The 72,089-nt window shown below is 36.0% G+C and overlaps 2 protein-coding genes across 3 annotated transcripts; one reads left to right on the top strand and one right to left on the bottom strand.

Annotated features, from left to right (window-relative positions):
• Nucleotides 1-37,783: 37,783 nt before the first annotated feature.
• LOC124630902 lies at nt 37,784-57,420 on the bottom strand. The gene is made up of 8 exons (XM_047164944.1): nt 57,064-57,420; nt 55,397-55,552; nt 53,748-53,871; nt 53,345-53,448; nt 48,955-49,104; nt 45,994-46,074; nt 41,448-41,606; nt 37,784-38,190 (listed from the first exon to the last, which is right to left on the bottom strand). The coding sequence occupies exons 1-8, from the start codon at nt 57,418-57,420 to the stop codon at nt 37,837-37,839; spliced, it is 1,485 nt and encodes a 494-aa protein (XP_047020900.1). The 3' UTR covers nt 37,784-37,836.
• Nucleotides 57,421-58,274: 854 nt separating this feature from the next.
• On the top strand, nt 58,275-71,241 carry LOC124631068 (armadillo segment polarity protein). Of its 2 annotated transcripts, none has more exons than XM_047165205.1 (15): nt 58,275-58,415; nt 58,720-58,787; nt 59,318-59,442; nt 60,162-60,267; nt 60,771-60,981; nt 61,225-61,807; nt 62,380-62,526; nt 63,077-63,199; nt 63,932-64,102; nt 64,628-64,798; nt 65,310-65,504; nt 65,927-66,041; nt 67,078-67,232; nt 67,935-68,001; nt 69,387-71,241. In XM_047165205.1, exons 2-15 carry the CDS (start codon nt 58,751-58,753, stop codon nt 69,560-69,562), a joined length of 2,382 nt encoding a protein of 793 aa, XP_047021161.1. In that variant the 5' UTR covers nt 58,275-58,415; nt 58,720-58,750; the 3' UTR covers nt 69,563-71,241. The 2 variants fall into 2 exon arrangements, with proteins under 2 accessions (XP_047021161.1, XP_047021160.1); XM_047165204.1 differs by having other exon boundaries at nt 63,074-63,199.
• The last annotated feature ends 848 nt before the right edge of the window (nt 71,242-72,089 follow it).

Raw genomic sequence — 72,089 nt, 5'->3', positions numbered from 1 at the left:
CTGTATAGGTCAAATGGCTCAAAGGACTATGTGAGTTGCAATCTGTCCACTCTTAGTAACATTTACGTCGTTCAGAAATCGATATGTTTTGGGGCATTCCCAAGTTTCTTTATATGTAGCACGAAGTTTTGACATGTGGGTGTAATTTTGTTTCTGATGCAGCTTTTTTTAAATGAAAAGGATTATCTTTGAAATTAAAAAGTAATAGTAATTTATACTTCATTTAAAATAACATTAGAAATTTAAGTAAACCTTTTTTACTGTTTGTTCAACCGATTTTGACTTCTATTCCGTAGACAAAAGAACGCAGTTGAAAGCAAAATAGTGGTTACAATACCAAGTATTTACTGCAGCCGCCATTAATCATACTACTAACGCAATAGAAGTCAAAATCGGTTGAACAAACAGTAAAAAAGGTTTACTTCAATTTCTAATGTTATTTTGAATGGAGTATAGGTACACCATAAAATTTTTATTTAGTTTTATATAGCTGAAGAGTTTGTTTGTTTGCTTCATCATCATCATCTCAGCCATAGGACGTCCACTGCTGAACATAGGCCTCCCCCTTCGATCTCCACAGATACCTGAACGTTTGTTTGCTTGAACGCGTTTATTTCGAAACTAATAGACCAAGTTTAGATTTTTTTTCATTGTTATGCCCATTCATCGAGAAAATTCTAGTACTTCAAGTCCAGGTGCGCAATAATAAAATAATTCCCACGGGACGCGAGCGAAACCACTAGCGGAAGGGTTTATATTATAAAACCCTGTATAAAATGCCTATACGAACAGCGAAACCTCTTAAATTTGAAGTTTGTTAGCTGTATAGTTCCCGAAATAACGTTATTAGACGTTGAGTGGGTATTATGTTACGAATTATCTGGACTTAGAAGGTACTTTGACCTTTGGGTTTCGGTGTTTCGTTTCAGAGGTAGTTTTACTAACGAACTCTGTTTTCTTACTGAATTGCTGTTTATTATTGGCTGTAGCCATTGGCTTAGTTTGAGACGAAGGTACTCAGTTACAACTGACTACTTAATCTTGTATGGCCTTACTACAAAAACCTTAACGTCTGTTTTACACTTGTCTAAAAAAATTGTGGCTGCAAAATGAACCATATGTCAACGTCATAATTTGAAATTTTTTTAGACAAGGCTTAAACTGACGTTTAAAAGTTTTTGTGGTAAGACCGGTAATGTTTTACGGATACTCTCTGTTTAGAAAAAGGTTTAACCCGTTGTATGTCGGAGTGTGGACAATTGAATTTCTATTGTTTTATAATTAGGCACGTAGCAGTTAATACTGAAAGAAGTGTACACCAATATGGAGAACAAAATAGTACTCCAACCAGAGACAACGGGACAAAAACCTACCATACAAATATCAAAGTAAATAAATCTGTATACAAGACAAATCTATTGGTTCCATATAAACGACTACATTATGGTAGATACTCCAAAGCTCTTCTTATACTCTCAAACGAGAAATCCCAACAGGATTTATTCTATACGTCCCATTCACCTGAGTATAAAAAGGTTCTTATACAAACATATATAGATATACTTACCAGTATGTATAGAGGTATCTATATCTATACGTTCCTGGTATCAGTGTACCTCTAAGAACACCAGCACACTGAAAACTAAACAGTCGGCCGGTAGTAGACAAGATGGTTGGAAACCTCTCTTTCCTGATAAATATCTCACATGGTGGTGAGTCATCTTTCCTAATTTTTCTTCTCCACTTCGCTCTATCTATGACATTGCTCTCGAAAACACATTTTTTTTTTAATACATGCATTCAATCAAAGTTTTTAGTCGGTCTATTACTGGGCAAATATCTGATCGTCGTTGTGTGCGTACTACCATTTATCTTCACACTGCCCAACCAAACTATCGGCCGACTCAAAGTTTGCAGTGTGTAACTACTCTAAAAAGGATGACGGAATTGCCGCAAAAGATATGGATAAAAGAAAATAATTTAGAGTGAAAGGTAATGGTGTCTTATAAAAGTTGTTCTTGAAGATTTTTCCTTAAAAGCTTTTTGGAGAAATTGATATTTCCAAATTAAGGCGACACGGTCGTTATTTTTTATTTGAAGGGTTCTGTTTTAATTAAGTAGACATTTTTGGGTATTATTTTGTTGTATTAATAGAAGTAGGTACCGGATCGTTCTAGACTGTAATGATACCTTTGACCTTTACGTTTTGTTTGTTGAATAATATTAATATTTTGAAAATACGAACACTAATATTTATCAGTAAAATTACCAGTTATTTTCTTACTTTTTTGGATTTGCTATTACGATTCCTATGTTCAGATTTTTCACCAGCGAGTTATTTTGCGTTGGCGTTTGACGTAAGCCACATGAAAGGTTGTACGGTCACGATTAGATTATCCAGCTAGCCAGCTCGTTAGCTATGCTGACTGCCCAAAGTGCAGACTTAGGTACTAATGTACTGCAATATTAGGGAATAACTGAGGCTGTAGAGGCTTGGAAAATCACCTGCCCGAATACTGATCCACCCGTCAACCCGTCCTCCCAGAGACAGTGGGATGAGCCGCTCTGCAGAGTTATACGGAATAATCTGCTAAATACGTCAATTTCTTCTGCAGAGCGAGCGCGCCTTCTGGCTGTGGGCGAATGGGAGTCGGGTCTATGGCTTCTGGCACTTCCGTCGTCAAACATAGGCACATTGTTTGACGACACCACTTTCCGGCTTGCTGTTTGCTTGCGTTTGGGTGCTCCGTGCTGCTCTCCTCACCGCTGCCACTGTGGCGAAGCTGTCAGCAGCCTTGGACACCACGGCTTGTCGTGCAGCCGCAGCGCGGGACGATTTGCACGGCATGCGAATATCAATGACATAATCCGTCGCGCTCTTGTTGCCGTAGGCGTTCCAGCCATATTAGAACCCAGTGGTCTGGCACGCGACGATGGCAAGAGACCAGACGGTATGTCGTTGTTCCCGTGGAAGATGGGTAGGTCTTTAGTATGGGACGCGACTTGTGTCGATACTCTTGCACCATCTCACCTTCCTAGCTCGGCGCGATGTGCTGGTTCCGCTGCTGCGGCTGCAGAGAACCTCAAACGGCGCAAATATAGCACCCTGGTTGGTAACTATACCTTTGAGCCGTTTGGGGTTGAAACCCTCGGGCCGTGGGGTCCAAGTGCTCATCTGCTTTTTAAAGATCTGGCAAAGCGACTTGCTGACACTTCAAGTGACCCAAAGGCTGGTTTTTATTTTGGTCAAAAATTAAGCATTGCCATCCAACGTGGCAATGCTGCCAGCCTCTTGGGTACACTCCCGGTGGGCAGCGATGAGGAGTTTTTTGATGCCATTTTTTAGTTGTATATATGTATAAATAAGGCTTTTTTTTACGTCATGTAAATATGTACATAAACTGAACCCAACAATAAAATAGTCCAGAAATAAAACTTTCAATATGAAAGATAATAAAAAAATAATTGCCAAAAAGCAAAAAAAAAAAAAAAAAAAAAAAAATATTAGGGAATTAACATATCATTATGTTTTCTCACACCTTTTCGGTATAAGTAAACAGACTGTACAAGCTTGCATATTACATGGCCCTATCTATATTTTATTTGTTAATCCTACCTATTATAATATTTATTATCTTTATTCGCTTTACTGATATTTAAAGCTCTAAATTTCATCCAGTAATGGAAATTAGGAGACGGAAAATGACGAAACATATACATACATTTTAATATGAATATCCTTTGACGCAGCGACTCTCAAGACTAGAAGTGAGAAAAACCCCGTAGAAAACAATAAAGATAAGTATGACAAAATATACTTTGCTGAAAATCACTTTGAAATCGGTTCAGCCAAATGTGAGATAATCGCACACAATCATACATACATATCTTCATAGAGGTCAAACTAAGAACCTCTTTTTATCGGATAGAAAGAAGAGGGACGTGATGAGTCAGGAGTAGCTAGTCCAAAATATGTTTTAAAAATATCCATACAAAAGATAACATTATAAGTGAGAATTTAAAACTCATAAAAGTAGCTTCAGCCATATAAAAGGTACGTTCAAATGATATTAAAGTAAATGTCGCCGGTGGATTTTATGATTTCAACACTTTTAAAGCGTACTAAAACTTAGTCACCTGCCTGTTACCTAAATGTGTTTTTAAGTATTTCTCTATAGTATCTAGGTACTACTTGTAATTAAATTTTTTTCAAAGATGGGGAATATGTACTTAACGTAATACATATTAAATCTGTTAACTGTGATGAACCTCTAACAAAGAGATTACCTACCTTCATTTAAATTACATATTCAGACATTCATTTGTTATTTTTCATACTTTGATGTTGTAAATTATTTGAACGTATTCGCGTTGTATAATTTAACATTACCACGCAAAATAATGGGAAGTTTCAAACTCCATTAACGCTCTTGCATTTTATCAAAGAATTTTCCCTTTACTCCACGTCTATATAAATTTATGCGCAACAATATTATTCTATTCCGTGTCAACTTCCATTTTTTATAAAAAAAAGTATCCTCGTGACGTCAATAAGAATAGGGATGAGCCAGTAATTCATGAAATGGTTTAAAAAAGAATATGTCCCAAAGATATAAAAACCAGCGTTGTTTAAAAGATGAATGTATGTCAATATTTAACCCCCGGGAGTTAGGTAACGACTAACGTAATTTATTCCGACCAAGTAAAAATGTATCAACAAAAATTCGCGCGACACATCGCGGGTATATGTTATTTTTTACACGAATTCATTCCACGCTTAAAAGCCTTCACTGATTTCATTACTCGTCCCCTGAAAATATGAAACAAAATGTTTATCATGTTTGTAAAAGGAATTAAATTATCTATGTCATAGATAACTCTTGACAAAAACAATAGAAAGAAAAAAAATACATTATTTTATTGAAAAAAGTTTAGTACCTATGTTCAAATGAGAATTCGCGTTTCTGACTCGGATCGAAGGCAATTACAACAAACTAAATAGGAATGTTTTCAAGCACGCGTATAAAAGGACCAAATTTGAAGGAGGCGATATTAATAGCTGGCTACAAAAACCTGTATATTACGAACATAAATCGTGAGGGATATTTTTATAAAGTTAGTGGGAATGGGCGGGGTACCTATTCATTAAATCAAAAAGTATTTGAAAGAAACTGTGGGTGTTGAGCGGTCGCCGGCGGCGTTTCTAACTAGGTTAACAAGCGAGCCACGGTTCGCACTAATTAGGAACAGCCGAGGTTTCGCCAGCTTCTTGTAACTCTGCTCACCTGGTACGTTGGATTAAATTCTCTTCATGTCCACAAGTCTTAATGCCAGTTTCTTCATCAAAAGTTAAAGCCAAAGTAAAAGTCAAAGTAATGTCTAAAGTAAAAGTAACGGTCAAATTCAATTTTTCTATTCGTTTTGCTATCACTTTAGCCTTGAAAAAACGTATTTGACCGTTACTTTTACTTTAGACATTACTTTAACTTTAACTTTTGATGAAGAAACTGGCCGTATAAGGGTACATTAATTTGAAGTGATATGGTTTTAACACTCTATAAACTCTATAAAAACAAATCACTTATTAATAAATATTTAAAACACTCCTTAAAAATTTACAATTGTATATGCCTAACTACCTTTTAGTAATAAAAAAATTCTTAGCTGTAGATAGCAGAATAGTAGTTTTGGTTAAATTACTAAGGTGATGATACCCCATTTTTGGGTATCAATATAGTGAATGTTATTGTTTTGGTTTGCTAGTTACAATATCCACTAAACATTGTGTATATATCTTACCACGATACAAATAACTTACACCAAGGAAGAAATTTAACTTACAAATTGTCAGGATGCCACATTGCGTCTCCCGATCGGTTGCGAAATGGCGATAGGACTAAATTATCAGAATATTTGCTATAGAGAATTTGTGACATTGTTTGTCGATACTATTGATAGCGTTTAAAATATAGCTCGACATTTTGCAATAAAGGCCTATTCTAAACACGATATTAGCAAAAGGCCTATTATTGTAAAATGATTGACATTAAATTATTATACAGGTATTTATATACGAAACAAGCGTTGTTGGTACATAGCTCCTATACAATATGAATTCTATTGTTTTGGTGTGTGTTCGTACATTTTTGTTTGACTTCCACGTAGCGCACATTGACATGCCAGAAGGGTGGAAACAATTTACTGGAATTCTGTGAAAATGTATTTATTGTGCTTACTACTGTGATGTCAATCACATGTAACCAAAATTCGAATGCTGAATTTTGGAAGAAGGAAGAAATGGTCTACTTAGAGTGTCGCGTTGATACTACAAAAACATTGAGAGTTGTTACAAATGCCAAAAGACTAACAAACATAATGTTTGATACGGTCATAGATAATGAAGTATTAGCACACGATAGACAGAAATGTAAAACGCTGCGCCATCAAAAGCTACTCTGTAAGCTTAAAGAAACGATCACACAATTTGGTCCCTATTTGGCCCAAAGCTAGGTACAAAAAGTAAAAAAGTCATTCCACTCGCTAATTACAGATTAATAAAACTATATAATGAAAGAAAGCACTTCTGTAACTGACTGCACAAGATTACAAAAAGCAGATCATTATGGCCGCAGTACAGTCACGGAGAAAAACCAACATAGAAAATCCGGAGCACTCATTAATTACGCGTCTCCCGCTTTTAATTAGATGTCTTTAAGGAGTTTTACTCTCTTTTGCTCAACAAATGCGTCCCACTTTCCGAATTACGCAACGTTAAGAGCAAACAAATAAATCCTGTTACAGTGAAAATCATTGCGTCCAACTTTAGCCCGACTTTGCTCGAGTTTGAAGACAAGTTGCCTGTTTGTTGCGACTTTATAAGTTATCGCTGGTAGTTGTTTAACTAGTTTTTAATTAATGGTAACGAATTATGTGTTGACTTGACCTAGATATTTTATTGATTGGTTTTAATTTTAGTGACAAGAACCAATTTATAATGTCATTTAGTAAGTAATTAATTTAAGAGTGTAGACATCATATTATATATTCAGATAATAAAAAGGAAAATCCTTTATCTGTGTCAATACTTTCGCAAAGGTATCTATGATATAAAAGTAGGTCATGTCTAACAGAGATCATATTTTTTTTCTTAAAAACCATTTCATGGCACAAAAATATTGAGGGCATTTATAACGAGACGGTAATGTCAACAAAATAATTTTCAAAGCAAAGAGTTTAGTTAATTAAAAATGTGCATTTTGCTGAACAACTGTGGTGAGGCTTCAAACCGCTGAGATGTTTATTGAAATATTAATTGAATTGAAAAACGACTGCACTACGATGGCTGAACATCTTTTCTTATAAATTGTTGCATAATACGAACGAGTAAAAAATTAAGGGAACTTTTAAAGTTTTAAAGAGTGTCTTGGAGCTTGGATACTTTTTATAACTCTTTAAAACTAATTAAAAAAAAAGAAAAACACTTATAAACGTTTCAACATATTTCTGCTCCTATCTATTTACATAGTTCTACTAAGAGAAAAAATCTCGCGGAAAAAATATACAATCAGCATTAAAGTAGCTGACAGCCAAGTCTGCATGAAGGTTATTTTTACACAACGTGCCTTCGCTTTACCTAAAAAATAAATCCTAAGGTGCCTTCTCAGCCTTTTATTTTGTCTGATTAAATTCTAGGCAGGTTTGTAGCTAGTCTAGTTTTGTCGAAACACTAGGAATCACAGCTCAGCTGTCTCTTTGTTGCCACTATAGATTTTGGCTTGCTCACTGAAGTACAAATGTGGAGAACTGAACATTGTAAATCTCTCTTTTCTTGCAATTTTTATTGTAGTTTCTGAGTCAGAAATTATTATGTCAGTTTGCTACGGACTGAACATTTTTCAATTATTTTTTTTGGTATGCGTTGCTGTGTAAACCACAAAATGCTATAAATCAATGTTATTAAAATTCAACTGTCCCAGTTTTTGTTCATAAGTATTCCATTACTTTGAAGTTAATATATTATGTGGTATTACAATGTAATTGAACTTTCAAAATCTCTTGTTATACTTGTACAAAGATATAATAAAGTATTAAATTCTTATCTCAAAAAGCTATTACATTTGATTTTACACGCACATAAAATAAAAGGAATCCTCTATGTAACTGGGACATAATCTATCTGTGTGTCTATTTCTATCTAATTCTTATATAATATATTACACGAGTAATTTTAGCCAAATCTCAAAGAAATAGAATTTCAAGCAAAATAAATCTAAGATTCTTTGCGTAGGTAATCTCACTTATTTAAACGTTGAAATGTTGTCACAAATTGCGCGAATTATTTTTAGTCGAAATAACTTTATTTCTTTTACTATTCATTATTAAACGTTCCCATTCAGCAAACCCCAGTGAAAATGAGATCTTTTAATTCCAAAAACCGAACGGCACCAAATACCTAAAAGGCTCCGTAAATAACTCCATTGGTGACGTCATAGATATGAAAATTAAGCGTTGCTAGCCAGGTGGGAGGCAAGAAAAACAAGGAAGAACTTAGAAGTGGAAGCTCCCCATTTATCTCGGCTATTGTTCCGGAATTGGGTGCGTTCGAGGAAAATGCTTTTGTACTTCGTAATCTCGTCCCGGTTATTTCACTTGCGTACCTATTCCGTCTTTTGTTTGGAACAAAATGTTCACTGTGATGAATTTCCGGGTCTAAAAAATATTTTGTACATATTTTTGGCTGTTGGTATGGAGATTCATATTTTTGTGTTCTCCTAATAATGAATATACAAAACGATGGGTGGATTATGTGACAGTACGCATCGCTAGAACGAATGTTGCTTATAAGATGACAGCAGATAGAAGAGTAAGTATGGAAGAAGAAAACATGTGTGCTACCCCAAATAAATTACATTTTTTTTTCATTATTTGTTTTTGTACATAAACCATTACATAAAATAAATAAATAAATAAAATTGGGATAAGGGCAAAAAGATGATGATGACGTAATGGTGAATAACCATTGAGAACCATATAAAAATCTTAAAATGTTCATAAAAGAAAAAAAATTAAGAGGTAGGTAAGCAAACTCATTGAATCTTTTAATAGCCCGGTCAAAATAGACATAAAAGTAGTGGTCAAATAACAAAAATTCCCACAGAGCTGATTTTTGGTGGAGAGCCAGATTTGATCATTATAAATAAAATACTAAAAGTCCCCATCGATCCCATGTGTGCGTCGAAAGTTATTCGAGGTCAAATGTCAAAATTTTTGGTTTTTTGTGTTTTTTTCGAAAACGGTAAGTTTAATCAAAAAATACATCAGACCAAAATTGTAGATTATAAAATTGTATACAAGAATGGCATTAACAGTTTTCTCCTAAATGTTACCATTCCTGAGATATCGCGCTTCAAAGTATATGCCATACATGACATGCACACATTTCCACGTCACCTGTGAGGTAGTATACTCGGCGCGTTTTTTTTTTTATCGTGGTTTCCCCTGTAGGCCTACTCCACTAACTGTCATGACAATTTTAGGATAGTTTAAGGGAATAATTGCCGTCAAGTTCTAATATGATGTCATTATTGATATTAACTATTGGGTTAACTATTATTGTGATTGTTTTAGATTTATCAGATTCATACAAAAACTCGTGGTGGCCTAGTGGGTAAAGAACCAACCTCTCAAGTATGAGTGGGTTCGATTCCAGGTCAGACAAGTACCAATGCAACTTTTCTAAGTTTGTATGTACTTTCTAAGCATATCTTGGACACCAATGACTGTTTCTGATGGCACGTTAAACTGTAGGTTCTGGCTGTTACTGAACATTCTTGGCAGTCGTTATGGGTAGTCAGAAGTCAGTAAGTCTGACACCAGTCTAACCAAGGGGTATTGGGTTGCCCGGGTAACTGGGTTAAGGGGGTCAGATAGGGCAGTCGCTCCTTGTAAAGGACTGGTACTTAGCTACATCCGGTTAAACTGGAAGCCGACCTCAACATAGTTGGGAAAAGGGCTCGAAGGATGATTTGATACTACAATCATTTTTGCAATTTTTGCAATTGCAAAAAATAATGTCAGGAGTTTTTCTGGAGCAGGTGGGAGTAAAGTTTTAATAGGGTCCAGATTTTATGTATCAATTTCCAACCCCAGTCTTCTGGATAAAAATGGAAATGTCGAAGGAAAATTAGCATGCGATAATTTTCTACACTTTAAAAGCGGATTGTGCGCGATTTCAGCGGTTGAAAAAAATTTGTTCTGTGTTTAGTAATGCAGAACCATGCCTTAGGAATGTAGTACGCTGATATTTAGGATTTAAAAGTGGGCAATCTAGCCTTAGCGACAAGCCACGTGAAGGTAATTCAAAACCCCATATGACCCAAGATAATATCGAGGCTATGCAGCAGTCAATTGTCGCAGACCAACATGTAACATACCGTGACATGGATCCGTGGGCATTACGATTGTTTTACATTCCCCAAAATTAAGTAAAGTCTTCGTGGTAAACGTTTCAGCACACCTGAAAAAGCTGTTGACTCATACAAATCGGCCAATTTGACTACCCCCACTTCAGAATGGAATAAATATTTCAAGAACTGGGTTTAATGCATGCAAAAGTGCATTAAATATTGCGGAGAATTCTCTGAAAAACAATAAATGGTATTAACCTATTAGATTGTCTATACTTATTTCAAACGACACAACTTAAAGGCAGCCGTCGTACATACGTGGCTTGTATGTGCATATCATGTGTAGTGTGACTCTTTGAATCGCGATATCTCAGGAATGGTAAGATTTATGAGAAAACTGTTAATGCCATTCTTGTAGAAAATTTAAAGATCTACAACTTTGGTCTGGTGTCTTTTTTTGATAAAACTTACAGTTTTCGAAAAAAACACAAAAAACCACAAATTTTGACATTTGACCTCGAATAACTTTTAACGCACACATGGGATTGATGGGGACTTTTAGTATTTTATTTATAATGATCAAATCTAGCTCTCCACCAAAAATCAGCTTTGTGGGAATTTTTGTTATTTCAAATGTCTATTTTGACCGGGCTATAAGCATAAAGCTAAGTTAAATGAATTGAAAATATCTCGTGTGTGGCTCGAGGAATGTATTAATTAAATATCGACTTTTCTTTGGTCTACTTTCTCATTTTACTCGATTGGAAATTGCTCTAATGAAGTTTTTTTAGTTTTACCATTAAGCTGCGATAACGTTAACGTTATTGATATAGGTATATACTTTTATTTATTAATTGACCTAAATACTTTTATTAACATTAGGTAGGCTACAGTTATAGGTCGCAGTCATGGTCTAATTACGTATATTTCCTATTTCTGCTAAGAGATCCCGTTTTTACTGCCTAACTAGGAATATGTTTTTTGCGCTTGTCTCGTATATAAGTATGTATTCATTATAATCTCACTAGGTACTATGACCTAAATAAAACACAACATTTATAGAAAAGCATTATAAATAAATAGAACGCCAAAAGCAATTACTTTTAACGAAGTTTTTATATAAATAATTGAGGTAGCAATAATGCCTTTGAGACAATGAAAAAAAATGGAGCCAAGATCTTTTTGTAGGCCTGAAATCGGATCGCCTAAGAGTCAAGGTATTTTTTTAACTTCTAACAAAAGGTATTATTGTAAGGTCAATTTAACTTTTCAAAGGCTCTACCGCAGCGAAGTTCTTAATTTCATTAAAGGTCTTTTAAGGCAGTTTTTTCTTCTTATTTCGGAGAATAGATATTGCGATTTTATGTAGCGTAAGACAGTGTTTTATCATAAGCATTTTTATCTTCTTCTTTCTCCTGCCCTGTTCCCAAATATTACTTGGGGTCGGCGCAATATGTCATTTTCTTCCATTTTCCCCTGTCACTCGTCATACTGACACTCACTCCCTTCCTATTCATATCATCTTTCAGGCAATCCATCCATCTTTTCTTAGGTCTTCCTCTTCCTCTCCATCCATCTACATTCATACTTAGCACACACTTTGTTGCATGCGTATCATCCCTCCTCATTACATGTCCATACCACGACAATCTTCTACTTCTCATCTTTTCTGTAACTGGCGCTACTTTCAGACTTCCTCTAATGTAATCATTCCTCACTTTATCCATTCTTGTAACACCACACATCCATCTCAGCATTCTCATTTCTGTTACATGCACTCTCTTCTCGTCCGTCTTTTTCAATGCCCAACACTCCGATCCATACAGGACGACAGGTCTAATGACGGATTTGTAAATTTTGCCCTTCAGTTTGAGGGGCATCCGCGGGTCACAAATAGCGCTAGTTACCTGTCGCCACTTCATCCATCCAGTATTGATCCGATGCGTAACGTCCCTGTTCACCTCACCGTCACTTTGGACGAGTGAACCAAGGTACCGGAAGTCGGAGCAAACTGGTAGGGGCATGCCGGCTAGGGTTATGGTCATGGGTCCCGAAATACCGCCAAAATCACAATGAAGGTATTCGGTTTTACTCCTGCTCACCTTTAAACCCACTGTCTCCAGTCTCAGCCGCCATGCCTCCAGTCTACTCTGGACCTCTGGCCCACTCTCCCCCACCAGAACAATGTCATCGGCGAAAAGCATACACCAGGGTGCCTCCTCCCGTATATCTGCCGTAAGCGCGTCCATTACAAGCAGGAAGAGATACGGGCTGAGGGCCGACCCCTGATGTAAGCCAACACCTACACTGAAGCTGGTGGTAGTGCCCGCTGCGGACCGGACTTCTGTACGGCATCTGCCGTACATCGCTCGGATCAACTGCACATACTTCCCTGGTATACCTTTCTCCTCAAGGGCCCACCACAAAACCTCACGAGGCACCCGGTCATATGCCTTCTCGAGGTCGACGAACACCATATGCAAGTTTTTGTGTGCACCCCTGTACTTTTCACACAATTGGCGAATAAAGCATTTTTATCTCTAGAACTTTATAGTGTACTTCATACGTAATTAAAGGTATTTTTTAATAGAGGCATTACTTTACGATATACCACGTACATACTTCTCAAAATCGATCCAGCCATCTTATTACACGAAAAGTTTACTTCTCTTACATATATATAAAGCAGCCAACGTGTTATTCTGTTATAATATAAGCAGCTATTTTTATTCAAAATATCTATTCAGGACCCACAACAAACATAGGCACACATATCCTTGGAAACTTTCGCATTTATAATATTAGTAGGATTCAAAGTTCGTTTCAGTGATTGATAAGATACTACCTTATTGCATATACCTGTAGAACTACATAAGTGTTAAGTCAAGTTACCCCAAAAACCTTCTTTTATGTGAATAATATCGTTACAGAGGAGGAAAAGATTTTCCGTTGGCATTTGTGAGGTGAAATGTCGGGAAATTCAATAAAGTGGTAATAAGTGGATTTCTTGTGCAGAATCATATTTTTGTCAATTCCAACATTCAAGCGTTATTGTGAGAACTTTTTTGCGGATGTTAGATATGAGATAGCAACTGTATGGTGTTGATTGCATGTTAAAATGTGATTTAATACTTACTTCATCTTCAAAATGAAAAGCTTAAAGAACAACAGTTAACATTAGTAGGAAAACTAGTGCAGTCATTTGACAGTGAAAGTCCCATGAATAAAATCTACTTATGTAATTCTGGTATGTACCTACATACCTACTTGTGTTTTTGCGCGATATCTCCCGTTTGGCTGAAGTGATTTTGATGCGGTTTTCAGAAAATTAGTCGTTATGTTAAAGTAAAGGTTTTATTTAGGTAAGTATACTGTTGAAGTCTGTTTTGATTTTTTGGAAAAAGTGTTTTTAACTCTCACTATTTTCTGAAAAAAAAAAAAGTCTTACTTATTTAAACTCCTCTATTAAATTCATTAAAATACCGTTTTAACCTGCTGGTACAGTACCTGTAAACTTGGTCGTCATTTAGTTAATTAATAAAGGTAGTCCTAAACAAACGGCTCAGGACGAGACGTGCTGACCAAAGGATTAGGGCCTCTGTAAAGGATAAAGGGTAATGACCTCGCCCTTTTGGGTTCCTTAAGGTTATGGCACATTATAGCGGCACCGCAACAGCATGGCTCCACACCAGCATTTAAGGTGTCATTCAATTTAGAGCATTAAATCGTGTATATTATAAGATATTTCGTAATGTCAATATAAAAAAGCCAACGGCGAGCAGTCAGCGTGCTTGCCGCTTCCACACAACTCGACTCGCCGCCCGCGTGCTGCAAGCGAGCAACACTGTTTTGACTACTGTAATTTGAGTTATGTTTTTGTTTATATAGAACAATGTATTTTATGTTAATGTTGTTATTTAGCTTTGATTATTAAGTAGGCAGGCATATGTTCTAAGTTAAATAACAATTAAGTATTCTTTTACCCTGTTTCGATATGAAAAGTTAATGTATAAGACTCCCTTTACTTTTTTTTGCTCTCAGTGGAACTTTTCATTCATTTGAAGATTTCCACATCCAAAAAAGTATTTAAGCCTTTTTAAGTATCCAGTAACATTTATTTTATTCCAAAACTCCAACCGAATAGAACTGTCCTGTATAACGAAAATATTAAGTTAAAAAAAAAATGCAAAACCCAGGCCACGCCTCCTCTTATCCTATTAACGACGTCATCCAAAAATTAGCTTTGCACTTCTAAGTATGGAACTAAGTTAATTAAAACTTCAGCTTAAGTGTACATAGGAGTGCAGTATACACTTGCTAGAATGGAGCCGTAACATTTGGACTTGAGCCAAACACTTGGTAATGGTGTAAGAACGCCTGGCTTTTGTTGTAATAAATTAACACTGACGTATCAAATTGTTTGTTTCCTTTTAGATAAAGATGTGTCAATGGAAAGTTGTTTTTAAGTGTAGGTAGTATGAAATTCAGCAATAGGCATGATGACAAATTTTTAAATTCCTTTGTATGATGTAGGTAGGTATACGTCTATTTTATATAAAAAATTATTAATTTTAAGAAAATGCGAAGATTTTTTATCAAATAATTGCATTTTTCTCTGTCCACTTTGAATCCGGCGCGAAAACGCTTGTCAGTGTCATGTCGTCACTTGTGACGTCACGACTGAAATTAAAAGACGCAAGTAAGCAACGCTCGTGCAATAATTAAGTTTTTTGTGTTATTAAATATGAATTCGAAAGGGCATAGGTGTTGTGGGGTCACTGGGGGACCAAGTAAGAACACATCCAAAACAACTCCTGATAAGTTATTTGTGTACGTTCCTCACAATAAAAAAATACGAAACAAGTGGCTTAAACTTGCAAGGCGAGATTCAAAAGCAATATTGCCCAGGGTACAACTTTATTTTTGTGAAGATCACTTTGATGTAAGTTATTACGTAGTTCTCTAGATTCTAGCATAGTTTATAATGTAAATAACTATTTCGAGGTTAGGTTTCATCTCTCATTGTTTTTTAATTAAACTAGTATACTTACATGGAAGTTTTAACATTTCTAAATTCAGCTGAACAAAAATCTTTATTTGATGCCAAAAACTTTCCCAGCATTATGATATCAATTCTAGGCAAATTAGCGCTGTTTGCCTTGATAAATCCGGGCTCCATAACTCGTGTTATAAACAATTATATAATTAATTAAAAACAAAGATCGCAGTGGAAGTTCACAATAACGAAATGTGACGTTCGCGCGCTTTCGCGCGAGTTGTTTTGAGAAATGACGTCACGAGCTCTGATTGGTGTTCAAGATATCATGGCGGATTGCCTTATTTCGTAATTTTATTTTATAAAAATACATATTAATCACATTATTAATAAAGAAAACAATGCACGTTTTATATTCCAAGCTTCAAGTTTAATTTAATAAATATATTATTTTAATGATTTTTGATTACTGTCATCATGCCTATTCTTTGATCAGTGAAAAAACGACCGGACTAAAAACATCTTCTTTCCTCAAAGCGAATCTTGCTTTTAGGTTGGCTTATAATTCGTAAAATAATGTTTTTATTTTTAATATACTTAAATCCAAGCATTTTGTGGAATGTTAAAAACACCATGTACATACTACACAAAGCACTCAAACAGCATACAAATTTTCAAACAAGAACGGGCCAATGGGAGCACATTTAGGGTAAAAGGTCTGGAAAATTACCCAGTTCCTCACACATAAAGGCATTTGATAGATGTGACCATTACAAGGTAAACACGACCTCTATAATTCTAAAAATTCACTCCCCCTTTACGTATTAAGGGGGATCTTACTTCTGATGCGACCTACATGTGTTTAGAAATGAGGATGTGTGTTTGTATGTCACGCCTACAGACTAATGCCCGTTTTCACCAACGAATACCTAAATTTAGGGAGCATTTACGGAACACTTAATAAGAATTTCATTTTCACCAAAGCCTAGGTGTCAATTTTAACCTAAAAATTTCACTTAAACTTGGGAGCCCGATTGATTCCTGCTTAAACAACCCCTATCATTATCATTACAGAATACAAACATATTTTGAACCGTTTCTGGCGATGGATAGTGAAATGTACCTTTATATGTTATGTAACACCAAAAATACCATGTTTAAAAAGCAAAAAAAAAATGAAACGTAAACTTTTAGTAAGTTTAGAAGCTGTGGAGGTTGTGGATATGTAAAATAATAATCATTAGAAGACCACGTACCTATCTTACGTGAAAGAGCAGATGTCTGAGAAAAAAGTACGATGATCATGACTTTTTTATAAGATTATAGGTTATCACTTGCTATGAATGCACTTACTAGGTCGTGATGTCGCTGAATTATTCAAAAATAGGAAGTCCTGCATGTCCATAAATATACAGACCATAACAGATGCAAATCTGGTAATCACTGATGTAGTTTCGCGGTGGCCGGGATGCATGCCGCTGCTGCCGCGCGGTATGTACTTCTACCCACAGTGGCAGTGGATATCGCTCAGGTCGCTCTAGCCACGGTATAGTTATCGGCACGGATATTGAGCCCTGACCTTCACCTGCGCAGAAGCCATTTATTGGTTTATTGCCTTGTGTACAGTGCGCAAAGCGATCCCCACTCTTCCGCCGAGAGCTCAATATCCGTGCCGGTAACTATACTTGATACTAAATACCTGAGCGAAACCGGCGCGGTATCTACCTCTACCCACAGCGGCAGCGAATATCGCTCAGGTTTGAATAGGCCTTAAATACCAAAACTGCAGTAGATACCAATGATTCGAAAATGGTGAATATGGAGGAGCCTATCTCCTAGGTGATAGGGGATACCCTCTGGAGGTAAGAAGTAGGCTAACATTGAACATAATAAAACAAAGATAGTAAACAAATATTTTAATATTAGTCCTCATATGATGTACCAAACATTATCATCATCCTCCTGCACCAATTCAATTTGAGGTGGGCTGGGCGCAGCATGTTTTTACACGTCTTTCCAATTTCTCGCACCACCTGAAACTAAATAAATATATAATTTTAACCCCATACTTAAATACATCAACTCATGGAGAACAAAAATACAATGAAGCCGACAGTAAAACAAGGAACACAGTTGTACGGCAATATCTTAATACACTATATTATTATACACAGATATTATTCACATTTACCTGTAAAGGGTTCCTGTCGCATTAAAACTATTTGTGACTGGATCCAAGCTTTGTTTTTGGCTTCGTTCGTGGTCCCATCCGTTTTTTGTTTAATATTGTGTCTCTATGAGACGTCAGCAATTTCCCTAGCTTGTCTTTTTCTTCTGTAAGAAAGGTTTATCCTCGTTTTCTCTTCTCTGCCAAAATAAACATATCTATTCAACAATAATAAACCCAAAATTAACCTCACTCTATGTACACATACACATCAGTCAATTTGACAAACGCGCGAATGACATAGGTAAAAATTCACCTATAGAAAACCTCTTTATTGTTTTATTGCATAAAACATAGCGTAATGTAGTTTAAGTTAAATTAAAATAACATCACAAGAAAAAAAACTCACAGGCTTTAGTAATATATACTCGATAGACGTTTATTTCTTAAGAAGTACAGAAAAATCATTTTATCGATAAAATATCGACTTTGCATTATCGTTTGTAGAACTAGTAATCTGTCACTTACTTAAGGGATCCATGTACAAGTGTGGTGAAAATGAATTTAGGTAGGTGTCAAATTGGGAGGGGTCCTTATTAAAAGTAGCTTTTAGATAGGGAAACGGTAAGAGGTTGTTGGTGAAAACGGGCATAAAACACCTTAGCTAATTGTGGTGATATTACATGGGGAGGGGGACAGATAAAGATTAGCCCGGGGTGATGATTATACGGCACCTACCTACACAATACTCCGTGAAATAGAAAATTACGCCCGAAACCGTGAGAAAAAGTTAATTCAAAAACCTACTCCCCTTTAGAACATATTAAGGGAAGCCCTTTTGGTACTCACTCGTATATTTATACTTTTCACCTTGGCAAATATTGAAGGGCAAATAATAACGTGGTATACTTCAAAGAGATTTTTTTTAGTTTGTTTTGGTTACCTTTTATGTTATGTTTGAATGGCGGTCGTTTTGTGTGTCGGGAGAATTTTGTTTCTCAAATACTGAGGTTGAATGGAAAAGTATTTGTCTGACCTAGAAACCCATTCGGATAGCTAGCTGTAGAAATAAAATGTCTACAATTTTGGTGGAATTTGGGTTTTAAGTTGGTTTCGAGTATTCAGTAATAACGGTAAGTCCAAACATAGGAAAAGATGATCCTTCAGTAGGGTTCAGTTTCACTCAAAAACTTTTTACAAAAAAATAAAACCGACTCCCAAAAACACTGAAAAGCAAAAAAAAACTATTCTTAGGTGCATCGGCCTAGAAGTCGGTGTCTAATGGATGTAACTAAGTTTATAACGCCACCGACTTCTAGGCCGATGCACCTAAGAATAGTTTTTTTTTGCTTTTCAGTGTTTTTGGGAGTCGGTTTTATTTTTTTGTAAAAAGTTTTTGAGTGAAACTGAACCCTACTGAAGGATCATCTTTTCCTATGTTTGGACTTACCGTTATTACTGAATACTCGAAACCAACTTAAAACCCAAATTCCACCAAAATTGTAGACATTTTATTTCTACAGCTAGCTATCCGAATGGGTTTCAGAAAGCAAGTCGAGGGAACTCGACAACTGAATATGTAAAATACCTCGTATTTGGACTTATATTCTTTGTATTGATGAGAACTTCTCACTTGTATGGATAGTGACAACTATTCGTATCACTGAAAAGCTTTAAATAAAAAACTTTTTTACAAAAAAATTAAACCGACTTCCCAAAACACTAAAAAGCAAAAAAAAAACTATTTTTAGGTGCATCGGCCTAGAAGTCGGTGGCAAAATTAACTTAGTAACATTAGACACCGACTTCTAGGCCGATGCACCTAAAAATAGTTTTTTTTTTGCTTTTTAGTGTTTTGGGAAGTCGGTTTTTAGCTTTTCAGTGACAAGCATAGTTGTCACTATCCGCATGTCATATCCGCAGTGGAAAGTTCTCATCAAAACGAACAATATAAGCCCAAGCACGAGGTAGTTTACATATTCAATTGTCGAGTTCCCTCGACCTTCGCTGGTCTCCATCATCAGGTCAGCTTCAAACCTTCACTGTTGCAAAGGTCTCGTCAATACGAACAAAATAAGCCCAAACACGAGGTAGTTTTTAACACATTCATTGTTCAAGTTCCCTCGACCTTCTCTGGTCTTCATCATCAGGTCAGCTCCAAGCCTTCACCATTGCATAGTGTTATCAGACATGCGCCTTAGTGTCAAGTTTTTACCCTACGTATGCCTACGATTTTCGAAAGTTGCCCTCGATTTCTCAGGGTTTCCATCATCAGATCCTGACCTGGTGACTATGGGACCACCTGGGAGGTAAACCCTATCAAACAAAAAAAAAATTTTGCAAATCGGTCGAGGCGTCTCTGAGTAATCGGTGAACATACATAAAAAATAAAAAAAATAAAAAAAAAAAGATCCCGACGAATTGAGAACCTCCTCCTTTTTGGGAAGTCGGTTAAAAACTTTTAAATAAAACATTTTTTAATCCAAGGGTCTGTTGCCTGTCAGTTTAGGAACTTGTAGGTATTCTTTCAGAGACCTTTTTTTAATTCGGCCCTGACACCACATATTTTGGCCACCGGATAAGTAAAAAAAACTTTGAAACAATATGCGACCTCACGTTTTAAGTTATTCTCGTACATTATCACGACTCCATCTAGGTTTGTCAGTTGCTGGCGACTCGCCAAGTGGGACCCTGATTGCGCTACCGTGGCGCCCTCTGCATTAATCGTTGTTCACACAACGTTTGTGACTTTCTTTTGAAGCTTATTTGTAACTAGTTACAGTTTTACCAAGTTTTTAGAGGACAAATATTATGTAGGTAGGCCATAACTTTACCTACTGCCATAACTTTTCCGTGTGACTAAATAGCTATGTTAACAAATAGATAAATATCTTTGTTTGTTTTTTCCTGATATGTTTCTCTATCATGTGTTTACCAAAAATAAATATCTTGTGTTTGTCTTTTCCAACTTTTAAAAAATCTCCCATCATCGCTTATACCATTCTTCTCAAACAAAATAAGTACCTATATTTGAATCTAGGTTATAAGTTACTGCCTCGTTGGTCTAGCTGTCGCAAGTGCGGCTGCTGAGCACGAGGTCTCGGGTTCGATTCCCGAGTCGGGCCGAAATCGCTTTGTGGGTTTTAGAAGACTTTCACATAGCAGCCCGGAGCCTGGAAGGTGGTGATTGATACACCCGTGCATCGGAGAGCACGTAAATGTCGGTCCTGCGCCTGATCTCTTTCCGGTCGTGTCGGATTGCCGTCCCATCGGGCTATGAGAGTTAAGGAATAGTGAGTGCACCTGTGTCTGCGCAAATGCTCGTGCACTATAATATGTCCTGCGCAGTTGGCTAATCTCCTTACATGAGAACAGCCGCCGTAGCCGATAATCGGCTAGGAGAACATCATCATCATCATAAGTTAAAGTACTTATCAACAAATACTTCGATTAATGCCCGGTTTACACTTTGTTAAGTTAACACTGCAGGTGATTAGTGCAGGTGTTTAGTAATCAAGGTGTGAACGGAAGCGTAAAGTGATTAGTATTAAGTGATACGTGCTATTAGTACTTATTGATTAGTGCGAGTGAATAGAATCAAGGTCTATTTTTGTTGTTAAGTGACTACCCCCTCTCAACTTTTCTACTACCCTCTCTCGCAATTTGCCTGTACTAATCAGTGTGTAAATACGTGTGTCTTAAGTGCGCAGTGTCAAGTTCAAAGCGAAAATGAAGTGGACGGAACAACATACTTTAAAATTCGTACAAGAATACATAAAGTTTGAATGCCTATACAATGTAAAGTGCGCAGAATTTAAAAACAAACAGTTGAGAGATGCGGCCCTATTGAAACTGAGTGAAGCGATGGGAATTCCCGATTTCAAAATTGAGTTCATTTTCTATATCATATACCACAACAGATACAATCTCCTTAATTATTTGTCTCAATATTAGGCTCTGTTCATCTTCCATTTCTAGAGACACTATGCACAACGGACAGTACCACTATGAGCTTCTTCCTAAACACTGTGTAAACGGAGATGGAAAAGATTACTTAACACTTGAGACTTATCGCGTAAAGTTAACGCTTAACACTTATCACTTCACACTTCGCAAAGTGTAAACCGGCCTTAAGCCACAAAGAATATCGCAAAACCAGTTCCAACATAATATTTACAAGTAATATTTTTTGGTCAAAGTGAAGACTCTTTCAATATAACCTTTTTGGAAGAAAACACTTCTTATCGTATTTTGTTAAGGTCCCAATACATACCTTTTATATTATAATAGCGAATGAATATTTGAGTATGAACCCTATCCTATACGAAATATATTTTTACAGAACATTGATGATATTGTGAATCTTTTTAAATGGTAAAATATAAAAGTTGATTCATATCTCTCAGGTACGTCGAGCTTCTTGCATCAGTATGAGTGTAAATATGTTAATAATAATCTACTCCTAGCCTGTGCAGTTCGTCCGATGCAAAACTGGAAATCACCCGGACCGGATGGACTGCACAATTTCTGGTTAAAGTGGCTGCAAAGTTCACACCCCTGTTTAGCATCACAGTTTCAGTCATCCTTAGAAGCCGGGTCGCTCCCACAGTTTCTAACAACAGGAGTTACCCATCTGCTCCATAAATCAGGCAGTACCGCGGAACCCAAAAATTATAGACCGATCACTTGTTTACCGACGGTCTATAAACTTCTTACATCTATTTTGAGATTAAAAATAAACCAACATATTGAAAAATATTCAATTATGTCAGTTTCTCAAAATGGATGTAAGACGGGGTCCCGTGCTACTAAGGAGCTGCTCCTCACTGATATGGTCATCAGCCAACAGGTTCGACGATCCCGAAAGAATTTGTCGACATGTTGGATAGACTATAAGAAGGCCTACGACTCGGTCCCCCATGCATGGCTTAGGAGGGTACTGGAGTTGTATAAAATAAATACAACTCTACGCGCCTTTCTTGCGTCATGTATGGAGCAATGGAGAACGGTTCTTCACTATCCAGGATGTAGACAAATTGAAGGGACCGGCGATCCTATTAAGATCGAGCGGGGAATATTCCAGGGTGACAGTTTGAGTCCACTTTGGTTTTGCCTGGCCTTGAACCCTTTGAGCACATTGCTAGAGGGTTCGGGGCTGGGCTATCCTTTGCGGAGAGGGGGTCAGGTTATATCCCATTTGCTTTATATGGATGATCTGAAACTGTTTGCCACTACAGAACTGCAGCTGATGATGCTACTGAAGATCACTGAAAATTTCAGTAGTTGCATCAGGATGGAGTTCGGTGTGGACAAATGTGCAGTCATGCATGTAAAGCGAGGGGGAATTGTGGAATCTGAGGGAGTACAACTCTCAGATTCCATAAACCTGAGATCACTCTCCGCAAACGATACATATAAATAGTTGTGTATGGCGGAGGGGTTAGGCATCAATGTGGCTGTCATGAAACAGTCATTACGGGAGCGTTTCTTTGGCCGCCTGAATAAGGTCCTAAAAAGTTCCTTATCAGGCGGCAACAAGGTTCGCGCCTATAATGGTTGGGTCATGCCAGTCCTGATGTACTCCTTCGGCATACTCAAATGGACTCAAACTGAATTGGATGCCTTGGATAGGAGAGTTCGCACACTGCTGACCGTAGAACGAATGCATCACCCACGATCGTCGGTGATGAGACTGTACATCCCACGGAAATGTGGAGGCCGAGGCTTTTTAAATGCAAAGACGCTCCACAACCGTGAGGTGTGCAGTCTCAGAGAATATCTTCTCAAAAGCGACGTGGGTATGCATCGTGATATGGTAGCAGTGGACAAAGGACTCACCCCGCTATCGTTGGCAAATGAGAACTGGCGCAGACCTGTGGTACTAACTACCCATGATCGCAAGGAGGTATGGCAGAGCAAACAGCTACACGGACGCTTCTTCGGGGCTCTTCATGGCCCCGATGTAGACTTCAATGCGTCCGTATCTTGGCTACGCTTCGGTGACTTGTTTGGAGAAACCGAAGGGTTTGTATGTGCAATTATGGACGAAGTTATCCTTACGAATAACTACCGGAGATATATCGTGAAAGACGGGACGGTTGACATATGTCGGGCATGTCACCATCCGGGTGAGTCTATCAGACATATTATATCTGGTTGTTCTCGTTTGGCTAATGGTGAATATTTGTACAGACATAACCAAGTGGCCAAGATTATCCACCAGCAGCTTGCTCTGCAATACAACCTTGTAGACCTTGAGGTACCGTACTACAAGTATGCGCCCGACCCAGTTCTCGAAAAGGACCATATCACGTTGTACTGGGATCGATCTATCATCACTGACAGGACTATTGTAGCTAATAAGCCTGATATTGTGGTGATAGATCGATCAGCGCGCCGCGCGATGATAGTCGATGTCGCCGTTCCGCATGACGAGAACCTTGTGAAAGCTGAGAAAGAGAAACAAATAAAGTATCTCGACTTAGCGCACGAGGTTGTCGCCATGTGGAGTGTCGACACGGCTGTTGTTGTGCCGATTGTCGTTACGGCCAATGGTTTAATAGCCAAGAGCCTCGACGAACACCTCAGGAGGCTCTCGTTGGGCGGCTGGATCAAGGGACTGATTCAGAAGGCAGTACTCCTTGATACGGCACGTATTGTGAGGAGGTTTCTGTCTCTGGGACCCTAACCACCGGTACCTTGGACCCTGTGCCCGATATCGGTGGCAACCTATTTTTTATATTTTTAAATGTTTTTTATTTTTATATTTAATATTTAAAAAAGTAAATTATATGCTTGAAAATAAATAGCATAACGAGAATCTACTCCCAATATTAAATGTTAACGACTATTCCATGGGATAGAGAACCAACTATCCTTTTAAGTTTCTATAGAACCAGACAAAATGAATGCATTTCGACAACAGAGTTAACTCATTGCAAAAATGAAGACTATAAAAAAAGAGGATTGGGGGAAGTTTAGGCATATGATGAATAGATCCCTTATCCCATGGCATGCCTACAATTTAAAGATAGGAAAATTAAATCAGATAGTTCTACACTCAATAACCTGCCTATGAACATAAGTCTAATGTAGTTAAATAGGCACTACTAACTTCATTGTAATAGCAACAGCTCGTGTGACCTACAGCTGGTCTGTCTGCCAAAATACAGCTTTCTATATTATTATTAACAAATATTTACCCAATATAAGGGTCAGGTTAATGTTATATTGTACTGAGCACCATTTCTAGCCGTAGGCCATTTTAATAACTTTATTGAAATTTATTCATCAGGCTACAACAATATTAAACAATATAAATTAATTAAAATTGTCTGAATTAATAATAATAACATCCATCTACTTTACTTTAGGCAACTATGCATAAACTATAATACTTTTTGTTGAAGTTAATGATTTAATATAGAATTAAGTATCTAAGTACATATTTATTGTTTCTATTTTTTTTCTAGGAAGATACAGGTAATCGGAGTGTATCCTGCTTCAAATGAGTTGGGTGCAGTTACTGGCAGTAGGGCTCATCTAAAAAAAATCGAAAGTAAGCAGGAGGACTTTTACCAAGCAATACCTCATAAGGTAAGTTTTCATGTATTCATATTTTTTTCATCACAATCGTAATGATCAATAGCGGTAATCTAACTTCTATACACAAAATGGATATAAAATTCTCTCCATCCAAGTATATAAAACCTAGTTTAGACAAAAGTATCGGCTATGACGATATTCATTGAATGCCAATGCAGGGTAGGTGCTCGAAATATAAGTGCCCTCATGAATTCTGCTTAGATATAAGCACTCTTATGCTTTCAAAGCATTTCTAAGTGTTCACGAAAAAAATCTAGGTACTTCAGGTTTAATTCTGAAAAAGTACTTGTCAAATAAGGTTTAAAAAATCTGGGGCTATTGTAAATGTTCTCTTTGACCTAAACGTGGATTAAGTCTAGATTGTAAGTGGGCTTAAATGGCTTTTTATCTAATAGCACAATACAGTCGTATGAATCGTCATGAGCAACTATGGTAGGTACTGGCTATTTATTAGAACACTTTCACACATTCTTCTATGCGCGAAACATTCCCGGAAAAGAAAGCTGTCGCTCATCAGGTGTCATCGTTTGAATTATTGTCAATCGTATTCAACGAAAACTGAGCGGAAAATCCGCTAGTGTAAAAGCGTTGTTAGTGGGTTGATCATCTGTGATCATTTGCATACAGGTGTCCATCCGTATCTCAATATTTTTATCTCCAGTTGTGTTTATAGAACTTGATAATCATTGTAAAACCGGAATCAAATTCTGAGAATACATGAGTCACCCTTTAATTGAAACATAAAAAAGATGTATTCAGATTTTCTATTATTATGTTATTTCGTATATTATTTCGTCTAATACCCAAATGTGATAAAAACAACATCTGCTATCTTCCGATATTATAGTGACGTGATAATAATGCTAAAATCGATATCTGGGTCCTTTTGCTAGCATCTTAAAACCTTATTTTAAGCGTAACCTATAAAATATTACGACAAAGTTGCTACAACTTTATCTTCAAACTAAACCTTATCGATAGTATTGAAAAACATTGGAAGTCCCTAACAAAGTATTAAATAGGGCACTTGTTTGCCCGACCTTTTCTTAACAAGTTATCCATGCAAAATATTACTTGTACTCAATAGAAGATTAGTTTTCTTTGTTCTACGTTGTCAAGAAGATAAAATATATTGTAAGTCGGATAAGTATTAATCTTGTGTGTACAAGTAAGTGTCGTAAAGCCAGATTTCTGTCCTACTTTCGATTTTGTCTAGACTTAGACTGAAAGCAAACGGCCTTAATGTTTTCTAGACGTTCAAAGGAAATGTTTAATCTTTTACGCCAAATAAATTCCGTAATAAAAATCTGACCAATAACTCAGAATCTAGGTTCTTGTATAGCCCTCTTTCGGGTCATGTGAAACAAATGATCTTTTGTATAGAGGTAATCCATATAATAAATATTAAGTAGGTAGGTATATATTCTAGAACAATCCTTGTAATACGTGTCACGACAACTCCTACAACTTGTAAAATGTAAAAGTCTGAAATGAAAATTGGTTTATAACAGTTATATTTTGCTACTGTATCTGTTTCTGCAGCAGAATTTAAATAGCTGGAGTGCTAGCCCTGTTTGAAATTCTGAAGACAAAATTCAGACCCCACGCTTTCAGCAGGTATCTCATGAATTACTGATCAGTCGTCTTTATGTTTAAATGAGCGTAATTACACAAATTGTGGAACGTACCTCACGGGCCGACTGATAGCGGTGAACACAGTCACATATTAGCCCAGCAACGCAAACCACGTAGGTCTTCAGTTTCATAACGTGTCTGCAATCGTGGCGTACAATTCCACCCCGAATTCGATGCAATAACACTTGGCAATGTTCCAAATGTGTCCGTGTAGGCAAATCGATTGGGAGTTCTCGGTGCTGAACAAAATATAATTGTGAAGGCGGAAACTTCCTACCGTTGAAATATTGAACAAATATGCCCCGGCTTTGTAAGCAATTTGTTTCCTGAATTGATCGGTGGTGTTTTATACAAGGTCGTTGTTTGGCCTACCCAATTTACTGACTTAATATCCTCGTTGAAGAGCGGAATGTTTGTGCTTTAAAATAAGTGACGGCGATAAGGAAATTATCACGATGTCGTTAGGAAAAGACACTGGGAGAAGAGGGTTGTTTATTTTATCTTAGAGTTTATGCAGTGAATGAAAGATTGGGCTCAGGCTTAAAATTTTATTAAAATGTGGTGATATTCAGTCTATGTTGCATGTTTTCAACCATTAATAGTGGTTTGTAAGGTGGGCTTGTGAAGTGTGGGAATAAAATGAAAAGGATTTATTATACATAACACATACGAAAAAATTACCGAAAGTTTCAATAAGTTCTAGCTGTGTCTTTATTGTTACCTTTCAGCTGTTTTCTTTATATTGAAGAAAAATGTTAGCGTCCACTATGCACGAATAGAACTATCAACAGTTCCATATCTCACTGTAAACTGAATATCTGTAAGATTTTTCACGACTAGCCGTTATTTCAATTTGATGTAGAAATAGAAGGCCTAAATCGAAAAGAAATAAAAAGACCCTTTTGAAATGGTTCATTTATTACCCTGAGATAAAATTCGACTCCCGAAGGGGACAAAATCGATTGCCTTCAACTCTCGCTCCGCTGAAAACTTTAGATAAATACTAGAAATTGGAGATACGTTCAATATGTTATTTATGAATTATATACCTAGTAGTAGAGTAATGGAGCCATGTTCAACAATGTGAACTTTTTTTAATACAGATATGTATTAAATCAATTGTGAAATGTAAAATCTTGTGTAAATACAGACTGAAGGTAGAAAAGCACATATAAGTCGAAGGATGTAGACATGAAATTGAACAATAATATATAGATAAAAATTCTTTTATTTTTATATCTCAATACCTATCAATATATACAAAAATATTTTGATGAACTACATTATGTTATTAGGTAGGTAACATGTACTAATACTTTGCAGCTCAATTCCTTACTATAAGTAAAAACAACAAAGAAATAGAAATAAAATACCAACGCTATCATCCGTCCAAGAGGGTCGCAACCATGTTATCCGATTTCCTCCAGCAGAAATAAGGTTAGTCATGTTTGTCTTCCTATTTAGGTTAGAATTGGGTGAATTATCATGTAAATACATTGGGGGCGATGTTTATTACACGCACGAACAGTTCCACGGTATAAACATAGTTGGCAATCTACCAAATGTGGTATGGACAGGAGCCTTAGTGATGTAGACTAAATTTGTCAACATGTCGACTTTACGAAGCGCAACTTTGCGGGCAAACTCGTTTGGTGTGACACATTTTTTGAGTTACGTAAACAGGGAGAATTTACGTGCTCATCGGGGAATACGGGGAGAGTTGTGTAGCCTAGTGGTTTTGCTACGGTATAGGTATTAGGATTTTTTTTTAGAATGAAATGCTTGTTTGTTTCGTTTTTTCTTATGTATCGCGTACCTATATGTTAATATTAAGTTAGGGCTACATAACTTTCCCCGTATCCCTACGTTAGACTATCAATCCCTAATTTTAATCATTTTTTAGATTTTTAGTTTTGCAAATGTCCAGTTATTTTCAGTGTTATGTATAGTTACATAAAGCCATTATTTTTTACATTGAAGTTACCGAACACTGTTTAAACTTTAACACTGTTTAACTTAACCAACCTAAGACAATTTGCTCTAAGTAAGCAACAAGTTACATCTTAACGTTAGCGTGTATGACACACATTGACACGGGGGGTGTCACAAATGTTTCTAATCAGGAACTTGTAGACAGAGGCAACTCGGTAAACACGCGATGAGTTTACAACGAGATGTGTTCTGTTTGAAGTTGTAAAGGTTTGAAGATGGAAATGGAACTTCTTAGTTTAAAACACGCCTTTATATATCCTGTAATATTATACAACTGAAGAGTTTATTTGTTTGGTTGATTGCATTCATCTGAAGAACCACTGGTCTGATCTGAAAAAGTCTTTCAGTATGAGTTAGCCCAATACCTAACCGAGGAAAAGTAAACTTCTTATATGGGTGCGGAGTAGTTCTCATATGATGCAGATGATATCGTTGACAGAAGCTGGTCCTATATTCTAAAAAAAACATAAAATATACATAGAAAATATCCTAATATGGACCTTGCGAATCTATGGTCAGTATCGGGTCAATATCAATATTTTTTCCCCTGTCGCGTCTGCTTCCGTATCCAGTCAGTACACAGGAAAATAAAAAAGCGATATCATAAAATATGCACGAAATATGCGTAGGAACCTAAGGGTACCGTTTATTCAAAGGGTTAGCCAGTATATTTCAATTTAATCCGTTTAAGGGTGTTTCTATTTGATTTCAGCGCACGTTTGTTCCAAATACTACCCCACATTGCTTACATTACACATCGTTCGTGTGGAAACGCTCACAAAATGTATGCAACACTGCAAAAGTACATTCCAGTCGCAACTTTTAAATTCACATAATATGCCACTACCTATTAAAGGCCACGAGGGAATAAGCACAATATTCTTGCCAAAATTCATTCATAAAATCAGTCTTATTTTCTCCTACAGACATACGAAACGCCGAATTGGCCTACATTCGCCGAAAAAGATAGTTTACACTACGCGTACGTGTGCCGAATGCGAACGGATCTATGTAGGTGTTCAAGATAGTTTGGCAAATGTAACTTGTTATTTGTAAATTGGAAAAAAAGGGTTGCTCACTACCTGAAACGCTGTCTGGCGAACTAGAACAAAGGCTTAGCATCACAAAATAAATTCGGCCTTTAACAAAACAAAGAGATAAACGTCAAACTTTCCCAACAATCCGTGTTAATAAATAGCTGCGTGCTTCTATTCGCAAACAGTTTGCGTCACAGCAATTTCGTTGCGTCATAAAATTTTCATTGACTTTTCCCCTTTCATTTTCACATGGCACGCTTTCCGGAATATACATAATTGATTCGTTCATTTAAAATACATTAAGCAGGCCGCGATCAGTGCTTGGATGGGGTTGGAAGGTAATTTCCGCGGTCATCCGGCTAACCGTCGAGTGAAAATTGTGGTTGTGTATACCTTCGGTGTATGGTAATGATGTGGGACACGGTTATAATTAATTTCGCAAACAGCGCTGTCTCCGTCCATATTTGATCACTTGATTATGCTCCGACGTGTTTTTAATTAAAACGACGTGCTCCGATGTGTTTCCTTGTATTTCCTAAGCCTATTATTTAAACAACTTCATGAATATTAATAATTAATTCCGAGTATCTAAGGAATGAAGCAATAAACGGAATAAGAGCTTTGTTTCTTCTCTTATTTTCGATGATAATAATTAAATTATTTATGGTAGCGTACAGTGAATATTTGAGTACCTTATAAATAATGAGTGGCTATCAACAAAATGAGAAGGTCATGAAAAATCGGGGTTGTTTCCACCTTGAAATAAAGCCTTGAATTTGGCCCCCAAATTGATAGTTCAAGTTCAACCGTCAATTCCCGAACTTGAAAGCGTGTAATGTATTTTACATTTGAACATGCCAAGGCAGGGCTTGTCTGTTTTGGGGTAGCATGAATTTTTAACGCATTTTTTCCTTGAAATATTACCATGGTAATTTTTCTTCGTGTAAACATACATAAGAACTGAGTTAAGAACATAATATTTATGCCTGCTTATAAGAAGCTAAGACTTAACACGTGTCAGAAAAGTTTCTTCCAGAATTGTATTGAAGCTGCGAACAATAATAGCTTTTTATTAAACCTGAAGCCTATTATTAGCTTAGTAAAACTCTTGGTAACATGAGGCAAAACTATATTTATAAAAATAAGTAATCAAACAAAGAGATCACCTGCTTAACAACAAACAAAAAACAGTGACAAAAACAAAAAACTAAAATAACAACAGCGCCATTTTAAACACAAACGTTTATTATACTGCCACAAACAGTCAGTAGCCAGTAAAAGCTTATTCCAGAACCACATTAAGATAATAAGAGGAATAACAAAGCAAACCAACTGTGTGGTACACTTGAAGTTTTTATTTTAAACATATTTCTTGTACTATGATAAAACGTCGCTAACAGACTTTAATTATATGATTAGTTTGGTTCATTGTTAGCGAATTAACGTCGTCATCAAATATATCGTACTAAAAAGTTTATTTTTGTAAAAAAAACTATAAAATAATTATTTTGATATAGTGGAGATGGCGAAAGACATGAAGGAGTGTCAGATGTCCGAGAGCGATGTCATAAATAGATGGAAGTGGAGAATGAAGAAAAATTACTAAAGCGGATCCCACCACCATGTGGGTTACGTAGCGTATGACAGCGATGCCATAAGTAGAGTATCAAGAAGAGAACTAAATAATATATTATTTAGATTTTCTCTATACATACATCCCCCTCTTCAACCCTTTCAGAACCCAAAATAACGCATTTACCCCCACATAATCCATAACACATAGCAACAAAACAATGTGAACTAATACCAACATTAAAATTCAACGCGTAATTTCAGTAACTACAATCTCATGTAATTTATGAAGGCTATTTGAACCCAAAATGTCGCCTATTTATGTACAAAATAACCGGAGACCCGTCCTAGATAGGCGATGGTATTTCGATAATAATAAAATTACGGACGAAATTCGGGCCATCGACATCCTTAGATATTTTTAGAGGGATTGCTTTGGTAAGTAAAATGTTTGGTGAAAGTTTCGCTTTTGTTGATTCAATTATGGGGTATAGTGTTCGCCATGTAAATTGATCACGTACTTATATAAAAAGTGTTTAAAAAAAAATAACTAGGTATACCATGTTATACGAAACGATAGATGGATTGTATGAAAGTCGATATGGTTAGAAACAATGTAACTTGTGAGATGATGACAGATAGAAAAATACGGAAGGAGAAAACATGCTGCAAAATAAAATTGGGATAAGACCATATTATAATATCCTTTGTATCTGCAGTAAATTAGCCAAATACTTTGTTGATTACAATATTCTTATATTGTTCCATCAAATAAAAGATCAAAAGTTTCAGATATTAACCTATGATATTCAATTTTTTTTTAGATAATCTGGGTCTTACTTGCAATTTGAAAACTTAAGTGTATTTAGACTTTTTTTGCAGACTACGCTTAGATAACACATTTTTATTAGTAAAAGTTAAAATTAGTTTGTGTTACTTGCTGATCCATTAGAATAAAAAAATATTTTCTGAAAAATCAAACATTAGGATTAAGTGTCGATTCACATTTCGTTTAAGCGCAATATACATAGAGATATAAAACAACACTTCAATAATAAAAACGGCATACCTGAATGTTAATTAAAATATTCAATTTCACGTTGAAATAAACAAAAAAACCGGCCAAATGCGAGTCTTAATCGCGCACGAAGGGTTCCGTACCATTATTTATAAAACCGATAAAAATACGTTTGTTGTATGGGAGCCCCCAAAATATTTATTTAATTCTAGTTATCAGTTTTTGTTGTTATAGCGGCAACAAAAATGCATCATCTGTGAAAGTTTCAGCTAACTATCACGGTTCACGAGATACAGCCTGGTGACAGACGAACGGACGGACGGACGGACAGAGGAGCGAAAACAATAGGGTCCCGTTTTACCCTTTGGGTACGGAACCCTAAAAACGATTCGTATTGCTTACAGTGCCATCGTCCGTTCCTGGAAATAGGTTGTATTAATTACAAAAATCGGACTCCATACACAGACGGATTTATTCATTGTTAAATTCTCGGAATATGAAAGAACAGAAATAAATAAAATATAGTTGAAAGCTACTGTTTCCTTGTCAAGCATAATTAAATTTATTTCCCTTTGAACACGGGTTTGTACGCACAATTTATTTCATATACGAGCTCATTGAGCGACTGTTTTAATACAAAGTTACAATATGAAAGAGTATTTATTTTTTAAGTAGCGTATTTAATTGTTCAAATAATATTACATTACATTGTATGTCTCTTTATGCTTCTCATTTAGAGTAATTTTAATACAATGCAAGTATGGCTGAGGGCAAGAAGATGGTACCTAAGCTACAAACCCCTCTACTAATAGACATATTTATCATCCTCCCTCCTGCTCTCACCCCATATTCTTCCATACCCTTCCATCTGCAGTCATCTCACAAGTATCATTATATAGAACAACCTATAATAATTAACGTTGGAAAACTATGACGGAGAAGATATTCTAATGAAAGTTACACATTCTTCATACCAACTGATTGAAATTCAGAACAAGTAAAAATATGAATGTAAAACTACCAAACCAGCATATTGACACAAAAATCCAAAAGCACAGTGGTCCAAAAATTACACTGCTGGCCAAAAAATTGCAGTCAAAATTCAAGGCCTTAACTAAAGCGAAAACACAGTTGTGCACTTAAATCATGCGAGGTATCTTTTGATTAGCATACATTGTTATGCGGTGGCCACCGTCCTACCGACCAGATTGCATGTATCTGCATAATTTTGTTTAGAACTTCGTGGTAGGACGCCCCACTGTGCACTGGGCTGTAAAGCTAATAATTGTTGGTTGGTTTCTGTTGTTTTGTATGTGATTCTGTTGGTCTGGATTTTTGATACTTTTGGAAAAGTACAGTTGGTACTTAAATATTGGTATCGACATTCTGAATTGTGTATTTATTGTATATATTTCTTATCCTTTTCCTGGCCTTTTGCTCAATCAAGTGAGTTGAAATCATAATGTAACTTAACATAATAATATCTTTATAATCTTTATACATACGTATGAATTATGAATCTAAAAGCTTAATGGTCATCGATAAACCTTACAATATAGGATGTGTCATTGAGTAAAAATGTATAAATCCCACACATATGTGCCATTGAATTAAGTAAAAATATATAAATACCATACCAAATATATAAATATTAACAATGGGTATTCACCAAAAATAGAACGAAACCCCACAAAAATATAAACGTTCCTCTAAAAGATGCTTCGTCTATTTTGTTGATGAAAATCTGCCGGAGTTTTATGTAACATTTTTGCTTTTTCATAGTATTTTATAGTACCGTCAATGTTGATGTAGGTACAATCTTTTCTCGGAAAATAGCACTATTCTGGTCTTAACAAGACTAAAATAAAATATTGAGATGCTCTTCGTCAATTTATTATAATCAATATTTTAAACTTATAGTTGGAAAGTATAGTGAAACTAAATTGTAATTACTTTCTATTAATATATTCTCAAGAGTTTTCATAATATTTGAAGTAAAATTTTGTTTTGATACCTACAAGTACATTTTCTCAACAGTCTCTAAAATTAGGACTTTCAAAGAATAACTTAAGTTTCATTCATTCATAATTTAAGTCTATATTCCGAAAATAAATAATTCAACAGATAGATCTTCCTTTTCAGAGTTATAACATTTTCTGTCTGACATAAAACAGGATTACTATTTGAATATAATTTTGCTTCTAGGCAAATACTGAAACTCAGATATTCATGAAGTAATAAACAAACATATAAAAACGCAAAAATGGGACGACAAGAATATACTATTTAGGGACTTGAATATCAAATATTCGCACACTGAAACAAATATTAAAAGTGCTAGACAAAAAAAAAATAGCCTTGACACTGTTGGTAATCCATTACGTTTACAAGAAAAACAGATGCAAGTAGTCTAGACGCACCTACATTTCTCAAAGCTAATATGAGGTAAGGGAAATAAAAGCCGAGCTAATAAAAGCTAGCAGAAGCTGAATAAAGCGACAATGGCGCAACTAGGCGAGTGCTGGCACATCCGGGAACGCGGTCGGGTCAAGGTCACGGCCCGCGGATCGATGCAGCTACGACGCCCGTGCTACGTCCCGCTACGCCGTCCCCGCCCCGCTACGCCGCTACGCCACTACGCCCGAATCTCTAAATCCGCTAAGTTTGCGTTTTCGCGGATTTTAATTCCGCAAACCTGGATTTGATATTGACGTCACGCGTGTACTTTATAACAACAGAAGTTTTTTTTAAATATAAATCACAAATAATATATCGGGCTCTCTGATTAAATTGAACGAACGAGCCTGAAGTGGTTGGCTCGTCAGCGAAGCAGCGTAATGAATCTTTTTATTATACTGACAATGGAAAGTCGTATGTCATTGTATAAAGCACTGTAATTTTGAGGCTTTGTGTTACTGCCAGCATTTTAATTTCCTGTTGTGTGTGTTGCAATCGCCGGTAAAATAAAGTAACCGTAACCTTTATAATATTATAATTTTATCCTTAAGCTTTTTATTCATAGAGTCTATTGTTCTCGCGCATCCTGCCTCCCAGCTATTTCTTTTGTCTTTCAGTTGCTTTATGTTAAACTTTTTTAGACGACGACTATAAAGGAAATTGAGTAAAATTAATTAACAGGACACTTTTGATGATGGCATCTCCTTTAATGTCTCGCTCATTGTTATTCCTCAAACAATAAGGCACTATATTTTAGCTGTTTAAATATTGACCTTAAAAGGTGTATCCGCTACAAACACGGACCTACATCGAAACGAGTTAACAAAAAGGCAGCCTCGAGCCAGAGATAACTAATGGCGTCGTTCCAAATTCGCGAAAACAAAAAACGCCACAAAAATGATATATAGAACGCCTGTAACATTCCAAACAGCCCTCGTTACATTAGCAAAACAACTTTATCGGGCTCGAGAATTAAAAATAAATCTGGTTAAACAATAAACGAACGTTCGCTGTTTACAAAGGCCTGTCAGACGTTTTGTCAGGCTGTAATCTTCAATCGGAGCGAGATTACACTGAATAATACATTTGTTGAGTTGGAAAATAACGTCTGATTAGTTAATCTCTCGTTAGTTGGCCAATTTGGGAGCTAAATTAGCCTTAAGGAAGGCTTTACTCCTACTTGCTGTACTTATCCTAGTTTAGCTAACATTAATTTGATGAATTAGGAATGAAGTTATAAGACAACACAGCGTAACTAATCTTAGGAAAATTTTACAAAATTATCCATTGTTTTTACAGTAGGTCAATCTCTCAATGCTCAAAATATTTTTTTTTTGTATCTGAACTATCTTCTGTATAATGATAAGCGAAAGATTTTATGGAACCTAAACTTTTAAAAGATACTGTAACCATAAAACTAAAATACTATCATTTTAAGTCATAGCTATAACTCGATGGAGTAGTGATAAGTTGATGGTTCATATGAATAACTATAATATGATAGTAACAGAACTTATAAATGGAATCAATTGATGTTAAACTGTGCTTCATTCGAATCATACAAAAGTAATCAATTGTGTACAATTTTCCCTATACTTACAGTTAAATCGTATAAAGACTTGTTTTTATGTAGTCAATTAAAAATGGGAACAGTAATTTGTCTGTACAAGAAGTAAATAATATTTATCATTACAATATACAGCTGTATTTGCCATAACAAGTCTATTCATAGAAATACCGCATTATTTTCGTAACTAGAACCGTACCCATAATCATTAATATTATTTGCCACGGTTATAGAATTTGATTCATAGTTAGCGTTGAATCCAAATCTATTCATTGATTCATTGAATAATGCTACAGAGAGATAGACCCATTTATAAATAAATCCTCCTATGTAGGTTATAATTAACGTATAGGTCCAAATAGTTTACGTGTTCAAAATTCATTCTCATCAATTCAAATTAAGCGCTAATAGTAAATGCATCCGTAAATACGACCCTGTCACGTCAATTCGTACACCATGGCCTTGAGAACGACTTTATGCCATAGCGAGCGACAACCCCTCCTGACTCTAACGGTCATGGTCGCCATACGACCTCTGCATTATACAGGAGATGTCCGCTCACCTCCGAAGCCGGCGCCCGAATGGCCTTCTACACCGTCGAGCTACTGAAGGGTGGCGGGGTATGTTTACCCTCCCACTCGCCCCCGCCCGTGCCAGCTGAGCAGCGGCACGCTATATTTAGGTTGCGCTGTAAATATTCGGTCCAAGTACGGAAAAGCTCCCTCCACCCGCGCGGTGGGTGGGGCAGGGAGGCGGAGGTACGTTCCTGCTACATAAGCGGGTAAAAGTTGAAAGTTCACCAACGCCCCGCACACGAGTTCGCGCTGTTAGGGAACGCTTCTTTATTTAAATTCTATTGCAACTTGTTCGCCATTGTAGTCTCGGCTGAATTCGCAATGCCGACTCTAATTTTTCAATGTTGGCCAAGCCCCGTTTTTCTGTTGTGGAAACTTGTGCAATTGTTTTCAGGATTTCAATTTGGCGCCGTTGAATTTCGACACGTATTTTGGACGGGTTTTATGGTTATTGCAGTTGCGGTCCAATTCGGTTGAAACAAGCTTTGCAAATTATCATTGCAATGACGACGGTACGTTGAACTGGCAGCGACGACGATGCGAAATGGACACGAGTATCTCTTTAACGAAATTGAAACGGATTACTGTTTGGATGATGGGCCGTTCGCGTGCCGACGTAATTTCAGCTATCATCATCATTTACATCTGTCATATACGTACTTACTGATATATATTAGGTTGAAAGCTTTTGAATGGGTATTTTATTTAATTAAGGTTGATCATTAACAGAAACAAAAAGATTGAGTATAACAATAACTATGATTAAAGTAAATTATAAATACATTTTGAAACTAAATCTGGAGTTAAAATCACTCGCATCCTTTTGAGGGCTTGGAACTATCGCAGGATGGTGTATGTGGCACATCTGAGAGCTCGCTTTCTGAGTCCTGGTACAGGGTTATGTCGCCGGAGGCCTTCGAGTACTCGTACTCAGGTTCTGCGGTTTCGTACTTATCTTTTTGGTGTTTGGGGTCGTAGAAGGCGACGATGTTGAAGGCGCTGGAAGTGCCTCCGAATGCTATGCGCTCCTGGTAGCTGGTGACTGCCAGAATGGTGCCCGATGCGGGGTAGGAACACGTGATATATCTGTTGTGGAGATTTATCACTTCCAGGCAATTTGTACCGCTTCCTCCAACCACGGCATACTTACCTTTGCGGTTGTACTGAAACCAAATTAACACACCGTTAACAATACAATATTATAGCGCAAATACGATTGTTTATGTAAGCACTTAATTGTAGTGAATAACGTCGACAATTATACGTTCGTATTAATTAAGGTACACTAGCTTTGATGTACGCGTTTACGTATATGTGATATTAAATGTAAATCATTCAATTATGATTTCAATATGGAGTTAATTAATTGTTAGTATGTTTACTGATATAAAATAAAGCTTCAATTAACAAGACAATTGGTTTGTATTCTATCTAGTGCTTGTAGATTTAAGTGAAATTAATAGTGGTACCGGGAAATGTTATCAGACCTTGTATCACAGAACTAGAAACGGAATAACTAGTTACACCTGTGAGATATATCTTAAAATATGAGTTCTCCCAAAATTCTTACACAGCCGTCTAAAAATCTCGACCCTCTAAATAAATTCATCACTCCTCACTCCGACTCATTTTAAATCTTGATTAAGTTACGCTCTATTTTCGAATACCTTAAAGAAAATCAAATTGGCCGAGTGGAAAATCAAATAAATTTAAAAGCACAGCCATATAATTTCATTAGCAAAGAAATTCTCGATCTAATCCGTAACTCGCAGGTGTTCACGAACTAAAGTTATTTGATTTTCAGCAAATCACTTCGGCCAAACGACCCAGTAAGTATTGAGAATTTAAATTCTTTTTCGATCGCTTGATGAACTGATAAAAGTCAATGATCAAATATTTTCTTTGACTTTCAAAGAATGAAACAGTCAATCTTACGCAAATTAGCCTGAAAACACAGTTATAGAAATCTTTTATCTGTGCCAATTTAACGAGAGTTTTTTTTTAATGTCCAGGCTGTTAAAACTATAGACTAAGAAATCCACGACTTTCATAAGTAGAAATCTAAATCTGTGCATTTCATTTAATTAACAAAGCATGTACAATTTTCCCTTGTAAAACAAAACACTACACGGACAAAGTACATTGACCCTACATCATGTTAAATCAACAGCAAGTTCTATGAAATCTCCCGCTTGAATAGACTTTATCTAAGGGTACCTGAAACCGACCACAAACGTGATATTTAAGAAAAACATTACCACTCGCCTCTACAGTGAAATAACACAAAGAAATAAAACCGTTATGAATAAATTAATAAGGTTTCAAGCGGTGTAATGCGCAAAATGGATTTCCAAGAAAACATGATAGAAATACGAATACATACATAGCTTTGACTCTTCTAATGAACTTAATAAAAATGAACCTTGTTATCATTTCAGTGGCTTTTTAATCTATGTAATTTAGCAAATCTACTATCTTCATTGGACCTAAATGGACCGAATGAAATGAATTAGCAGATACCTGCAATTTGATGTAATCAATAACTAGAGTATTAACAAAATACAACGTCCTAACGTCCTAAAAAAATGTTAAATAAACACAGAATCAATGCCAATACATTTTAGTAAGTAATTAGTGAAAGCTATCTACAAAGAAAATATACCATCTCATTATCAAACATCACAACAACGCGGATAAAAGGACCAGAATTGTCTATTTTTTTCGGGAGTAAGCAAGAATACTGACGAATGTCAAGTGAATCTGACAAGCCTCCCAAAATTCGAGGTTTGTACCCACTGAGGTAATTGTATTTTGTTACCAAACACGGGTTTTGTTAGATTTACTTCTCTAAGGATTACTTTACATGGAAGGTTTGCCTATGATTTTTTTGTTCTGCTTTAAATTTTACATAAAATTCATAGAAAATGGTTTTTGTCACCCTGAAGTACATATATAGGTACTTATGCGAAAATTCATTTGAATCGGTTCAGCTGTTGAACCGTGTAACTTCACAAATGTACATAGGTACTCCCTCGCACACTCATATTACTACAAAGGATCAACGTTTTACAATAACGACCATATACAATTATCAAATTTAATGTCATTATTTAAGCACTAATTCCAGCACACACAGCTTGAGCTGTAACTTTAACCTGAATCTAAAACGATAGCAAACTAAAGCGACAAACTCAACATCACGATTCGGGTTATCGCAGCGAAAGTTAAACTAGATTCAACCGGCTAGTTGATAACTACGAGCGAAATCTCTGTAGAGAAACCACCCGGATAATTTAGTTCAAACAAAACAAAAAAAACGACAAAGTTATTCCGGAAAAATATAACTAAAACGTTCGAAGCTTTTTTATTCATAGGAAAATTTTTGTGCACACCGCTTTTTCGGTTGAGATAACTTCAATATCTATATTCAGAAAGCAGACGGTTTTATGAGATATTGCTCGTCATTCATTTATTCGAAATATTGGTTTCACGTTTTACGAGCAATCGTCGTCTATAAATCCGGGTGGAAGGAATAAGTGCCAATAATAAAGAGACATCATTTAGCTTTCTTAAAAAAATATATCAGCTTGATCATCTTTTCTAACCAATGTTATTATGCATACGTATGAAGAGGACAAACTTTATATTTTACCTCCCTAGGCATATAAAAAATGTGGTCGGTATCATATCATTTTATTTTCTTTCGTTTCTATTTGCCTTTCAGGTCACTCATGATCAGATTAGCAGTTTCAATAGGTATTAAAGTTAAAACTGAGTACTTACAGTGAGAATCGATACTACCTCTATAAGTTTTTTTTTTGTTATATTTGGAATACAGTTTCAGCGCAATTATTTTCGCAGAACTCTAGTTTCGTTTTTAGAGTACATACCTCCGTTCAGATATTTGCCGAATCAGCGACTATGTAGTGTACAGTAAAAGGAATTCTGTGTATTTGATATGCGCTGTGCACTGAATCGATTTTGACAACATTTCGCCGGTACAGCAATGGAAGCTTATTTCTTTTTAAACTTGCTATTCGTACGGACACAAAAATTCTGTATGTAAAGAGAAAATATTTCTGGAATCTACATAGCTATTTGCTACATTTTTAGCACAATTTGTTAGCTTAAATTGTAATTGTAAATTTTAGGTATATAACAGGTAAATAACGGACTTATGAGAATGGATGGATGCGGGTTGTTCAAGACCAGGATCATTGAAGGAAGCTTTTGTTCGGAAGGGGATGACAATATACTGTAGATATAATTTATAATGATGATGATAAAATTAATCATATCAGAGTTTAGGTTAGAAATATTATACCAAATTCCAACTACTGTGTAGCAATGGGGTCACTATGCAAATGTTTACATGTCAACATTCAATAGGTACTTAAGAAAAAGACATTAAAATACGTACATCCGAAGACCGCCAGTACCGACAAGCGTAAATGTATTCGCCGTCGACGTCTTGCCTCCGGTTCTGCACCCTGATGATGTTCAGCTGTTTTCTGGCCGTCAAATCCCATACGGTCAGGGCTTCTGTCGGCATCCAGCTCCCAGCTAGACAGTACTCCCTCTGTTGGGAAAGAAGTGTGGTTTTAACCGAATTAAGAAGGAGGTTTCGTATTGAAACTTTTTTTGTTTGTTCTTGTAAATTACATGAAAAACATTGGCAACATGGCTTTTAGCTTCAAAGTCTCGGATCTCATGTATATAAAATAAATTATATATTCGAACTCGAACGAAATAATTCCCCAATACGCGGCCGCGCTATGATAAAGTTATTATTAAAAAAGAAATACCTGCTTGTAAGACAAAGCCTTAGCATTACCGATTGATATAAATGCCACCAAAATATATCTTCTATAAACACACAAAGAGATAAATTATTACCACGAGCTCAAAACATAAGCGCCCTTTATTTCCTTAATTGAGACATTAATTTTGATTTAATAAAATATGCTCATGTATCTCCATAAAATTGATTTCTGATCCACGAAACTCACCTCTGACCTTTGAATCAACACACGTGTATTACCCGACAACCCTCTTATATCCAGTTTTTATATAAAAAAGAAGTACTGCAGTACTTTGAATGGGCCTAAAAAAGATATAACATACAACTACTCCATAGAGAAAGTTGTCTTACAGGGAAAAGTGGATGGAACCAGATCACGCGGCAGATCACTGGACTGATCAAATATGTGATCCAAGATGTGGTCACTGGTCAGAAACCGCTTATCTAAGTGCACCAAACAATATGCCAAAAGGGAGAGATGATGGCAGGATAACGCACGTAGGTTTGTGTTAGCCCCTATCGGCATAGCGGGCTCCTCAACGTGACCATGATTACTGGCCACTCAGGGGCAAAAAAATAGAGAAGAAGATTCCTCTCTATAGTGCTTAACTCATTCTTAAGAAAATAAGCGGTTCTTTTAGCTTACACACGATAACTTTTGACATTTACTCTATATCAAGGAACTGTAAGCAAAACGAATCATTTCTTATTTAGGAACCAGACATAAGCAATACAGAAGTAACAACCCGCAACACGTGTAAATCTCTTCCCAGTGGGATTGAGATAAAAATGTGGCATATTGTACAGTTTTCCTCCTTTCGCACAGAAGTTAGAGTCGGGAGATAACATAGTATCTGATAAGTTGGTGCTGCGGTTGACAATATCCGGGAAAAGATGGTTTTAGTGGTGTTGTGATAAGAGTACACTTTGTGTTGTTCCGATTTCTTGTAAGAAGTTATAGGTACCTATATTATTTTCTAATTCTTATTTCAGACATTTTCGACTAACAGTGATTAAATTCATCAAAACTGATTATTATTTACCACAGATAAAGATTTTCAGCACCAAGTTTCAAGTCCCCTGAACTACTAGAAGATCTATTGTTGCCGTAAATATGTATATACGAGTCATGTTTTAATGTGCAACAATACCCCAACCCCTATCAATTTCACGTTGCTAATAATATGTTTAAAAACTTGGAAGATTATTTCATCCACGAAATACCATGTAAATACATAACTTATTTAACCTTTATTGAATTTATTTTTTCTCGATCCCTTCCAGGTAATGATTAAACTTCTGAACACACGGGTACCTCTGACCTTAATTTTTACTCTTTGTAAAGGTTAAAAAATATTTCAAGGGTACCGTTACACGTGCCTACAGTGGTCGACGTTAGTAAATTAGCTATTTATTCGCGTGAACATAATACAAATACAAAATTAAACGGTTAACAAAAAGGATTACTGTAGAATACCTATTCCATGATAGAATACTCCGTGCGTAAATTGTTCTTTAGGATAAAAGCGGGAGTTACGCCCGAATACTTGAACTAAATTTTAAAGTTGGTTAAAGATCACTCTATGCTTCACTTAAACTACTCTCTGCTACAGAAATACCTTTTAGAACTGAGTTCCCAATTTTTGTGAATTTCGAGGTAAAAGTATCTGTTACGTTAAAAAATACATAAGTATCAAATGCCCCATTCGCATCTATATTTCATCCTCAAAAGAACTATGATTATATTTTTTTACCACATCAAACCAACACAACAATAAAATTACCTGTAACAAAAAAAAAAACACAAAAACAAAAGAATGTAGCAGCAAAATTCTTAAAACAAACCAATATTAGTACCCAGTCCACAGAGAAAGTTGTACCGCTGCTTTTCAAACTAAAAATATCGGGTGCCCGAGCAATAATAATATTCTTCAAAGGCAAAGAACAACTATAGGAGAACATCAAACTTCATAACGACGTAGCCCGGCTAAGCTGTAGATGGAACGCGAACTTGTACGACAAAGCTAGAGTTTTTAATTAAAAAGGGACTTCTACTGATGCTTTAGACCTGTAGTCTATGTGAGATAATTTAGGAACATTACTTTGATGTTTTTGTTTTTTGATGCTAGTGTTCTAGGTGATATAATGGTTGGAAGATCAGATGTATCGACATTTCAATTTCTGTATGACACTAAGTCTGAGATAGCATCAATAAAAGTAGCCGTAAAGGAAATTGACACAAACGGAAATACAAATAAACAAACTGTAAAATTTTGCCATTACAAGCTATTCCCGCAAAAAAATGAACCTATAAAAAATAACTATCTTAAATGAAATTAGGTACAGGAAATGGGATACACTTAATCCTCTTTCTCACACAATATCTTAAGTTTAACGAAATATCTTCCCGAGTGAGGAAGTAAACCATACGCGAACAAGCAAAACATTATGGCGCCTTATATAAGCCTTCGATTATTCCAGGAACATAAGTACGTCATGATTTTCGGAAATGAGAAACAAAGTTAATTTTGCTCGTCGACTGATTGAACACAGTTACCGATGCGATGGATTTTTTACGGGAAAATGAAACGAAATTGTGAATCCCTATCCACGTAAGTATGGATATATGTTGACATTAATTGGGATTACATATTTAGAACATATTTAATTAAAATATACCAAAATAAAAAGTAAATCAACAAGACTTGCTATCTATAATATAAAAATGAATCGCAAAATGTGTTGGTAAGCGCATAACTCAACAACGCCTGGACCAATTTGGCTAATTCTTTTTTTGTTGTGTTTGTTATTGTCAGGAAAAGGTTTTTATGAAAAAAAATAGGGTAAAGTAGAGAAGTCAGATGACGGGAGCGAAGCCGCGGGCAAAAGCTAGTTGTACAATAAAATTAAATGACAAGCATTAGTTTAGCCGAAGTCTCTGAGAATAAGGAATCGACCAAAAACATTTTTAAAAATTCTTTTTTTTAATCTTTACTTATTCAACAAAACACATTCACAAAACTTAAAAAAAATTCAGTATCTTTTCACGGCTTATTAGCTTATTTATCTCCAAAACGCATATGAAAATGGATAGATTATTTTGTCAAAATGAGTATACAAACATGGAATACATAAATAGGCACACATTTTACAGCACTATAAAGGTTCATAAAGCATGCATATTTAGATTTGCATTAGTTATTTACAGCCACTAAAATGGCCTTTAATGACGCTAGTAAAATTAAAAAGTTTTTATTGTAAAAAATGAAATGTTGCAGTTACACTTTTAAGTGGCTGATTATTTGATGCTATGTAGCTCTGATGGACGTCATGATATGAAATGAATTGTAAATTAAATTCGTTTATAAGTTTATTAATCTGGGAGATTATGCTACTGTGATACCTGTTGAGTAAAGAACTATCCAAATCCATATTAAGTTTTAAATACTTATATTACCTATATTTTTCATCTTAACCGACCCCAACATAGTTGGGAAAAAGGTTCGGAGGATGATTTTCCATCTTAAGGCGGATATCTCTCACCTCCTCTTTCATTTATATTAACATCACCGCCTATACATAATAATTAAAAAGTTTCCACCGAAAGTTGTGAAAAGTTTTGTGATTAAATACAGTTAACTTCCAGCCATGTCTTTGTAAGAAATTCATTTTAAGATTCACGACGGAAAACTTTTTTCGCTATGTACAAAATATAAAGCCTTACCTAGCGGGAAGCTTCCAGCCTAGCTTTGCATACTTACCTATATTAAAAAGAGGATTTTTTTGAGTTTCTGATATCAATGTGAGTTATCTCTGGAGATTTGGGACGAATAACAGTGCATACAGAACCCAAATATAACACGGGTGGATTTTGGTAAAATATCGCAAAGGATGTATGTACGTAAATAATATTAAAAGGAAACCTTTTTCATAATAGTTAAGATTTTTTGGGTAGTGCGAATTTAAAACAGGATTTATACGATTTTGATTACCATGCAGTTATTTTTATGACTAAAACGTGAGTTCTGTTTTTGTTATATATTATGAATCCGAAAACATAATCGACATGAGCAAAATATCTACCTACTCGTGCTGACAACACAAGTGGGTGTGTATTGTATGTACATGACAAAATACAGGACTTCTATTACATAAAAGGTCTTACGTTGAGGTCAATAGCATCGCCGCAAATGTCAACGCCTTCGAAAGTCATAACGCAGCCGACCTGACATCTCACGTCCCAGATCTGAAAGTATTGCAAATGTAAATAAAAACTCGGTAGGGATATTTTATTTTATACTTGTACTAGTTGTTTCCTGCGATTTTATTCGTTTTTTTGACGACAAACATTAAGAATTATCTATGGAAAGTTCTAAAACTGACTATCGTCGAAGTTAAATAATGTATGTACAGTAGATACTAGTAAGAGTGTTGTTAATATCCACTCTCGAAATTTATCTTGGGTACTTCACTTTAAAGCGACTTATGAGCCTGTTTTAGCCTGCAACCAAATAATGTCACGAGGAAAAACACTGATATCTTTCAACTACCTTGTAATCCACAGATTAATACGTTCGAACAAACAAACCATTCGACTTCATACATATTTTATGAAACACGTGTGAAAATAGGAGCTGCTATAAAGGAAAACTGGGTACAGTACAATATGCAAAGAAGTAAGAAAAAGGTAGAATGTGTAAAGATAGACATCCGTTTATGTAAGTAAATATTTTTATTGCGTGACTGAAACAGTAGTAAATAAACTGTAATAAGTATTATAATAGGAAACACGGTATTGCACTTTTTATACTTAAAGTGCTATAATTTATGAATGAGTTGGAAATTAATTGCATTATAATATAAACTGTATTCAATTTGATTTATTGTAACTAATAATCCAAAAATATTGCCTTATGAGATAATGGTAATCCTACCATAAAACCATTTTTTTTCTTCTGCTGAAGAAAAGGTCCCGCACCTTTCTTACACCATTTTCCCTGTTATAAAAAACTAATCTAGAAACTGACATTCTCATAAATAAAGGTAGTAAAGTAGGTGTAGTATTCAGTAATAAGTCTTTTGCAAAAAAAAATGTGAACATTACAACAAAACTAATATTTTAAAACGAATAATGAACACCTACATACATAGCATTAGTCCATTAATCGCATTGAAACTTTTACTCGCAAACTCGCTAACTTTAATGCAATCAGATCTATTATAATTGATTTATGAAATAAGTATGAAATAGGTCATACATATCCAATTAATAGGTTTCATCAATTATCTAGTAACTACGTCGAAATCCATTAAGGATTAAAAAGGATTGGATTTCCAACGGTACCACAAATGGAATCGAAATAGGTTTGTTACTGAAGCTAGAATTTAGTTTAGATAGTACCTAATGTTGTTTTTAGTAGAACATAATGCATTCATCGACTTCAAGATAAGGTAAATAAGACTATACAACCTTATTAAAATATGGGAGCTAAGAATCTGTAAAGAAAAGCTAGTCTAACATTATCTATACCTAAAGCTGAAAAGTTTGTTTATTTGAAACGTTAAGTTATCAGCAAGAACTACTCGACCGATTCGAAAAATTATTTCAGTGTGGGACAGCTCATTTATCGACGAAAACTTTCTTTGTTTTTTATATAAATGGCTACCAATGTGGTATCTAACCGATAAAAACAGCGCTATAAGACGCAATACGTAAAACGTTTTCCTCACTTCAGTGCGTATTAACGTCTAGTAAAAAACGAAGGAACGCCTAAAAAAAGGTAACAACAACATCAAAGCAATACCGTAAGAATAGAACATTCATAATAGCCAGCGAACAATACTCCGCCGACTAAACCGCGCTTAATAAATAATTTCACCAGTTAACCGCCGAGAGAAATATTTTAATCTCGACAGAGATGCTTTGAGTCTGTCCGCGGTCGTTGTCCGCCATGTTTAATTCAGCACGTGTTTACTACTTGCAAGTAAGTTACTCGCCCCACGTACTCGCCGACAGTAGATTCGTACATTTATAGGACAACGACAGCGCGTGGGGGTATTAAAAAAGTATCGCTATAACATGTTCATTGGGGTGGTAACGCTACCTGTTTATGAGACAGACGTTACATAATGTGTGCTTATCTTGACACACCATGTATAAGTTGTAATATTCACTACAAGATACGAGAAGGTTCGAGCTTTGAGCGTCTATGAATAGACGAATGGCTAATATATTGCTGTTCCTGGTACAATGCTGTGTTAATTATTGAGCTTGATTAATAATTATAAATTCTGTTTACCAGAATCTTGATGTCAAGATAAACCCTGGTCAAAGAGAGTCGTAGTGAGTAGAGTCACTGTATTCCAACTGAACACAACTACTAAACATGTTTATAATTTGGTAAGCTTAAACGGTGCATGACAATACTTTGTTTGCATTTAATTGGCGTGACCACGTCAGCTATCTCGTGTGCAAAATTCCTTTATCACCTTCGTCAGGTCTAAACAGTGACTGCACGGCTAAACATTCTGCGGTCAAATTGCACTCATGTTTTGCAAAGTTATCTACAGTTACGTTGTTATTTTTTGTTGTACCTCATAACGAAGTTTGTTTGAGTTAAACAATGCGAGCTATTTTGTTTTTTGAACAACAATAGTTACTCGTGTGTTAAAAAAGTTGAAGGTTGAATGTTAACTCTGTTTAATTTGAGCTCATTTAAAATTAAAGCGTAGTTTCATATTCTATGCCAGAGATATTCGCTCAAAGGCTCTCTAACAATCTGGAGATTCACAATACATAAATGATTGCTTTGCGCCGATCTAATAAATGTTGGTACACCTACGTGAATTTGAGGCTTGCTTGCGAAATATTTTCAATAGATTTCGATTTCTTTATTATTGCTTACACGATTAATAAAAGGTTATACAAATTAATCCTAGAGTAGAAATATTATTTTTCAGGTATAAAAGGGCACTTCAGATCATGGCACACAATACTACTTAAATTCAATTCATCTCAACCAGAAAAATCTTAAAATCGGAGATCAGAGATAGTCCACCTACCTATTTATTTGCTAAATGCTTATATTTCAAAGCACTTGGTTTCTTAGTTTTTATAGCTACTCACTCTGAGGGTCTTGTCCCACGCACCACTGGCGAACATATAAGGCTTGTGGGGATGGGTTCTCAAAGCCACCACCTGTCCATAGTGCATCCTCTGCAACTTCTTCGGGATAAACTGGAGACGTAGCTTGTGCACTTTGTATGTACTTTCAGCCTGTAAGGAGAAATAGTGGGGTTTAAAACCTCCTTGCTTAAAGTGATAGAAATAGTAGGTATGGACAATGGTCGCCTAATTGTTGGGATATAAACATGGATGATCAAGTAGCTGGGAAGTTTGCTGTGCCACTCCTTCTTCTCAGCGAAAACACATAGGAAGTGGTGAAAGGTTTTGGGGGCTGTCTTTTGTTTTCAATTATCGAAAAGTGCTGATTTATTAGCCTAATTTGAATATACGTTTTTGAAGTTTCAGTTTGAGGATTGAAAAGCCTAGAATTATGCATAAAGAATCTTGAAGTTGAAATTTATTTTCTTTGTTATTTGAGCGTGTATCAAAATAGACAAACTGGTCTAGCTTTAAAGGTTGAAAACATTATGAATTTGTTCATTTCGCAAACCTCAGCTTAACGGTTTGTATTCCCAATAACATTTAAATATCCGACCTAAATTTTAATGTCAAGGCCGTCAAAGTTATAATAAAACCAATGCAATGTCACTTTTATTACCGCACTCGGCCGAGATTAAGCTGTAACGTTTTACTGGTTACATTTTATGTATGGCTGTAAGAAAATGAGCATACTTGTAACCCTGTGTTGGTACACAGTTTAGCCATGTATTCACTGGGAAACAATGTTTCAGATACACAGTTTCTGAAACATCACGTAGATGTTTACAGCAACAATGTTCCGGAAACTCTGCCGACCACATCGTCCACAGAAACAAAATTATATGTTTCTGAAACAAAATTATTTGTTTCAGAAACACGTAGATATTGTTTCTGAAACAGTGTTTATAAACAATTGTTTCTCAGAGAATACATGGCTTTTAGATATACGCATGTGTTTGATGTTCGACACTCAGTACTGACAGTAAGAAGAAAGCTTCACAACTGTTTACAAGAGAATATGTCTAAGCTGTGATTGGTAGTTCCGTATATAGCGTAGTGTACCAGTAGATGTAGATATGGACCAGTCCAGATGTCAAAAGAATATAAGTAATCAAGACTTTAGACACCTAGTACCGTGTTGTATTATATTATAAAGACATTATTTATTTTTATACCACTAAAATACATCTCTTAAATTGAGTGTTTCTAACTAACCTTTTGTACCTAAGTATGTAATGTAACCCTAATTGCTCAGATTTATGTTATGACTGCGCGGTGTAACACAATATGTTATATCTAGAGATGCGATCTTCGCCCACATTAACCCCAAAAGTTTTAGACAATATCCATTGTTTTGAAGATTAAGTTTGAATCGATTAATTGGCTATCGATTATTTCGTATTAGGTTCTACGTACTTTATTTTGGTGGGAAACTTTAGTCCATTAATCCAACTTAGTTTGCCTGTATTTTGATTAGGTAGGTACTCGATGATTGAGAATAGGTCAGATCAGGTTCAGAGGTGAAGCCCGAAAAGAATGATTTAAACCTGTTGTTTTCTGCATTGTGAATACCTACCTAACTGCTACCTATAGTAACGGATGGTTCATTTTGTTTCGGTACTTATCATTTGCTTCCTTTTCACAAAATAAAAATAGTTTGAAAACGAACATCAGGAAGGCTAAAGTAATGAAATAAACATGCAAAAGATACATTTATCAATAAAAAAATCCTACGCAAAACATCTCGCTTTCAAAGCGTTTTTCTTCACAATGAAAGTAAATAAACGCCTAGAAATGTAATAAAATATCCAATGAACATAAATTTTGTAAAAAACATAAAAGAAAATGTTTAAATCACTTTACAAGACATGGCATATAATATGCAGATACAGTTAATATATTAGTGTATGCATATTCAGTATATTTGAGTAGTCCATGCCTCCTTTTGCTAATGGTTAGCATGTTTTACAAATAGCAACGTTTTAAGAAATAAACCGGCCAAGTGCGAGTCGGACTCGCGCACCGAGGGTTCCGTACAAATCCTGGTTAGATAAAAAGTGAGTCTCGCGCCAACCGTTCAGTTTAGAACAATCATAGTTATGGTAATTTCGTGAGAGTCAAAATAGCTAATATTTTTTATTTTATAATATAACTAAAATAGTAGGCCAGTACCTTGTAAAAGTTATTTTATTAAAGTTATTTATATACAAAATTTTATAGTCATCATTCAGAAATCTGATTGAAAATAACTAATTATGTCTTAAAGGTCATTGGGCATATCTGACCCGCTTTGTAAAAAGTGGCGGACATGAATCAAAGTAGTTTTAAATCGTGGAGAATGGTATGACGTTTCTTTGAATGTCCAGGATCGTTTGAAAAATATAATAGACAAGCAGTTTCAGAGGATTTTACAGGTTGCAATGCTAGTTTTTATTGTTAAAGACTTTTCATAAAGAAAGGATCTGGAAACCCTGAGTAATCGAGGGCAACTCTTGAATATTGTAGTCACGCATCGAGTCAAAACCAGACATGTGAGTGTATTTTTGAGGGTACTTGTAAACAGTGAAGGTTTGGAGCTGATTTGATTATGGAGACTACAGAGAGTCGAGGGAACTCCTGAACGGTATGCTGCAACTACCACGTGTTTGGGCTTATTTTATTCGTATTGGCGAAGACTTTCCACATAGATAGGTTTAACTGCCATTGTGGGATCGATAGCAAAGATCAGATATAGTTATGGGAACTCCTTTACAATTTATAACGTAACCTTGTGTTGGAGCTTATTTTATTTTAGGTGATGAGAATTCACTACTAATGGGATCTATTATTTTTTTAAACATGCATAGAGTTCTCTCGACTTTCTCACTTCTCCATCATCAGGTAAGCTCTAAACTTTCACTGTTTGATAGTATCACCAGACATACATCTGAGAATCAAGTTTTAATCCTATGCATGCCTACAATTTTTTATAGTTGCCCTCGATTTCTCAGGATTTCCATCATCAGATCCTGACCTGATGACAATGGAAATAAACGGCGAGTATACTCTTTCACTACAAAGAAATGATTTCTCAAATCCGTCAAATTTGGTCGTTTAAATTCCCCATTGAAATGAGGAAAATATTTGATGTTTACACCTGATTTTCTCTAGATTCTCACGGTTCACATAGATGCGACTAATGCCATAGTAAATCAGAGCCTTTATCATTATACTGTGCTATATTTCGTTCGTATCCGCCGTGGGTATGGTTTTCATACTAAGGTGCCCAATGACCTTTGAATGATTTAAAATTTTTCATAGTTTAGTGGCAATTATATTTAAGAAGTGTTTGATATGAATTTCAACTTTAATATCTCTACGCGTTCATGTAAAAAAGGGTAGTTAGTAAGTTTATAATTATTAAAAAAATATTTTATGTCGTGTAAGCAAAAATAATATTTTAATATTTTATGTAACTTCAAATTTATCATTTTCGCAATTTTTCCTTTATCTGTACTATATAACGCTGCTTCGTGGCGAATTTCAAGATTCTGAGTTCACGGGAAGTACCTTGTAGGTTTTGATTCCCTAGCGTGTGACAGAAATTCGTCTAAGGTGTCGGTATAACTGCTGTATCTTTTGATCGCGTTAACTTAGAAGTTTGTTTTTTTCACTGCCTAAAGGGACAATAGACTTAGGTATTTGGTATAAATTTCAATTTGATACCTTTATTCGTTCGTGAGAAATAAGGTAGTAAGTTTCATTTTATTAAAATATATTTTTTTATATTATATAACTAAAAAAATGAGATTTTCGTAATTTTTCCTATATTTGCATTATATGACAATACTTCATGCCAAATTTCAAGACTCTGAGTTTACGGGAAGTACCCTGTAGGTTTTGATTCCTTTGCGAGTGTCGAGAATTTGTTGAAAATATCGACATAATCGGTTGTATCTTTTGATTGGCTTGGCTTAGAAGCTTGATATTTTCACAGCTTAAAGGGACAACAGACCTGAGCATTTCATGTGAATTTCATCTTGATACGTCCACGCGTTCTTGAGATAAAGGGTCTTGACAGACAGACAGACAGACAGACAGACAGACAGACAGACAGACAGACAGACAGACGGACAACAAAGTGATCCTATAAGGGTTCCGTTTTTTCCTTTTGAGGTACGGAACCCTAAAAACAGATTTATTGTTTTGTTTTTTAGTTTGAAATATTGTGTTGCCAGAGTGAGAGATGAGGGTTTAAATAATACAAATTCAAAATTTCGTTTAAAGAAGAAAACGATTAGATACAAGAATTCTTCATTTCTACGCTTGGTAAAATTAAAAAAGAAATATTGTATTCTATGTTTATACATACCTCCTGAGTTTCCATGTCGTAGACTCTGATTGACGTGTCAGCGTAACCGACTGCCATTTTTGAGGAGTCCGTCAACAGTCCCAAGGAGAGTGCCGGAAATCGTTCTAGAACAATTTTTATACTTAGGTACCTGCGCTATTTTTCATACTCAAAATAAAAGAAATAAAAAAAACCGTTTCTTTATTTTTGGTACTACAAGTCTCAATTCATTTCTTGGGTTTTTACAACTAGACTATAAGTCCGCCTTTGTACATTGTTTTTTTTTATATAAAATGTGTGCAAAAAGTATAATAAATAAATAAATAAATAAAATAAATTAATATGGATATTATGGATTAGATACTAGAATAGGTAAGGATGTAGATAATCGGTCTAATAATATAATAAAATCTGAAATACCAACGTGCGATAAATGGCGTAGCATACGAGGAAATCCCGGGGCTTCCATAGAACTGCATGGTCAAACTCTCCAGCATCGGGTCAGCTCGGATGCAGTACGGAGGCGGGTCAACTATGGAGGTATCCATCTTCACAAATAAATGGATAAAGTTAATCGATAGGGCCGACAGCCAATTTGAGCTGATTTATATAGGTCTGCCCTTAAAGTTGGGCTTTGAAGACAGATTTTGTGTTGGCGATTTGCTGTAATACTTCAGTAGTGAGTGTGTACAATTCATTTTTAAATATAATTTTATAAATTTTACTATAAGAATTATTAATTTAAGATTTACGATAAAATTACTATCCTACTTAGGTATTTCATATGTACAATTGTGTAATTTATAGACGGACACCAAAACGTCGCCGAAAGGCCGAAGGTGCATTTTTAATCCAAACTAATATTATAAATGCGAAAGTAACTCTGTCTGTCTGTCTGTCTTTCTGTCTGTCTGTCTGTCTTTTCTTCACGCCTAAACTACTGAACCGATTTGTGTGAAATTTGGTACAGACATAGTTTGAAACTTGAGAAAGGACATAGGATAGTTTTTATTACAAAAAATAAAAATAAAAAATAAAATTTATTACGGACATACAGTGCCATCTATTGGTCAAATGTCGAGCTGTTCCTATGCTCCGTAGATAGATGGCGTTAATCGCGCAATGGTGTCATTACACGTGTTCGGTTCATGTTATTGTTTTCATTCAAGATCGGGAACTATGTGGGTAAAACCAAAAATCTGCCGGAAGTCACTATTCCACGCGAACGAAGTCGCGGGCAAAAGCTAGTAAATAATAGATTCGTTTTCTTATGCTTATTACGATATTCATATTTATCCAAATTCTTCAATGACTTTAAAGAAGTTTAGCTACTAAGAACAAACTGGAGTGAACAAGATAACATCAGTAACATCTACAAACGGACTAAAGTACCATTTCCAATACGCTTGTTTCGAAGCCTCACAGGAACAATTTCTGGTGAAATGCTATCTACACACAATACCGCTAGGCCGCTAATACCAATGGGAATGCCGGATAACATTTTAATCTTCGTTATTCCCAGTTGTTATTTGCTACATTGTTACAACGGAAATAAATACACGCTTTTGTGCTCGGATAAAATAAATAATTCCGTTTCGTGAATTGAATGCAGTCAGGTGCCATTCATAATACAAATGCCCATCAACCAATGGCTTTCTTCGAAAATCAGTTTCAATATTTTGTTGTAGGACATCGATTTTTTTTATATTAAGCTATTGTAATAACCGTAAGCCGAAAATCCACCTCTTGGACTCTTAAGACGAAATGGAGCCAAATGGATTAAATAGTGCAGTGGCTTGAATAAAAAATGCACGTCTTATGAACCCTTAATACGTCCATCTTCTAAGAATTATTTAAAAACACTAATGTAAAAACATTATCTCTAAGTATTAATAACACTTAGCGTAAGTATTTAAAGAAAAGTGCTGTTTTGATTATTGAAAGTCCTTTGCTTCAAACATGCAGTTCAACGATTAAATCGCAAAATCTGGTGCTTGTTTGTGCTCGCAATTATTACTCAAAGTCGAATTGTGTTCCTAAGCTTTACTGCGAATAGATTCCGGTTTCACTTACGTGTGGGATCTCGATCCGATACACGGCTCCGTCCATGCACGCCGCGTAGCAGATATTCTCCTCAAATGGACTGTATTCCAGAGCATGGACGGGTTTCGGCGGGAACTGAATATTTCGCAACGTGCAAAGGACAGCGCCTGTACTGCCATGTCGCATCTGAAATTATCGAGATTATGTTGGTAGTATAAACTTTGTTGAGTCTTGAAATGGGAATGCAGAATAATCATCGGTCAAGACATAAATAGGTATGTAGATTTTGCGAACTAAAAGTTTTTGTTTCTAAGCACAGCCAAAACACTTAGAAAACATCTAAATTATTAAGAGAGAAGTATAAAACGAGATCTTGAAACAAGTAAGTACATAATAAAATTACAGTTCCGAACATAGGTACGTAGGCATCGCTTGTGACCTTTTACAGTAATTTCACTATTGGAATCTACCTAAGTAGTTACCATTTTATTTTAATAACAGGGCCTTTCAGAAGCCACTACAACTTATTCAAAAAGACTCATAATTTAGCACTTGGTAACTTAATTTGAATATTTTAGAAAAGTACTAGGCAGGCACTTCGTCTTTATTCAAAAGGAATGAGATTGGACCAATTATGTAGAAGTTTCAGCTTTTAATGATCACTTTTTTAGATTGAAATAAAGCAGTGCGTTTTAATTTGAGTCACATGTCGTATGTCGTATCATTAAAACACCTTTAGTTACGGAAAAGTTCACCCTTGGTGAGTAAATAATAAGTGCGGTTATTTGAAAACAACAGTTCAAAAAACTCAAACTTTCAACACTTTCTACAGATATCCATCAGATAAGACAAACAGGCCATTGTTCTCCAAGTCCTTGTTCGAAAGGCACCTGGTTGTTAGTTTAGGTTAGCTTACAATATCATCAGTTTTCCGCCCTCCAGTCTATTAATTTAGGTGCTTCACTAGTGTTTGTGAAGCTAAAACAATTACCGTAGCTCACCTCTATCGCGCCCGAGGCATGGCCCACGATAATATGATATCCGTTAGGCGAAAATTCCAGCGCAGTTATGGCACCCTTTTCAGAACTAAACCATCTACATTGCAACATTTTGTTCGGAGTATTTTTCAAGAACTTTTCTTCATTTTGTTTGACCCACTCGTATTTGTGTTCTTCGGGTTCGATAGGACAGTCGTAGAACATCGGATACCAAAGATTAGGTTGCAATTCATTTTTATAGTAATCTTTGATAATCTTTCCATAATCTTCAATAAGCTCTTGTTGTTCAGTGTCCGCCATTTTTGTCGTGGTCAACTAGTTTACATAATTGGATACAAGGAATACAATTGAAATACAGAGTAGGTAACAAACGGTACCTACCTAAATAACTGGGTATTTTTTCATGGCTTACTTTTCGAGTTTTCTAAGTAAAAATGCCCAGAAAGCACGATAACGTCGGCTCCGAAAGCTTACTTTGTTATGAAATTAAATTCCCAAATATTTAATAAATAATGTGAAAGTTATAAGAATGTTTAATTCACCCACGCCTACTTATGTAAGGTAAGTACGTAAGTAAGTAGTTTTAAATTGGTAACACAGATAATACGACTCTACCTTATAGTTTTCTTAAACTTTAAGGGGTCTTGGGTTAGCTGCTAATTACTATAAGACCAAACCTGCAAAAATTCATTCACCCACCTGAATTAATCCAGTAGCATGACCTACAATAATAAATTCACCGTCTGGCGTGTATATCATAGAACAGATAAATCCACATTCCAACAAATAATGATTCTGGACTAATTGTTTATTAGCAGTATCTTTGAAGAACCTTTCATTGTTGTCTTGCAGCCAAGTTAGTTCGCGAACGCTCAGTTTACTTTCAGCAAATGATGTAAAGGGACCTCTAGAATGAACCTCGTCGCGGGTAAGGGTAGATGTTATCCGATTTCTGTATTCGTTGACAAAAACCTGTATGTCCGATGTACATTCAGGTATATTATGTTGGCTTTGGCTTGGTGCAGTGTGCCTGGAAAGGTCCAATTTGATAGACATTTTCAGATCTTATATTCTATCAAATCGTCAAAATATCTTCACCAATTAAAAATTAAAAAATATCAATAAATGAAGGAATCAGTATTTATAATAAACCGAAAGACCATTGACAAGACAGAGAACAGCTGTCTGACAACCAAAAACAATGTTTTTGATAGAAAAGAACTCGGAAATGAGGTGCGTTGCCTAGTTGTTATAGTACCTACTCTAGTTATAGCTACATAGGTACCTAATTTAATATTAAACGATATTTTTCTCCCGTGGCACTCGTATCAAAATTATCGAATATAAAACTTTTGCCGTTAACGTAAACGTTTAACGAGTCAAACAAAAGAAGAGTCAGGTCAGTAAGCTAGGTACTCAGATCAAAGGAATAGCTAGGTAAGTACCACAAAGCGCGACTAATGGTGTTTTGTATTTTTTTATTGGGACAGCAAATTGAGTGAAGTGGGTACTCTAATGTTAAGGTACCGTCGGCTTTAGTGTATCTACTTTTATGATCAGCGTGAATATTTTGAAAACAATTATGCAAGCCTATGCTGTTTCTACCAGATGACCTGTTTCAATATAAATTTTGCCCATTTAGATCGTGTCACTGGTACTTGTGGAACAGTATTTGATTTACCTAATAGTTTAGAGAAAACGTTTTATGTTATCAAGTTAATTATGTATTTAACTTTTATTTACGAATTAAAGGCAGCTTTTTTGCGTAGAACTGAACGTAACCACGTTATGATTAAGTTGGTACAACTGTTGCTTTGATGAGGAAAAGAGATAAACTTAGCGATTTTTCATACGTTTAAATGAGACAGTAGGATAGCTTCCTTGAGAATAGTATTTCACGAACAGACCCGAAGTTTGACACGAAGTGTTCCGAGAGCCTGTCCGCCATATTGTCATGTCAATTTTGTGACGGTGGTGGATTCATTGTGCATTATTTCAGCAGATTATTGTTGTAAAATTGTGTTAATTCCTTGCAGCTCACTGCAGTCACGGCAAGTATTAATAGAGTTTTACTAATTAGTGTTATTAATAGATAAAAGTAAGTGATACGATTACGTTTAATCAAATACCAAACATTTTATGGGGTCGGGTGTGGTATTGGTATTTAGTTCATGGAGTACTTGTTTGTTTTGTTTTATTCGATTCCTAGAGCCGTTGAATGCATAAAACGAGGTGCACATAGAAATGTTTATGTGAATAAAAGGAACCCAAACTATTTGTTTACTCTGAGTACACCAGATCGATAGTCATGGCCGCGTAGTGATCGGTAAAAATCATGGTGTTTTTTTTGTACAGGCGCAGGGTGCATTGTTGCATCCTCTGAACCATGAGCTACCAGATACCATCGTCCCAGAGCCGCACGAGTAAGTAGAACATGATATTTTTAGTAAAATCTTACAAATCAATAACTTTAGTGTTTGATAGAATAGAGAAGTGTGTTCTAGATTGCCATTATACTTACCTATGTACTTGGAAAACGCTCTGTGACTCATATCAAAGGTATTGACTGAAGAGTTTTTGTAATCATTGGAATTTCATCCATGAATGCCTGTGTATGCTTATGACATACTCACATAATCACTCATATTTATATTTTAGATCTATTGTTCTACTTAATCAATACTCAGTTATATTACATTTTTACAAAAACTCAAAGGCACCAATGTTCATTTTGACTATACTTGGGCCATCTCAACTAATATAACACACAACTTGACTCGTTGTCAAATAGCCAAAAAGTCTATTTATTTATTCATACTTGCAAGAACAGCAATACATAACATAAACACAAAATAAACTATTTTAACAACATAACATAGTTATGATTGCTTATTACAGGCACACACAGTATATAAAATGGCCAACAACTATAAACTCCTTTTATCTGTTACAGTGTCTCACAGCAACTATGCCGGCTCCGACGTGCCCATGGCACCCAGCAAGGAACAACAGACCCTCATGTGGCAGCAGAACTCCTACCTGGTTGATTCTGGTATCAATTCCGGGGCTGCTACTCAGGTATGAATATCATTTACTTCTGTTAGTAGGGTAATGTTCATAGGAATAGGACTATGAAGCATATTCTATGAAGAATAAAAGAATATTCTATGAAGCAAGTCAGGTGAAGGTCAGATAGGCAGTCACTCCACGAAAAACACTGGTGCTCAGCTACATCTGATCTGGAAGCCGACCCCAACATAGTTCGAATCTATGAAGCAAAGAGAAATGACGAATATGTGTGTGTGTGGGTGGGGAATGCACTATCGGTGATTATGTCACTTTACATTGTCTTGATTTTGATATTTTATAAAATCAAACAATGCTACATGTTGTCACATGTGGCTATGAACTCTCAGCAATGGTCCTTACCCATTGAAATGAAAGTGAAAAAAAATATTAATGTAGTTACCTGCCTAAGAGGTATTATTAAAGCAAACAAAAAAAAAAAATTGTTTTGCTGTTGAATACTTGGTACTTATTAACACAAAAAACTATTATTTTTACTTACGAACAAAGGAAATCTGACATAAAAAGAAATAATAGAAAAACTATCATTTAGAAAAACAAATTGTTACAAAAATGTGGCTCCACCTTAGAATCAAAATTCCAAAAGACAATCCTGTTACAGATTGAAAAGGCAATACACTTGTAATTTCGTATTTTGTATGAAGGCAGGATGCGCCCTTAGCTCTTTATTCTAAACAAGAATATATCATAATAAATACTTTTTTTCACAGGTCCCATCACTTACGGGGAAGGAAGATGACGAAATGGAGGGAGACCAACTCATGTTTGATCTGGACCAGGGCTTCGCTCAGGGTTTTACCCAGGAGCAGGTTGATGGTAAGTTGACATTACACTGCTACATACAGTCCTATATTTTATTTACAAAACTAAGCTGTCCGGTCAGCCACTTAATAAAGAAATCTGTTATCACTCATTTTGCACCTGTGAACTGTGACTAAGTTGGACAATTTATCATATTAGGAGATGTTCCTATTCTTTGTTTTGAAAGTACATGAGTAAAATTTACATTTAGTGCAGTAAAGTAATAGGATTTTATGCATCAAATGATTTGAATCCATATTGTAGCATCTAACTCGTTTTATTTGACAAGTCAGTAATTATAGATCTCTAATGTTCTGAGTAATCATTTCATATAAATTTGATCACTTCTTAGTCATCCAAGATTAATCTTTTAGAGTAACTAGTGTAGAAATTCATGAGATGCCTTTTTGAAATGAACACTTTCACTTGGTAGGATTAACTTAGAATTAGAGCTTGAATGAAAACTAGTCTGAATTGACATATTGTTCAATTGTAATAATATTTGTTAATCTCACCAGATATGAACCAGCAGCTATCCCAAACTCGGTCCCAGCGTGTCCGTGCTGCTATGTTCCCTGAAACCCTGGAGGAAGGCATTGAGATCCCCTCTACTCAGCTGGACCCTGCCCAGCCAACTGCTGTGCAGCGCCTTGCTGAGCCCTCGCAGATGCTCAAGCATGCTGTGGTCAACCTCATCAATTATCAGGATGATGCTGACTTAGCCACCAGGTAAATGACAATAATGTTGATTCCATCAGAAACATAAATTATATTGAAATCTCACAAACTTATTATTTATGAATTATTTACTTTATTGCCATATAATGTAAATGGCTCAGTCCCAGGTCTATTTAGTGGCCATTTAGGACTTTTCACATTGAAACTTGCTGTTTAACTTTGCAGCTGCTCTTTTGCCAAGAAAAATAGTTGAAGCTGATTCAATAAGATTATGATCTATGCACTTTTTTCCAGGGCTATACCAGAGTTGATCAAGCTACTCAACGATGAGGATCAAGTGGTAGTCTCTCAGGCTGCCATGATGGTTCACCAGCTCTCCAAGAAGGAAGCTTCTCGCCATGCCATCATGAACTCGCCTCAGATGGTCGCTGCTTTAGTTCGCGCCATTTCCAACAGCAATGACCTCGAGACTACCAAGGGGGCTGTGGGAACCTTGCACAACTTGTCTCACCACCGTCAAGGTCTACTCGCCATCTTCAAAAGTGGTGGTATTCCCGCATTGGTGAAGCTTCTAAGCTCACCAGTGGAGTCTGTACTCTTCTATGCCATCACGACTCTGCATAACTTGCTCCTGCACCAGGATGGTTCTAAGATGGCGGTACGCCTCGCTGGAGGTCTCCAGAAAATGGTAGCTTTGCTGCAGAGGAACAATGTGAAGTTCTTGGCTATTGTGACTGATTGTCTGCAGATCTTGGCCTATGGAAACCAAGAGTCGAAGCTAATCATTCTTGCCTCTCAAGGCCCGATCGAATTGGTCCGTATCATGCGCTCTTACGACTACGAAAAGTTGCTGTGGACCACCTCTCGAGTTCTGAAGGTAAGCTCATCAAAGTGTGCATTATATCAGAAATCAGAAATTTTATTTGCTAGAAACATGGTATGGTATTACAAGATGTTACAGTAGGTATGTGTTTCACATGTCTCGCCGTTTAACCGGCATGCAAATATTATTATGACCATTATCATAATGTGGAATTACAATTTAAAAAATCTAAAATAATATTGAATATTAAAACAAAGTCATTAGGCATATTTGACAAAGTAAGTGTAAGTGTATTGAAAAGCATCTTTCACTTTCAAACTTAATGTCATCATCTCTTTTGAAATATTATTTATATTATTTGCAAAAATAAATATCTTTATCTTTAATAATAAATAAACAGTCAACAGAACTTTTTCATGAAGATGATTGAAGCAACTACATTAGAAAGCTATCTTACTTACATACTATATTGTTATGAGACCACCACGCAACGTCGATAATAGTTTGACAGTTAAAAATGTTATGTATTGTGCTTCTGTATTTAACGGCGAGCTTAAAAAAAAAAAACAAATCGAATTTGTCATCATGAATCAAAGAACTAAGGCACAAATTCCCTCATCTCTCAGGTGCTGTCAGTTTGCTCCAGCAACAAGCCAGCTATCGTCGAGGCTGGCGGTATGCAAGCCTTGGCGATGCACCTCGGCAACCCCAGTGGCCGTCTCGTGCAGAACTGCCTCTGGACTCTGAGGAACTTGTCCGATGCAGCCACTAAGGTATTACAAATTAATGTGTCTCAGTATTTGTATGTGTTTATTTATTTAACTATGTAGTTTTAAGTTAGCTAGGTTATGACTGTTTATGTCGAGATTACTATTAGTTTGGCAATCTTTGTATGTGAAGCTCCTGTGGTTTGGGAATCCTAAAGGATTATCTTGAACATTGATGCATTCACAACGAAGTTTTTGGTGCCAAGGAGGGAATCCTCAAGGATTATCTTTAACATTGATGCATTCACAATGAAGTTCTTGGTGCCTGTTTTACCAAGAATGTAAATTAAATGGAAGTGGTCATACTTGTCTTTTTTTCTTGGTCTTACTGACTCTGATCAGAAAAACTTTTGTATACTAACAATATAATATTTTCTGTTGTACGTTCAGACATTACATTTTCTCCAAATTAAATCAGAAATTCACGAATGTCACCCTAAGGAGTTTTGTGTACACATGCAGTTTATAATTATTCAGATTAGGTACTTACACTTTTCTAGATCAAGAGTGTATGTTACGAGAACTTTATAATGATTTTATTTTAATCTCTCATGAGGTGGAGGGCCTGGAAGCTCTGCTGCAGAGCCTCGTGCAAGTGCTGGCTTCCACTGACGTTAACATCGTCACTTGTGCTGCCGGCATCCTGTCCAACTTGACTTGCAACAACCAACGTAATAAGGTAAGATAGTAAATAATACGCTAGAAGCCGACCCCAACATAGTTGGGAAAAAGGCTCGGAGGATGATGAGATCTACGCTGAAAATATTGCAGAAATGTCACTTACATTGCATTTTACCTTCTTATATGCCAATTACTAACTGATTAGCAAGTGTAATAATTATCTTGGGTCCTTTGTACGAGCTTTTAGTTTCGCGAGGCACAAGTACGTTTTCATATAAATAACTGATAATAAAGCTGATGCAATTTAAATAATTATTGTAAGACTTTATATCTCAGCAAGTTTATTATTAATTTTATCTTTTAAGCAATTTATTCTCTTTCCATTATTATGTGTAATCGTCTGCATCTTGAGGAAACAATTTCTTCCACCCATATAAATACATAGTAGCCTAGGTTTTGATGATGCAGAAATTACCGAAATGCGAAACAATAGAATATGGACAGTATACAATCAGTTAATGGACTATATGGATGATGTAGTTGCATTTCAAAGTCACGTGCTTGATCTGCGCCGCGCCGTTCGATAATCTTGTGCATCGCTGTTCAAGTCACCTCGCTCTGGCGAGCGGCGTGGCTATAAAACCAGGCTCCTGTAGTGTAATCAAAATCCGTTCATAAATATTTACCTAAAACTGTAACAAACTTCCTTTACACAAATATCCAAACTTTCGTGTTTATTTTATCTTGTACTGATGTCTAGCATGATTAACATTGTTTATCTCATCCCCAGGTGACAGTATGCCAAGCCGGTGGCGTGGATGCTTTGGTCCGCACGGTGGTGTCAGCCGGCGACCGCGAGGAGATCACGGAGCCGGCTGTTTGTGCTCTACGCCATCTCACCTCGCGCCACGTCGAGAGCGAGATGGCACAGAACGCTGTGCGGCTGCACTATGGATTGCCTGTAAGTAGATAATGGAGATTTAAATTAAATAAATAAAATTCATTTATTTTCTCTACACTGTTGGTGCCTTAAAAATAGGTACTTAAAATTAAATAATCTATGTTGTATCCTATATTCCACCTGTGTGAGAGTGTATAAGGTTCTTCTAACCTACAGATAGACATGTTGCTAAGGAGTTGTTCTGCCACTTCTGCTTTTCAGTAAAAAACACATAAAAAGTGATGAAGGGTGGGCGTTTTATGACCATTAAATAGTGACGTTTAAATAGTTTAAATAGTGACGTTATTTTTGAAATAGAATAATAACACTCCTCTTACAGCATCAAGTTGCATGTGACTAGTGACTAATGTCAATAATCAGTTACTACACAGCCAAACTCTTAAATATTTAAATTATGAACCATGACAAAAATTGAGTAACATATCTTTCGGAAACATCTGAATTTAACAAGTTGTATCCAAATTCTATTTTCTAGAGGCAATTGTCTTCTTATAAAAGATTGAGACCTAACTTCGTTGTTATCAGGTAATAGTGAAGCTGCTGCAGCCGCCGTCTCGCTGGCCGCTGGTGAAGGCGGTGGTGGGCTTGGTGCGCAACCTGGCGCTGTGCCCCGCCAACTACGCGCCGCTGCGCGAGCACGGCGCCGTGCATCATCTTGTACGCCTGCTCATGAGGGCTTTCAATGATACGCAGAGGGTGAGTTAGCATAAACATTGTCTTTGTATGTTGTTTTCCTGTGTTTGAATTCTTCCAGTAAAAATATACTGAGGAGAGTGATGAAAGGTGGAAGTTTTTAGGGGCTGTCTCATGTAGTGGCGTTAAAATGTATTGATTATGTTGGTCTATTTTGAATTAATTCATATGCAATTCAAATACGATGGAAAAAAAAATATATACAAATAACATTATTTTTGTAGTGGTGAAGACATCTCGACATACATATCTGTTGCATGTAAGAGCTCTTGTTCACGGCACGTTCTTTTATGGTAACCCATACATGACTGACCACTGAGCCTACGATATATTGACCATAGATTTTTACACCAAGAAAACTTATGTGAACGAGAGGCATAATAATGGTAAAATCGTCATCTAGTTCTAGAGGACCGTGAAGGGCGTCCCTTTACTATTTTTTTATAGTTTTCATGTCTACTTTATACGAAAATTGAAAACCTAAAAGACTTATTTGTTCATTTTGTCATTCCAGCAACGCAGTTCATCGGGCGGCGGCACGGCGGGCGGCGCGTACGCCGACGGAGTGCGCATGGAGGAGATCGTGGAGGGAGCCGTGGGAGCTCTGCATATCTTAGCGCGGGAGAGCGTCAACCGGCAGCTCATACGCCAGCAGAACGTTATACCCATATTCGTGCAGCTGCTCTTCAATGAGATTGAGAATATACAGGTAAGATAATAGATTGATGAATCTTTTGTTCAGCACAAACAAGACACTAGGATATTTAGAAGGTGTGGTGGTATAATATGATACAATGGATTGGTTGTTTGTGTGTGTATGAGAATGCTAGCGAGAGATAACCAATGTGCGCAAAATGAGAAAGACTTGAGCACTGTGACTGGGAAAATTATACCGAAGGAAACAGGGAATTATGAGGTTGACAACTTACATTTAAATAGTAATTAATATTAGTAGCATAACCGTGAAACACGAATGACCCCAGAAAGAATATGCCCTGATTTAAGGCAGTCAAAGTCTAGCTAAATAAAATAAACAACTCAAGTCATCAAGAACTTGAGTAAGTATTGTAACGGAAGTGTGCTTGAAATCGATAATGAAATACAACTGCTTACAATCTATTACTCTTCCAGCGCGTGGCAGCAGGAGTTCTCTGCGAGCTGGCCGTCGAGAAGGAAGGCGCCGAGATGATAGAAGCTGAAGGAGCCACGGCCCCGCTCACAGAGCTGCTGCACTCACGGAACGAAGGTTGCTACTCAAGTAATTACATTCCTTAGGGCTCCATAGGCAGTGATTTATACGTCGATCTGTGGCCTCACACGAACATACTAGCTTAAAAGTAATGTTGATATAGTAACACTTTTATAAAATCTAATAAAGTTGTAGACTTGTCCTAAATGCAGAAAGAACAATGAGTAGAATAAATACTGTTCAATTTAAATGTATGAAAAATTGCATATTCCATGTACGAAGACACTAGACACTTGTCGAATGATACACAATCTTGATGACATTTTATTGTAAAAACCCATTTTAATAATTAAATGCATTTCGTTCGGTTCAATAGTGTTAACGTTACGATTAAATTAGTATGTTCGTGGTTATGCATCTTGATTTAGTAGGGCCAAAAGGTTGTCGGTTGGTGACCAATACGGTCGACGTATAAAAATGTCTATCGCTCCACTCGTGTGTTGCCGTGTAGAGTCGAGTTTGGTAGTTTGTTTTGACATGATTGGGTGTAATTTATTACACTTGTAGAGACTGGAACTTCTATCATCATAAATCATGTTAGTTCTATGTCAGTTTACTTGAGAACTCATTCTTTCATATCAGAAAACTCTTGTAACCGTATGAATAAGTTACATAGTTATAACATCATACTTCTAGCATCCTTCTTGTTCTGATATCTTAAAAATCATGAAAAAAAAGTTTCCCAATCATTGTTTGTGATTAGTTGGTTGAGTAGTAGACTTTTGATCAATCTGTTTGTGTTCTAAGCATGTGCTAATGAAATACTCAAAATGCTCAAACAAATTAAGATCTAATCATCCTGATGGTGTTAGCGATGCATGTGCAAGTGAGATACCGACTCAAATTGCCATAAAATGAACGGATAACCTGGCATGATATAGAAATTCATCCTTCATAAAAATTACTTGTGGAACGATCTTTCAGCGTAAAATAAATCATGCTTGAATAGATTGTGTGCCTGGGTAGATATGAAGATTCCTCTTTACCCTATGGTTTTCTAACATTCTTTGTAAATTCCCTGATTTATTTCTAGGCGTCGCCACATATGCAGCAGCAGTACTATTCCGCATGTCCGAAGATAAGCCTCATGACTACAAGAAGAGACTCTCTATGGAGTTAACTAACTCGCTGTTCCGCGATGACCATCAGATGTGGCCCAACGATCTGGCCATGCAACCTGATCTGCAGGTAAGGTTTTACTCAAAAGAAAAAAAAAAACTGAATTTTGTAGCTTAGTTTAAAAAAAAAACTGAATTGTGTCAGATTCGAAATTTAAAATTGAGTGTGCTAGGAAAGGTAAAACTGTATCCAGACTTTGTGAGGCATGTACCATATGAGAAGACCGCTCCGAATATATTACCTACACTAATACAATAAAGAAGAACCATTTCTTCGTTTGTGTGTTGTATCCTGAAAGTTTCGAAGTGGACGGATTAAAAAAAAACATTTCACTTTTGGGAAGCTAGACTATCCCCAAGTAATATTTTATGTGGGTACGGGCAGTAGTTCCCACGAGACGCGGGTAAAACCTCGGGAAAACTGCTAGCTATGGCATAACTTTTATTCGACCGCACGCCTCAAATTTCTATTCGTTGTGCGCTGTTCGTGGCGCATGCCTCGCAATGTCTGGATCCGCCCTAAAAAGCAGGTGCTGTACAGTTTCCTTTTCGTAATTGGCCAGTATTTTTTGTTGTGCTAAGATAAATTGTATAGTAAATGTTAACAGTAAAATCAATGTTTTGAGTCAATTTCGTCGTAATTATGCCAATGTTGTGATTGCTTGTACTCGTGATTGTGGCTTCAAAACCCCTTTTTATTTTACATTTTATCATTTGAACATTATTTCATTTTATTCCTCACTTTAATTTTGTTCCGAAATCCCTTTACTAGGATATGCTCGGACCAGAGCAGGGATATGAAGGCCTGTATGGAACCCGACCGTCGTTTCACCAGCAAGGTAAGTTGGGACCGCATTCGTAGAAGTTTGGTCGACTAACACTTAGAAATGTGTAGAAATGATGTTACAAAACCTCACTTAGTTTGTTTTTAGTTGCCTATACACCTTTTTACCCTAGATATTGCCTGAAAACAATACGAGTTATCGTCGGGTATCTTGGGCAAAGATACATTAATTGCATATCTATTTCCACTTACATATTTATCTACTGATTGGGAGATAATTCCGTAAAACCTACAGACCTTTCTAGTTATTTTCTTAAAACTTGAATACTACCTACATTTTCTTCTTTTCCTTCTTCTTGATATCGCAGTTTTTTCACATATTTACCCAAATGTAATCTTACAATATAGATTAGCTCCTAACATACTGCTTTCCTCTAAATAAAGTAGTCTGTATCTAAAAAAAATGTATGATAAATTAGTAAGGTTATGTAATATCTCTTATGATACTTGAGGAGTATTTTTGTTACCACATGCATACGTATATTTAAATATTAATTATGTTTGAAAGTACAAAAATGCTTGTCAAGTTTCTCACGATTGTATATTTTTGATAGCACTGTTATGTTCCTATCATAAGCAGTTAAGGTGTCTGTATAAATACGGTTTTCTTTCTTCTTTACATGCAGCTTAACCCGGGACCTATTTATCACTAAACACAGGTGATGGGAATATTATTTATATGGTTTTCGTGTTTTAATAACTATTACATATATTTATTCTTATATATTCATCTCTATTTGTGATTATAACAAGGTTTGTTGTTACATTAATTGCTATTAGCATGTCACATGATTAATATGAAATTAATAATTCCTCATTTAGAATTCGGTAAGGTAAGATTTCCCTGTGTTGAAGGAAATATGACACAATTCCAATATTTAAGATACAAATTGAAATGGGTTTGTGCTTACATCTATGTTGGATTTTTTTACTTAATGAGTTGTGGTGGCTGCCACAAAAACAATAATTTTGTCATCTTGATTGTCCCTTCATAAGCCTAACACTAGCTTCAGCTTATTGATGCAGATCTCTGAAAGCCTAAGCTTTGTGATTGTTACAAAACCCAAGCATGACCCCACCATGCTGAAAAAACCATAGAATATTTGCTCCCATTGAAGAAAGATACCTAATGTCTGGTAAACAAGATTTAATGTTAGTGATTGTGAATAAAATATTGAACATCTGCTTCCATACATTAACAGCCGTATTGTGTGACCCTGCAGCTCAAACTATAGCCTGGCCAGCTCGTTCGTAAACACCCCCTAAGTTCCTCTCCCAGAATGAACTATGGGAGTGTCACTAACGAGCTGGTCAGGCCAAAAAATCCCAATTTTATCAACACTTAAATACAACAACTTATTTGCTTCTTCTATTTCACAGGCTACGATCAAATACCGATAGACTCAATGCAGGGGTTAGAAATAGGCAGCGGTTTCGGTATGGACATGGACATCGGTGAGAACGAAGGAGCCGGCGCCGCGTCAGCTGACCTGGCCTTCCCTGAACCGCCTCATGATAATAACAACGTCGCTGCTTGGTACGACACCGATCTCTAGGCCATACGCCTTTGTAGCTTAGCCATGGAGAACTAAATGACGAGCGGAGCTGCCATAACGCCAAATCTCCTAAGAAAGTAGTGCGCCAAAATGCGGTTTTGGGGGGACGAGGAACGTTACTGTCTCCGCCCTTACACGCCTTCTTTGTAATAGCAAAACTCGTTGACAGATGTCTCAAAGAAACGAATGCCTTGTTTTGGTCAAGCCAATCTTACGAATTTGACCTAGAAGCCTGCATTATGGCATCTCCGCTCATCTTTCTTTACTCTGTGAGCTAAACATATTGACATATTTTACGAGTTCAGTTCAATTTAGTTTTAAGCCTAATTACGTAGTGTGTTTTTATTAGTGTTGTGTCACTCTGAAGTAGAATTTATGGGATATTCAATAAAATAGACAATTCAGTAATGTATTCAGTATACACAATGTTTCATGTAATAAGCGTGTTCATGAATTGATACTCGCGTATAATTTACCAGTGTTTAGTCGTAAATAAGTTTCCAAGTTACACTAAGTTGGTCTTAGTCTAATTTGGAGATATCTGACGACGTTTTCTTATCATGTCCATGCAATATTAAAAATTGACGCAACAACAATGTTATTAAAATCTGTGATGAAAGAGCAGCTAATGCAATACAAAGCTTGACGTTACCAAGCAGAATTATTACAAAAAATTCGAGTTTATTTACATTGGTGCTATAAAACAACATGGTAATGTTGATTGCGAAATTATACACATCAAAATGTTTTACTTTATACATTTTTATGTTCAACTGCAGCGTGAAATGTCAGATAATTCGGTAAATATACCCTGCATTGGTTATATCGTAGTTTTATACGCGCACGTATAAAATGCGTTTAATCGGAGAATAGGGTACTCTACAGTAAGGTTAAGATTTTTTATAGGCTTTAAAATCGTATTTCTTAGTACTTGTAATTGAATTAGTAATGCGCATTTAAAGTATTGAAATTATTTAAGAATGATCGAGTTTTTAAACTTTTTTTTATTATTATTTTGTTACAATTTTGTATGAATCATTATTTAAATGATGAATAAGACTGTTTGATTGAGTGAGTCATGTATTCGAAGTTAATTTTAATGTTTGACTGCCATTTTTTTATCCTGCCCTGCTGAACAAGGCCAAATTTTAGGACTGTAGAACGGATATAGCCACACGTACGATTTTTTATTGTAGGCTAAGTTTAGTATTTGTTGACGAGAATGTGATGTTCTCCGAAGTAGTATAAGTAGTGAGATTAAGAATAACAAAATTTTATGTATTCAATTCACGTGGACTAATAGCGATACATTTTCTTATATGAATGGATGCATGTTTTTTATTATTTCATATTGTTTTATGAGCGGTACTTAAGATGAAGTACGTTATGTTATAGTTTTTACCAATAATATCGGCTATTTGCACTTCCTATGATGTACGGAACTAGAGACGCACTAAACCGTTAGAACAATGTATCTTAGAATAATGTAATCATTTAACGTAAGATTTATAATAATTTACTCGATTGTCCACTTAGGATCCTCGTATATATTTTTTTCTATTTCATATTTTAATCGACTTTACCGATGTTTTTATATCGACTCGACTATGGAGACATTCGTAAAGTGTCACAATTCGTGTCCATTCTGTATGGATGATAAAATAAATTTAATTAAAATATTGATGTTTTTCATTTAACGGCTTAACCCTTACTTCCCCTACACAAAAACTAGTCTGTACTACAGCTACTTACTCAACTATTGATACCGTTCGAAGCATAGCCGTCAAGTTGGATTCTATTGTTTTTTTAAAACGAGTACATTTTTCACACTGCAAAAGTTATTACAAAGAAATAGCAGGTACTTTTACTGCATTTACAGATTGAATAAATTATTACTCTGTGGCCCTAGAATCAAGAACGAAAATTCAGTGCGCTCGCAGTTTACACGACAGCTGCACATCCACATCGAAACCTAATATTTTTAGTGTTAGAGAGAGAGTTAGAAACTCATTACTTGGTAAAATGCTACAAGACGTAGCTATAACTATTACGACACTACAATGAAATCTACATAGCCACCAGCTTCCGTAGCCAGCATACAAAACCACATCAATCTTCGCTCAATTCAAATTACATTCCATATACCTACATATGTAAACTTCAAACTAAAAGCAAGGTGTATCAGCGAAAGACGACATAACTTCGTCAGCCCGCAAATTGTTTGCGAAGCTACCTACGTACGGCGACCGCAGTGCCGTTCCGCGCAACTTCACCTTTGTCCCGACTATTATTATGCACAATTAGGACTTAGACCGAAACACGCGGCACTAATCTTGCACTAACTTCGACGGCTTGGTCTGGCTACACGTGAAATAGTTGCCAGCCTTGTAATTGTGCAATTATGTTAGGGGATGAAGGGTTCACATTGGTAGATGCCTACCTACCAAAATATTGGAAGGGATTGACTGCTTGACAAATCAACTACACAGTGTATTATGTCAATAGAAGGGCTTATTTTGTGAAGTGT

This window comes from Helicoverpa zea, chromosome 6, assembly GCF_022581195.2.
Source record: "Helicoverpa zea isolate HzStark_Cry1AcR chromosome 6, ilHelZeax1.1, whole genome shotgun sequence".
In the NCBI taxonomy this organism is placed as follows: Eukaryota; Metazoa; Arthropoda; class Insecta; order Lepidoptera; family Noctuidae; genus Helicoverpa; species Helicoverpa zea.
Note: the sequence above shows the minus strand (reverse complement) of the source record. Positions and strands in the feature narration are given on the sequence as shown.

Bases quoted from the DNA above. Each gene is read 5' to 3' on its own strand.
- LOC124630902 (XM_047164944.1), bottom strand. From the start codon at position 57,420: ATGTCTATCAAATTGGACCTTTCCAGGCACACTGCACCAAGCCAAAGC. The intron at 53,449-53,747 runs GTTGGTATTTCA...AAATTGTTCTAG, and splicing joins TGCTACGCCATTTATCGCAC to AACGATTTCCGGCACTCTCC. The intron at 41,607-45,993 runs GTAAGACCTTTT...CTTTCCCAACAG, and splicing joins GCGATGCTATTGACCTCAAC to AGGGAGTACTGTCTAGCTGG.
- LOC124631068 (XM_047165204.1), top strand. From the start codon at position 58,751: ATGAGCTACCAGATACCATCGTCCCAGAGCCGCACGA. The intron at 60,982-61,224 runs GTAAATGACAAT...ACTTTTTTCCAG, and splicing joins GATGCTGACTTAGCCACCAG to GGCTATACCAGAGTTGATCA. The intron at 66,042-67,077 runs GTTGCTACTCAA...ATTTATTTCTAG, and splicing joins GCTGCACTCACGGAACGAAG to GCGTCGCCACATATGCAGCA.